The 72089-nt window shown below is 35.8% G+C and overlaps 1 protein-coding gene across 1 annotated transcript; it reads right to left on the bottom strand.

Moving 5' to 3' along the window:
* Positions 1-42312: 42312 nt before the first annotated feature.
* LOC136256758 (uncharacterized) lies at positions 42313-50758 on the bottom strand. The gene is made up of 4 exons (XM_066049776.1): positions 50697-50758; positions 49135-49330; positions 45892-45957; positions 42313-42555 (listed from the first exon to the last, which is right to left on the bottom strand). The coding sequence occupies exons 2-4, from the start codon at positions 49273-49275 to the stop codon at positions 42424-42426; spliced, it is 339 nt and encodes a 112-aa protein (XP_065905848.1). The 5' UTR covers positions 49276-49330; positions 50697-50758; the 3' UTR covers positions 42313-42423.
* Between the last annotated feature and the right edge of the window lie 21331 nt (positions 50759-72089).

The raw sequence follows: 72089 nt of genomic DNA, 5'->3' as shown, positions 1-72089 counted from the left end.
TATGGTAGGGATCAGGTTAACTGTTTCAGCTGTATACTTACTAATAATTTCTGATGTTACATTAACCTGTATATCATCATAAGTTCAATTCTAACACAGCTGACCTTACATGAAGAAGCCAACAATGCAAACTTGCTGAGCTTCTAACTCTGTTGGTGCAATGATATTGATACATACGCTTACACAAAACTAGTTCTTCAGACATGAACTACCCACAATGTGTGCCTGTTTAATTCTCACTAATTCTACACATATCACATTCAGTGGTAATATTTCCTCATTTCAAACAATGGTATACTTCTAAAATTGACAGATTTCAATGAAGCCAAACTTATAATATATATTTCATTTCCTATTATATTTGTTTTGGTTCACAGGAAGTGGTAATATAGTTACACTCCATATATGTATATTATCCCTAGAACTATAAATAGTGTTGTAGTTGGCATCTGTATAATATTATGTATGTTGAATACATGTATATTTGCAGTGAAATTCATTTGCAAAATCAAAGGCCATTCTCTATAATTATGGTCATATCAATTGTACTGTATACCAACGTAGCTACACATGCATACAGTACAATCATTATAGCTATTTGTACAATGATTATTTCATGACCACCTGTTGCATTCCAGTTGTTTTGTGTTCCTGAGTTCAAGCTTCAATCTGCAGCTGGTAATGTTTGCTGTTCCATGTGTTGTACAGACCTTACAAATGCTAAGCTAAGGGTTAAGGGTCTCTGGAAGAACAGCCCGAGTAGCCAGTCCTCGCTACTCACCACCGAAGGGATACCCTTCAAGAAGAGTTAATGTTTTTCATATAAAGTGATTTTTGTACCATGCCTTTTCATTCTGTTGCTTAGTACTACCAAAATGGGTCAGTTTTATGTCACGGTACATTATAAACAGTTGCAGGTAATCACTGCAGCACTGCTACAAATATTAGTGCACATCAAAATTAGCTGTTTGGATAATTTATTAACTGAAATAAAATTCATGAAGCCATGTGGTGACCATGTGTTAAGTTGCACATGAAAACTATGAACACCAGATATACTGGTTTATAAGATATGCACACCCTATACCTACCTATATATTTACGGTTCACACACAACCATGTAGTTACCATGCATGCTATATGGATCATGGATAGTAACACTATACAATAGCTACATCTGTTAAAGACTTGTTGTATAACTACTGCTCTGTAAAGCTGCATGTATAGTTGGGAAGTATGAAAGTACATACACAAAGTTGCATCCTTAAGGGAAGTGTATAATTGAATACTATTAAGGCCCTACTTGCAGGCATCACAGCCTACATGGATTTCCATTTAATACATAGCTATATAGCAGCCTAGAAAAGGGGAACTACTGGAACTTACTATCATGTGCGTTGAATGTATCCACAATTATCATTGCTACAATATATATATCACTGCATTCCAACAGTAAGAAATTGAAAGTGTTAACAGCATGGTGATTAGCATACAACAATATTGACTCCATCAAAAAGGGGAACATAATGTTCCCATCATACAGGAGTGTCATCATCAGTTTGTGATGATGAATGGGAAATCCCCTGTTCCTGTTTGATGTTACTGGTCTAAGTCATTTCAGTTTCATAATAAATAGTGCATGGATACATGTCTAATATGTAACTTATAAAGCAGTTAGGATATGTGTAGAGGTGACTGTGTGCCGGCAACTGAGGAGGTTGACTGCTAATTAATGATGCCTTGGTCTATTATTAGCACAACTTGTACTGTCTGAAAGTTTAACAAGTGTTAACCTTGAGTAAGTATATACATGCAAACTAAGGATCATAACTATCATTGTTTTATCAGCTCTGTATAGTGAACATGTGTTGCTCAGCTATACTAGTTAGTGTATCATATAACTGATATAGAAGCTTAATGCTACTTTGGTATTATACATGACCACAAAACTGATGACACGTGAAACCAATTACAATTACTGTGTTTGACTGACAGTGACAATAAAGAGTTATAATCCACTGGCTACTAGCTACTACTTTATTAGTATGAATAACAAGCCACACTACTGCATGTCCCCATACACAACTAGGATTTTCGAGTTGGGCGGCTTAGACAGCTATAAGATAATCACACAGTGACCTGATTTATTTTTTTATAACTAAATTAAATTTCAACACAGTTGACCTTACATGAGCTGCTGATAGATATATCAAGAATGCAAGCTTGCTGAGCCTCTATCTCTGTATGTGTCAATTGATGCATGCATCTACTGTAGGTCTTCCAACATGAACTCACTTACTTCTCACTAATTCTACACATATCACACATCCAGTGGTAACATTTTCCTCATTTCATACAGTTGTACACTTCCTACACTTAGCATCCTGTAAAGAAGACCACAATGTGCTAATAAACTGATTCTTATGAGTATATATATCATCATCATCATCCATGTATAGTACACTTGTTAAAGGAGTTAAGAGTACTGAAACAAAAGGAGTTAAATTGACAATAAGTCAATTTCATCCAAATTATTATATAACACATTTGGAAACTTATTATGAAGTGCAATTTAGCTCATTTCCACTGCCTTTATACTGTTTACTAATGAATCAAATATTCATATACCTTTCTCTGTGAAAATTGCCCAAAATTGGCTTACCTTATTACAATAATAAGTTAATGAATTTGAGGAACAAAACCGTGATATAATGTAATAACAACAGCATATAATATAATACATGTTACCACATTACAAACATTGATGCAGTCTACAACAGAAACTGTAGTTTATGAAACCATACAAATACACCATATAAGGTAAAGGGATTTTACAGATAATTTTGTTTTTCCTGGACAAGTGAAAAATGACATGCTCTTTATTTAGCTATATACTGAAAATGAAACTGCAAAATTAGTAGTAGTAGGGACGTAGGGCCAGGGCATCAATAATTCGAGATACTCTAATAGAGCAGTCAGATCGAGATATATCAGTCTCAGTATTCAGAGAAACAGTGTAGCAAGCTATGTATGTAGTTATAAATAAGGAGGTGTAGTTGGTGGAGGGGAGATCAAGGGCGTAGCCAGGAAGGGAGGGTTCGGATGAACCCCCCTTTCAGAAACAGAATATTTTAAAAATAAAAATCACATCAAGTCTTACAGCCCTGGAGCTCTCAGGTAGCTACTTGCACACTAGCGCTCCTCTGTACTACCCTTGAGGGTCGCATTGCATTAATGCTGAACCATTGCAAATCATCGAGATCTGTTGCATCACATGATCAGTTGCGCATGTGATGCATGGTGGAAATGGCGAGTCAGTGTTGAGTGGTTGAGGCAGACATACTACAAGGAAACAGCTGCGATAAACTTGAGTGGTCGTGTTATGCATGTGTCAGGTGAGCACAAACTGTGAATTGATGTATATTTATCTGATGAACGGTTTGTTTATGTCACATGTTCCCAAACGAAAGCAATGCACAAGTCTAACTCATTTTCGTCCAATTTCTGTACTGCCTGTTTTGTCTAGGGTTTTGGAGCGTGTGTTGCACAATCAGATTCAATCACACCTTATGAAATATCATTTACTTTCTTCCCATCAATCTGGTTTTCGTACTGGTCATTCGACTCAGGATTTGCTACTCCATGTCACAGATAAATGGCTGAGAGCTATTGACGAAGGTAAATATACTGGTGCGGTATTCTTAGATTTGGCCAAAGCCTTTGACACTGTGGATCACTCGATTTTGTGTACTAAGTTAATGTACTATGGCTTTCGAGGGTCATCATATGACTTGTTAATTAATTACTTAGCTCAACGGCAGCAAAGAACTTTATTTCAATCTAAGATGTCTAAATGGGCTGCTGTTTCTATTGGTGTCCCTCAAGGATCCATCTTGGGTCCCTTGCTTTTATTCTTTATACATAAATGATTTGCCCTCGGTTGTAAGTCACTGCTTACCGGATCTTTATGCTGATGATGCTGAATTACATTTTTGTGGCTCAGATTTAAGGGTAGTGGAAAATGGTTTACAATCAGATCTGAATTCTGTGGCTACATGGTTAGGGAGCTCACGTTTGTGTTTAAATGTTGATAAGTCTAGTTGTATGCTCATTGGTAGCCGTCAGAGGGTGGCAGGTCAGACCCTTTCTGTCTCAATTGGTGGTAGTGTGTTGTCTCGGGTGCATTCTGTTCGGTATCTTGGAGTATTAATTGACTCTGCGTTGTCTTGGAACTTGCATATTTGTAATATGTTGTCTAGAGTTAGATCAAGGCTTGTTTCAATTATTCAGTGTGGGTCTCTGCCACCTGCAGTGTTGTGTGTATTATATTCAGCATTTGTGATGCCACTTTTTGATTACTGTGATATTATCTGGACTCCATCTACGGCAAAACAGACTTGTATGATTGAAAGGATTCATTCCAAATTTATGCATAAGCTGCCGTCATCTTTCAGTTCCAAGTTTCACTTTACATTGACTGAACGTCGGCGTTTTCATACAGCTATTCAGATTTTTAAATCTTTACATCGAATTTCTCCTCCTTATTTACATGATATATTTCAGTTTTTGAAGGATGTTACTGGTCATCTTAGTCGTAATGTTAATCGTTTATTTGTTCCTAGAGTGTTTATCAACCATGGCAAGAGAACTTTTTTCTACCGAGGAACTGTTTTATGGAACAACCTTAAGTCCACTGTTACTGGGGCTGCCACTTTGTCGTCATTTCGTAATTATTATCTTAATTCCTGTGTAATTTTGTCTATGTATCCTTAGTTGTGTATGTATGTTTGTTTGTTTTTTTGTATATTATTAGTTATTGTATGTGTCTATTGTATGTTTGTTCAGGGCTCCACTGAAAATCAGTTTTACTGAGTGGACTTCCTGCTTAAAAATTACAATTACAATTACAATTACATGTTGTGGGCACGTGATGTCTCGAATACATTGGAGTACAAGCTAAGTCTAAAGTTACTGACCATCAACAGGAGGACCGACCGAGAATAATGTATACCCGGAAGGAAGTATTACCAACTAAGCGACTCGGAGTGTGGAGGGTTCCCAGGTGTTAGAAAATTTGAAGTTGGCTGTCAGCCTGTCACGGTGTGGAAGTGAAGATTAAGTTAGTATTAGCTACAATAGGTTTATAGTTTCTATAAGCTACATAAACAGCAGTGTGTAGGTTTTAGCTAGTTAGATACACAAACAGCACCTTTTAATGTTACTGCCTAAGGGCACATTTTGTGTATGCATGATTTTCATTCAGACGTGGTCTAGGGGGAAGCGCCTAGGCCTTCCCACATGAACATTCAACTTTACTTTTTGATCTTCAGCTTACAGCTAGGCCCTCGCATCACCAAAAGTCTGGCTACGCCCCTGAGTAGTAGAGCCATGTCACACCATATTTAGGTATAATGACATTGCAGAACAATACAATAGTATGTATTTAAGTCATGGAGGACGGTATTACTGACACATCACAACAGTGGCATGTGTGCTGTGCTTCATTACAGTAGTCATACAATTTTATGCCACGCATGATTATTTGAAAACCATTGGAGTTTAGTGACAGACATGAAAGAATTGGATCATGCAGGAAGAGTGAGAACAGTTAGACTAGTTACATAAATGCACCACAGAATGTGGAAATTAGCACAATTTTATCATCACTATAAGGTTAGATTTTCAAACTTAACTAGAATAAATTGTTTTGGGAACCTCAGTTGTCATCAGTGTTGTCTCTTCTGAGTATTCACTAACATTTCTCTAGACAGGTTGTATATTAAATGGTCTTAAAGGAAAACTGCATGGTGGCTCTAATATGCAAACTCCAATCCACAGTGATGTATTAAGCTGTAACTGAACATATCACATATGTATGTCTTCTGTATACACCTATAAATAGGTTGTGATACTTGTCCTTATGTGTACTATATTGTGATATGGATTGAACTGTTTTTATGGCTTGAGCTATTGTTTATATGTACAGGCCCTTTCCCTTTTGCATAGATTTAGATTAAACTTGATTGCTATTTATTTTATATTAGCTAGTTATATAAATAAGCATTAACTTGAAAATGTGTGCTGTAAGAAAATGATCATTCTCCAAATAGACACATCAACTGCCAATCCATATGTACATCTATGGATAGCTAGATACAGTCCTGCATTGCAACCATGAAGTTATATGATTGTATTATGCTGGTTCTGAATATCAAACTATAATAATATTATGTTCAGCTAATTGTTAATGTTTAAAAATTGTTTATAATAATGCATTTAAAAATTGAATGATTACAAGAGAATAAATTAAATAAAACAAAATAAAAATTTACAATAAATATACTATTATATTTCACTGATCATGTATTCATTGTAATTAATAACTTCACTCTTTACAATTCAGTAGTGACACCACTTGTTATCAGATGTAATCTTAGCTTTTATTGATGAAAAACTGTAGGAACTTTGAGGAGTGTTGTCATCATCATTATGATTTTGTTGTGATCTGTCATTCTCTAATTGTTTGATGATGTTTCGTAGACTATCAACATCATTTTTGATTCTCCTGGCTACACTCCTGACTGGATAGTTTTCAGGTGAGAAACAGTCCTTGGTTGCATTTATTAGTGAATCAAGTTGATCTTCAGTTTTTAAGCAGTCACTTGGCATACAATCACATCCAGTGATGTTCAGCTATACACAACACAAAACCAATATGATAAACTTTGAGTACACACTGTATACAGTCATATAGAACTCATTTTACTATACGTAATACTTTTTTTTTTTAATTATTAAGGCTTTACAGCACAAGTGCTAAAGGTTTGTAGGACACCTGGTCCTACAGCCTGTTTAAAGTTGTTACAGAAAGTATGTTTGAAAAGGTGGAGAAAAATCCATGACTAGACCTGGGCAGCCTCGAACTGATTAATACTCGGATGCTTACAGGAGCCTGCTAGGCGGTCAGGATGTTTCTGTGACCACATACTGCACATAAAACTTACTAGATGGTAAAGACGAGCAATATTGTGTTCAAGTTCATTTGCAATAATTGTAAGGTGACTATAGAATTGTCTTCCTAGAGTGGTCTGCACTTCTCCAGATCTCAACTTCACAAGCATCACTTCCATAATAAATCTTCGGTGAAAGATGAGGCCATGGTAGAACTTTTGTAACAGATCATGTGTGACTTGTTGTGACTCTGGATAGTAGCTCAACTGCATATCATAATCGTTATAACATCCTCCATAAGTCTGTAGAGTTATAAATAAACGGTTCAAAATATAAACTCTATATCCAGCTACGTATATAGCTAGTTTATTACTGGACTAGCAAACTAGCTACACATATAATTAGTGCTAATTAATTTGTATACCCCCTTACCTCTGTGTTGTCAGTTAACATCTTCAGCTTATCAGCTTCCATTGATATTTTGCTAATGCTATTGCTTGGGTTTAGCCACTTAGACAAGAAGTCTCCATTGACCATCAAATTTGTACCATTACAGCGACAGTCGTTAGCAGTAGTAGAATTATCAGCAGGTGCACCATCACTATTATTATTATCTGCTGCAGGTAGAGGGAAGGAGCTGGCAGTCATTAACAGCTGCAAGCTGCTAGCCAGTACCAACACGTACAAAATGCTCAATTTTTCCATTGCTCACGTATATAGCTAGATAGCTGTATAGTTATAGCTATTAATATTTGATTTGTTGCTTAGTTGCTCTTTCACCGTATCATTTTGCTTATTTATAGCTGTTACACGCGTGTTCAACTTAGTTCAATTTTCCTCCTACTATTTAGAGGCGCGCCGCAGGTGAATTCTTCGCACAGAAAAAACGCGGATGTCCACAAGAAAACGGGATGCTCTGAGGTCATGCATTTACTGCACAGCACTTCGTCACTTACTTTCAGGGGACAATATAGATGGTCACAGAGCAGTGCATCAATGCATCTTTTCATCTTTACACAACATGCAGCTAATTTTTCAGTATTACAATGCAGCTACATAAAATACAGCACATAATTTAACTATATAGCATTGTAAATTGAGAAACATAAATTGGTATCACTCCTGTGACAACTGAGTAGTTGTGGATCTAATTAGATTCAATAAAGCATATAATATACACGGAAACTGAAATTGTAGCCGGGCCCTGCAGTAGGATACAGGATACAATTGCTTATTACAGTCAAACTTGTGTGCAATATACATATTGGATTATAAGTAGGATGAGACTAAAACAATTATATATTAATATTGCTACAACTATTGGATATGTGCATATAACAGATGTAGCCATCATGGACATAAATTTACACAGCATAATTGTAGCTATAGCCACTAGCTAGTTTACAAAATAGACATACGTATAGAGTTGAAACTATATAGTATGAATTGTAGTATGTTAAATACTGAAAGTAAACAAGTAAAGTTACATGTTGAGTTCACAGACTACTAGATATACACAAAGGATTTCTTCATTGGATGTTGTCAAGTTAGAGTCTCAAGGAAACATATAAACGTATCAGTTGGGAAGCTATAAGATTAGATATTTCTGACGTAATCATTATCATTTGTGTGGGAAACTACCTTACCAGTTGAGTGCTCATATTACATGTTGTATCTATCAAATCATCATAGTGTAATAACAACAAACATGAATGTACAATAGTGTAATGCAGTTAGGATAATTATATGGATGTGTACAATACTGGTCATTAATGATGTCTTATTCTAATAATAGGGAGAGTTGCACACTCTGGTACGTATATCAAAAGAAAAGCCTGTAGGGGAATTTCACAAATAATTAAGCATACATGTTGAAGAGAATATGTTTCCATTAAATATAGTTCATATACACAGTAGCTATATGTACGCTTGAATGTGTAGTGATACCTGATCATCTCATTTAAAATTGACCATACTAAGCAGGTAGTTGTATTTAGCAGATTTAGTTGATACAATATTATTATGGTACATTTGGGGAATTTTAAAATGGTCAGGTTAAACAAGTACACACCCTTACTACACTATTAGAAAGGTTTCATTGTACAATAAGTCCATAGCTGATATATAGAAACCTATTATAACACCACTTTGATATAATTGTAACTACCATCTGATGCATGCAAATGGCATGTGAAGCCAAGATTTGCTGAAAGTAATTTCATCTTGTAAACATTAAAACCCATAATGTGGTTTTAGTCAAAGCCAACAGTTTTGAAGCAATTTTACAGTATGAGAATGGGACATAAGAATTAATAGGTATGTAACAGTTTCAATGACTACATATTTTTCTCTTTCATAGAGATATCATAGTATTTTGTCACCAACAATTTCATCTGGTCTAGTACATCTCATGAGTAAAGCTTCACATATTTCCTGTTCAGACTGTCATTGCCAGGCAACAGGACACTACATACTCTACACTACTATGTACTTGTAAATTGCATAACACAAACAAGTTCCTGTTCCTACACATGCTAGTTTATATACATGATTTACATGAACACACACATAGCATACTAATTTTAGTAACAGTTAGTGTAGGTATACACCCACTGTAACACCATTCTTGTGTTGAGAAACCATAGGTAAAATTTTTATTTGTAGAACATATGATACATGTACGATAAACAATGTGATAAATTAGGACTATCATGATATATAATTTGTTAACATAGGTACATATAGCCACATAGTATCTGTTACATTTGAAATCTTCAAAAGTTCTGCAAATAGTTTGATTATATTCTGTTGGAGTATTGTTCATCAACATGGGACCTTCATCACCACTGTCCTAGTTAGCAGATTGAACATGCATTTTGTATTAGGTCAGTCATGGACAATACATACATCTAACATGTTAAAATGGCCAATACTGCATAGAAGAACAAGACTTTACTATAGATGGTTATCTTCTCACAATACTAGCCGCTACTTAATTGTCATTGTCATGATTTCAAGCTATATAGCACATTAATCAACTGACATCAACAGGTATGTTCCAAAAACTGAGCTAGAGTAGAATAGCCTTTATGATGATATTACTGGAGCAGACACTATAATTTAAAAAAAATTAAACACATAATTATAATTGTACATCAATACCACTCCCCTGGAGGGTGTCTGATTAATGATTTAATAATTCTTAATTACTAAAAGCACTGCTGTACTATATATATAATAAATGCCTGGTAACAAACATTTGGGACCATATAAGCATGGTCCATTTTGCTGTAGATTTCTCTTTTCAAAGTTAATAGCTGAAATATGTATTTTTATTATGGTGAGGCTGTCATTATTTTAAAATTGATTTGATTGACATTAAATTAAAGCTATTATTGGCTCCCATGCAACCACCTTTACATGATTAGCTGCAGGCCATTTTGACAGCTTGGCTGCATTGGTATAGCTAAATAGCTATAATTGCACTCTGCATGTAAGTAGAAATGTGTTAGCAATTGGGAGTTAGCATTACTAAAGTGCAGGACTTTTTAATTGCATACTTTCTTCATACATGCATGTATATATGCAAATTGTAATGCACGTAGTTGTGTTCTACAGTATATACACTACTACATTTCCAGTGTATCATGTCACATCATAATGATACATGTGTACAAATAGTTGGTGAATTAAATTATTAAAGTTTGAAGCACAAAAAGTTTGTAACTGTAGTTATGACATACATCATCTAATACAGCAATCACATTTTCTGTCTGTGTTGTTCAAAAGTGGAAATCTGCACAGAGATAAATAAAACATATGGCTTGAATATATATTTATATGTAGAATACAGTCATGTCATTGGTCAGACATCTACATAATCAATCAAATGTTTCTTGTGCACCACAATTTATAAGTATATTGCATGCAATGTACATAGAAGCAATGCTATATAATTTCCAAGTACAGTAGTATTTTGGCAGTTACTTCACCCCTACTTAGTATTATATTAGGTGTGATTGTCATTCTCATATTAGAAAATAACTTTTATCACTGTGACTATTATTGGTTCAACTAAAACTGCGAGACGGGCAATGCTAGGAAGACATACTAAGCTAAGTGGTAGGCCTAACAAACTATGCTAGATATAAAGGGGACTACATGCAGGAATTCTGTGGGCATTTTGAAGTACTTGTGAAGTTTAACATTTGATGTACATTTCAGATAAAGGAAGATACTCTAATAGAACAGTCAGATTAATATAGGTAAAGTTGCCATATATACTCTAATACAACATTCACAATTAGATAAAACAGATTTTATGTTTTGACTGTCAAATATAGTATGTACAAGTTGAGCTGAATCCTGAAAAAAAAGCAACTAAATAGAAAAAGTAAATTAACATTTCAGCTATCAGATGATTAGTGGTGACAGTAAAGTTGACAACAACAGATATGTGTGGTTTGGCTCCATTACAGATTGAAAAAGGGCCATAATGGACAGTACATTTATAGCTTCCCATAGGAAATGTAAAGTGAAAATTTTATAGAATGGAATATTTTTTAGTGTGTCAAGCAGTACCACAAATGAGCCAAATTTCAAGAATATGTGTAATTGCATCCATGAGTTATTAAATGTTTTTGAGGGTTCAGCTCAACACGTATGTATACTATAGTGAAGGCAGAGAAAATAATAGCAATTCTCCAGTTAATAAAATATTCTAACGTTTCATACTGACTGTATACAATCACATGGTTAAATTTCTTACTGTACATAAGAAAAATTATACCTTACATCATCAACATGTTTCATGCATGCTGCAAAAGAGTTACTGCCACATCACAAGACAACTAGTAATTGCTGTAATTATACAAAAGTTAATTATTGACATCTTAGCTTCTGTCTATTGTGAACACCATACACCTTGTTCCCAACATATTATATAAAAGTTATAAGTTGAATAGTGAGCTTTATGAACACATAATAATCATATTTGTTGAATAGTCATTTATATGGCTATACCAACACAATGGCATAACTACCATTGTGAAGGTAGCAGCCAAATAGTAGTCACATGTGTCTCACCCACTAAAACGGCCCTGTGACAAATTTGCATGCAAAGACAATCAAATAATTAGTTACTGATTAGAAAGTGTCATTCTAAAAATATCTAGGCCTATCCAGATATTTTCAGTAGACATATGCATTGTAGTTTAGCAACATTCATATCAACCAGGATTAGTCTAAAAATAAAGTATTGAAATAATGCAATTTGCATGGACTGGGAAAAATACATTACAAGCTAGCATAAGTAAAAATACAATAGTAGCATATAAGCCTAACATTTTACTGACTGCTCTATTAGAATATATTAATGTTTTATTGTGTACCTAGTAGTGATGATAATTCAATTCCGGCTTTTATATTGAGTGCACAATGTATTATACAATATTCATGATATCTAACTGTAATTTACATAGTAAACTAACAGGATCAAGTCAGGCATATACATTTTGGCCACTCCAACTGAGAATATTTTCCTATTTCAATGTTAGAAGTGCATTGTTATTTTTTAAACATCAATCACAACAGTTAATGTGACTGCTCTATTAGAGTATTTCAATTCAAAGATATGAAGATATGAATTAGTCACCTTGTGAAAATATAGTGCCTAAATGCCAAGCTTTACAGAAGGCCTTCCATATGACATCAACAGATCCTCTTGTACATAGTTTTACTTCACCTTACCTCTCACCTTACATCTACACACGAACACAGATGCGAGCACACACACATGTACACACCCACGCACACACCCACACGCACACACACACACACACACACACAAACACACATATACATACATGCACACAATAACAAAATTGCCAACAAAGGACACTGACTGAGTCTGAGACTGGTACCTATGTGAGACTGTATCAAACAAGCCTCACAGATGCATTTAATGAACATGAAGTCCAGCAACACACAGACACATATCCATACTGGAATAGCAAAATAAATGAATGCTGTTTTCAAGATTTTAAAATTTTAAAATTGTAATTAACTGTGCACAGTAGCTTGGATGTTCTAATGGTGTAAGGTATTCAGTTATTGTTTCAAACAACTCAATCAGATTAAATGACATGGGTGTACTGAATACTATTGCATTGAGCAGTCCAAAATTTACCAAATCATTATGTTTGAATAGTTCTCTACAATATTTAAATGTACAGCTTACTTCAATATTATTATTATGTATCATTTTATTAGAACTTTACAGCAACAAGCACTAAAGATCTGACAGCAACATGTGCTGCACCCTTATTTTTAATACATACAATTGACATTTTACTCCTTGAATTGTACTATCTAATACAATTTATTTACAAATGTTACGAATACTCACCAATTCCTCAAAGTGTGTACCTGAGATAATGTTTTAACATACTTGAAGCTTGTATGGACTGAATAGGTTTATTCAGTGGCTTAAAGTGCATACTATTTTCTTATACATACTGAAACATTAAAAGTGCACCTATATAGGTATTTCCTGAAATGTACATATATGTACTGTATATGCATAGAATGAAGCACTTTTGTCACAATACTATTCAGTTCACCCATGTATGTAGCTGTCTAACTATAGTACAACAAGCAGAATAGAACTTGCATGGGAAATACTATATGCCTCAACACTTTTCCTTGGATACAGGCAAGTCTACTCATATTCCAATGGTGTATCGTGTCAGTATAAAATTCATGTGGTGTGTTTCATGATTTGACTAGATTTGAAATAATACATTTTGCCAATGGCCTATATATCCCTGGTATTTTTCTTGTATTCAAATCATCTCTCTCCTAGGTGCATTGTGTTCTAACTACAGGGTAGTATTCTATAATGAACACTGAACAGTTTAGGTAAATAAGTACTTACAAGAAGCCACACAACCAGCATCTGGAATACTGCATTCTATTATTATGCTAACAAACCTTAATTAAATACCATACCACCAGACACCCACAAGATATGTTTAAACATTACATTAAATGTAAATTCACGTGATTTTTAAATTGAGTATAATAATAGTTCAGGGTAAATAAATGATTGATGAAACACACTGGCTATGCCTATACAAAATAAATGGAATTTATTACACACATTCATTTCAATCAATGTTTTCTTTGATGGTTAGTAGTGGCACCACTTGTTATCAGATGCAATCTTAGCTTTTATTGATGAAAAACTGTAGAGGCATTCATGGATGGTGTCATGATTATCATTTTGTACTTCTTGTAGTAATCTATCATTCTCTAATTGTTTAATAATGTTTCGTAGACTGTTGATATCATTTTTTATTCTCCTGGCTACACTGTTGACTGGATAATTTCTGGGTAAGAAGCAGTCCTTGGTTGATCGGATTAGTGATGCAAGTTGTTCATCAGCTTGTAAGCAGTCACTTGGTATACAATCACATCCAGTGATGTTCAGCTACACAACACATAAAACATTTAACTGTTAATGCAGCCAGATAGCTGTTATATACTTAGCTAAGAATGCACACTGACACAAACCCACCACATAATAAATACGAGCAATGTTGTGTTCAAGCTGATTCTTAATGAAGTAAAGTGAATGGTGTATTTCATTTTTTCCTGTTAGTCTTAGCGGCTTCAACTCCACAAACATTACTTCTATAATAAATCTTCGGTGAAGGATATAGCCATTGTAAAAATGCTGTAAAAGTTCATGCGTGATTTGCTGCGTCTCTGGATAGTAGGCTAAATCGAGGTTGTAACTGTCATAACATCCACCAAAAGTCTGTAAAGTAGCATAGACACATTCTGAAATATTGCATAGATTCATTGATAGCTACTACAACCATTTGTAAAAAGCTAATTGGAAACACTTGTAAGCATGGCTTATATGGCTGCATGCATTAACATACACTAACCTCCTTATTGTCAGTTATAGATATTAGATTATCTGTTTCTGATGATAATTTGTGAAATCCAGAGTCTTTCTTGGTAGGGCTTAGCCATTTATTTAAAAAGCACCCACTGACAACCAAATCAGTCTCATTGCAGTGACAGGTAGTAGAATTGCCATTACGGTCAATGTAATCAACTCCTGAGCCTGACTGATCTCCTGAGCCAGAGCCAGAGCCAGAGTCACAGTTTGTTTCATTCAGTAAGAAAGAGGAACCATCATCCTGTAAGTTACTAGCCATGACCACTTTAGCAATCACCACATACAAAACTAAATGAATTATCCCCACTGTGGACATCATTGCTATATTTGTCATTGCAAACAAACTTGAGGAAGCTATAGCTCCCACACTTATTTATAGTGCTGGCTTACACATATAAGTCTACAGAGAATTTTAAGTGTTTTTGCTTGATGAAACTCCCCCCACCATAATGAAATGGCATCATAGAGTACATATATCAGTGCATCAAATTACATCATGCAGGTGATTTTGAGAAGCATTATAATGCTTGTTAGAGCAAATATATTTAGACTTATCCACAACATTACACATGCAGAGATGCAGTACCAATATACTTTTAAAAGCTTAATTAATTATATTGCACTTAAATATATTGGTATACGGAATTTATGCAGAGGTGAAAAGCAAAATTATCGAACTGTATAATTATACAAGGTAACTATGGCTGAACACTGAATGGCTTGCTAGCCCTATCTGAAGGATGACAACAAATTGTTAGGGTATTTACCAGTCCCATTCCTATAGCTAGTCATGCATTAATGCTGATATGCACTTATGAAAATCACGAAACCTTTTAATCTGTTTTGAAAATGACACTTATTAGATCTCTGGTGACCTCTTGTGTGGCTGTCTGGTTGTGCAGTTGTGATTATATCACAAAAATTTGTCCCATTTACTGCTAGTTATATGCCTTATATGGCATACATGTAGTATTCCAACAGTAATTTAATATTTTGAAAATGCTTATGATATTTAATGTCTTTTTAGCTAATACATACAAAAATTACAATTGTTGCTTAAACAGACTGTATAGACTTGTAATTGTGAATTATAGTATTTATTTATTATTACTGTGTAGTAAGGACTCTATACAGAGTATGACACACAGAAATACAGTAAACACTAGATTAGATTAAATTTGTAATCTACAGTAAGTAAGTATAAATCTTTAAAACCATTCAAAGATGGCTGGTTGACAATGTTCTCTGAAAGATTGTTGCATGATCTAATCATTGAAGGCAGGAAGGAGTAATGGTATGCGTTAAGTTTAGCATTTGGTGTTCTAAAACACTGCAAGTAGCCCCCTGCATGGTGTACGTTAACATTGGAGTTGATATACAGATAGTACAACAATGAGATAATTATCTTGTAAAACATAACTAGTTTAGAGTAGGTGCAGCATGATTCAAGAGAAGGCCAATTAAGTGAGTTGAGCATATATAGTGGTAACACTGTTTTTCCAAGAATAGTCATTCGTATTGTAGGGATGGTGCCATGTATATACTATGGGAAGCATACAACAGTATAGTGTATGGGAGATCTATCAGGAATCCAACACATTGTAGGAATCTTGTACAGGACAATAGTGTGAGGAAGTGAGGAAATATTGATATTAAAAAAGACATAAATGAAAGTATTTAACTGTGTGTTTTGAGTGGCACATGAATGGATACACAGTGCACACAGAATCAGTATCTGATAGAGCCATCAACTTCTTTATATACAGGAACATCCTTAAGCTGGTGCTCAGTCATATCCTGAACAGATACATTTTAGCTAATGACATAATAAAACATTAGTCATCATATCGAATAACGTGTACATCACTGCTAAAGGGAAAGTTTGTGCAGACAAGAGGTCAGGTACACAGGTGACTATGCTATCAATTATGTACGTTGGTACTTGTTACTATCGACTACTTTATAGGAGCCATATAACTGTTAATTGCAGTATAGTTATGTATTTGTGCTTTTTTTTATTTGCAATTTGTTGGAGTGATTAAATCAGGGATGGATCCAGGGGGGGCTTTGGGGGCTGAAGCCCCCCCCCCCCCCCCCCTTCATATTTAGGTTTTACTTGATCAATATGCTGAGTATTATAATGAAATTTTGTCTTAGCATAATTATATGATCACTAATAATACAAATACTCATAAAACCACCTTATAAACATCTTTCCAAGGTATTATCAGTGGATTTATGCTAAAGTTTACCCAAGAGATTAGTACCTTGAGTTAGCCCCCCCTTTTTATAAATCCTAGATCCGCCCCTGTAAATGCTTGTGAAATACCAGGCAATGAACTATTATACAGCTACAATAATTATTGCTGAAATCCAAATCCAGGCATGCATAACTATGTATTTGTCACAATTATATAGCTACTTAATAGGGACAATGTGTTATAAAGTTATTAAATGTAACTATATGCTAGCTTCCAGCATTAAACGTAAAAATGTTTTCTTTAGCCAGGAAAACAGGCTGTATATAGGACCAGGTGTCCTACAGACCTTCAGTACTTAACTGTGCTGAAAAGCTTTAATAAATAAAATTAATCAGCCATGCAATTAACTAAATGACTGTTATACAGCTATATGCCTTGAAGCTGGTTAACTGTAGCTAAGTAGACATTTTTGATGGTTGGATCATAGGATCCTATTGCTAGCCATACCTTGAGCCCTTCAAGTATGAGTGTATGCATGCATGAAGCTTATTAATGTGTAGCTCAGTATAGCCGCTAAATATAATTTTCACTCTAGCTACTGCATACTAGTGTACCTGCAGCATTGCGGCTTTTTAGCCTGTGGCTATAAGTCATCAATGCTATACTGAGTGATATACATTCGTGTATGTACGCTACGATCGATGCACGTTGTAACAATTCGTCACTATACTAAGTAATAACTGCATGCACATTGTCATTTCCATTGCTTCGTTCTGATACAATGTGCATCCGGGGAACACGATCCATCCTTCATCGTTCCAACCATGCTTCCCCGGAAATGGGCCATATTGCTGGCCCTAGGGACTTCTAGTTGTCCCCCTTTCAGTTGTCCAGCACACTTCAATGGCGGATCCAGGATGAGGCATTTGGGGCAAATGCCCCCCCCCCCCCCCTTCAAGAAATTGCATACAAGATTGAGATACTCTAATAGAGCAGTCAATTACTCTAATAAAGCAGTCACAATGTTCATGAGGCAGTGTAGCTTACTTATGAAGCTATAAATAGGATTTTATTTTACATAACAGACGTGATATAGTTGGTAAGGATAACTAGCTATTATTGTCGTGACCTTTTTTTTTTTTTTTTTGGTCTTCAACTGGTTTTCAGCGAGTTTTTTTGGTCTTCAACTGTTTTTCAGAAAGGTGCCCCCCCTGTTTCCAAACTCTGGATCCGCCCCTGCACTTGCTCCTATGTGCTGGGGGTGGTAGGCAAGGGCAGTGCATCCAGCCCGGGAAAAAAAAAAAAAGAAGTAATAACTGCATGCATATTCGCCCAGCACTCAGGCGCCCTATAGCTAATACTGACGTGTTAGATCACTGTGCATGCAGTGTCTAATGTATGCACCTAGCTATGGTATAACTGCTATAGACTTATTTTGCTGAAAATCCTGAAGAACAGTGTTACGAAATCATCGTACGTCACAAATCAATATGTCGGCATGCACAGGGGGATTTCCCCATATGATCTAACTTCACTCACGGTGAAGACAGCAAGATGAAATCTTCTATAAATAGCTAGCTGTGCAATGGAGGAGCAAGCAATTCACTGATCAAAGCATAACAAAGTCAATCTCTGACCAAACAACAGCTATATATAGTTAGCAGCAATGGCGCCAGTGCAAGGATTATTCTACACTCTTCTATACATGATCATTTTAGCTAGCATGAAAGCCAGCTCCTCCCCGTTGCCACCAACAAACGATACGAACTTTGCTGAGCTGAGCTCTGGAAATGATAGCGCTGCTAACTCTAGCAGCGGCGTTGGCAGCGGGAACAACAGTACCGTCAATTGTGGCTGCAATGTGACAAAAGTGTTAACCAAGTGGCTAAGCCCAAGTAAGAAGGAAGCTGGAATCAGCAAGTTAACGATGGAAACAGACTTCCTGATTAGTTTAACTGACAACAAAGAAGTAAATGCGAATGCAATGCAGACATCTGCTACTATAATTATGTACATGCACGTCATGCACGTGTTTCCGACCATATCTAGCTAAATAACTAAGTAAAGTTTGTATAATTATAGCTAAATAGCTAAGTAAAGTTAGCTAAATATATAGCTAAGTAAAGCATAATTAAAATAATCATTATGCATTATCATGAATGTTGACTTACTTTACAGAGTTTTGGAGAATGTTATGATAGCTACAAGCTCAACTTGGTCTACTATCCAGAATCACAAAATGTCACAAAAGATCTGTTACAAAAGTTCTACAATGGCCTCATCCTTCACCGAAGGTATATCACAGAAGTGATGTTGGTGGAGTTGGAGAAACTAAGACTAACAGGACAAAGAGAGATACATCATTCACTCCATTCCATTAAGGACCAACTTGAACACAATATTGTTCGCCTTTATCATCTGGTGAGTGTTAGTTCTATGTAAAATGCATGTATATAGCTAGCTATACTTTTAGCTTAAAAGTTTCGTATTTATTGTAATTCTATATATTGTTTACCAACATTTTGTGTTGTGTATATAGCTGAACATCACTGGATGCGATTGTATACCAAGTGACTGCTTACAAGCTGATGAACAACTTGCGTCTCTAATAAATGCAACCAAGGACTGCTTCTCACCCAGAAATTATCCGGTCAACAGTGTAGCCAGGAGAATCAAAAATGATGCTGACAGTCTACAGAAAATTCTTACACAGTTATTAAAAGAATCACCACAAGAAAGACAATGTCATGGTAGCACCCATCACTGTTCATACAGTTTTTCCCCAACAAAAGCTAAAATTACTTTTGATAACAAGTGGTGCCACTACTAATAGCTACCGAGAAGTGTGTTTTTAAAAACATTTTAATTTTCAGATGAATACATGACCAGTGATTTTTTATTGTGTGATTTTATACTATTTTACTCGCTTACATTTACTGTAATTATACAATTTTGTATTTTTAAGGTATAAAGTGAAAATATAATTGTGTGAACAAAAGCTACTGACTACAGAATAACAGTATACAACTGGTAAATTTGACATATAATGGGGTGATGGATCATAACATAGATACATAGCTACTAAGTTGCTACATCATGACAAGCACTCATTAATCTGTCATGTAAAGACTGGCTCTGTTCAGCTGGTGTAGCATCAAGTCTTCGTAGAGATGAGTTCCCAATAAGTAGTAGTCTCATCCAGTTGATGCCAAATTGACAAATCGCTTTGGACACTCATCAAACTACAGAACACATGTAGAAACCTGTAATGACCCTGCTAGTGTGGTACAGTAACACAATCATATCCTATTGAGCCAACACTACATGTATAGGGATTTTCCTGCTAACACATTACTCATTACATTCAGTATATATACTGTTTAATGGATTCTCTACAAGTGAAGTGTATAGTTACAGTGCTACACTCTATAGATTACTATCCTGAAATTGTACAAGGCTGCATCTTTGAAACTTCTTTTTCTGGGATGGTTTAACAGTGAAATGATTAGCTAGTTCAGTATAATAGAAACAGATGAAGTAAAATTATAATTGTATCATTACGTTGGAAGTTAGCTGGCAAATATAGCAATGAAGAAACAAAGTACACAAACATGTAGCTGATCTGCTAGCAGTAATCTCAATGGGCTACCAACTTGATGTAAAAATGAGCTCATCATGCAGAAGCCTTAATAAAGGCCATCTGCATGAACACTTGTTGTGCAATGATATTTTAAATGCTGTATTCACTGATGTTTTTAAATTAAAGCTATTAAACATATCGAATTGCATAGAAGCTTTATATGCTAACTTTTGCTGAAACCTAATATAGGAAATATATACAACACTTGTAGCTAATGACTATGGGTTAAAGTATACAGTGGAAACAACAATGTAATATATGATTATTAGTTTAATCATCACAATGTGTGAGCCCATGATAGTAGAAACATTATGTACAAACATAGGTCAGATTATCTGGGTCAATAGGGTTGTGTGGGTCTTAAAGTATGTTCGGGCTGGGTTGGATCAAGTGTGATTCAAACTCAAAAAGATGTGATCTATTTTATGAAGAATGCAGTGAATCATATTATAGCCCTCCAGGTCTTATGCCTGGGGTGGTACTTATAGATTTCATAAATTAGGGGCTTATGTGTCAATAACCACTAGTCTGAACTGGAGGTTGACACTACTTTGCATGGTCTCAGTCTACATTCATAGCAAAAAAAAAATTCTTTTTACTTAGATCTATTGATAAAGGTATCTATTTTCAGAAGTTGAATGATAACTGAAAATTAGTCACAAAATTTCGTAATTTAATCTGTGAGAAATCATAAATCTGAAAGCCTTGATATTTCCCTCCTGATATTTAAATTTGTAAGTATATATATACTGTATACCTGCATTATTATGATTTTATCATAAGCACCTTCATGAATATAGGTAAAAATACTGAACCCGACCAGCACACATGCATTTGTACAAAATAGCTAAAATGAATGGTAGATAGTATAAGCAACCAATTATCAACCAGGTTTTGTCCTAGCTTGGTTTAAGAAGTTCTTACAAACTCTCAGTTTCACCATTACCCAAGCTGTCTATTAAGTAGTTGTGGTCCCATGACACACAAGTGTCATCCTGTTACAATGATGCATGGCACATAAGTGAATACCAAACACATTAAGCCTATCTACTCAATGTGGTGGAGTCAGTGCATGGTCTCCAGTGACCTTCTGGTAGGCATGATGAGGCTATTATTCTACAAAAATTGAGCATTATGCTTTTGAGCAGTGCTCAAAAAATCACCTATTATGCTTTTGAGAATTGCCCATTATTCCCAAAATTATGCCACCATAATTGGCTAATAATGACAGTTTATTCCTGTATCAGCCCATTTTCATTGATGTTTAAGCTTCAAATAGTCTTGAATTTTTAGCTGGTCGCTGTATTAGAGTATTTCATATCAATGTGACTGCTTTATTAGAGTAAATAATATTCGGTGACTGTTCTATTAGAGTTCCTGACTGCTTTATTAGAGTATCTCGATCTTTTTTAACGGAATTATGCAATCTGCAGATTTTCCTACTGTTAAAGCTTTATAATCACCTAAAAATGCTAGCATAATTCCTGATTCCCACACATACCTATTATGCCCGAAATTATGCTGGCATAATCGCCGCATCCCTACCTTCTGGTAGCAACTGCTAGTTTGAAAATTAGAAGATACACACATTTAATTAACATGCATGTATATGTATGTACGTTCCATTACATCATTACCCATCATATTGTAAGACAAGATATCAATGCAATTTTAGTTTTACACTGAAGTTTATATGGTAGAAATGCAATAGAGTGAACTATAGAATACAGTAACTGTATACAGATTAACAGGTGTTAGCTCTAAATGACATTGGATAGTAGTTATTATTGTTGTGTAGCTACATGTACAAGAATTTTATGGCTTGGTGGGTGGATTAATATTGTACTATATGTCTATAAATGGATAAGTGTATAGTACGATCTGTTGTATCACATTCAAAACAATGTAAACATTTGTTGTTGTTGTTGTTGTTGTTGTTGTTTTTGTTTGTTTGTTTGTTTTGTGGTAGAGAACTGTTGCTGCTGTGAAAGAAAAATTGTGGTTCTACAAAATCTATTCCTTTTCAGAAGATTTATGTTATCAGCAGTGTTAGGAGTAACGCGTTACGTAATATTATTACTTTTGTGGTAACAAAGTAATATAACGAAATACGCTATAAAAACAGGTAATATAACTCAAGTTACTTTACTTACAAATGTAACGCGTTACCTAAATAATATAGTTACTGTAACGAGTCTAATAGGATCTATGGTAATATTATTACTACAAGTAACGAAGTAACTAATCAGGTTAGCTATCCTCTGAGTAACGCCTAGCCACAACGAAGTAACGAGGCCTACTGAATGAAGCTTATTCACCAGCTTCTTACTTATAACCAAGATTTGCATATTGTCCAACAACGCAATCATGTCACGTGATAACATGGTAGTTTCACACGTGACAACTTAAGGCTGTGGACACAAAGTAATATAATATGTAATATTATTACAGTTACTTTATTTTATGGGTAATATGTAACTGTAACTAAATAGTTCAGTTGCAAGTAATATGTAATATGTAACTAGTTACTTTTACAAAGTAACTTGCCCAACACTGGTTATCGGCAGGTATGTTAAAGAGGAAACATAAGTGAGACATCTGCAAAAGTGCATACGGTTTATGCAACAAAATGATATATTGTCATCATTAGTGGTATCTACTACATTTATATAGGGCAGTAAAAACATAGGTACAGACACTGCAGATTTAGACTGATATCTTATAAAGCATGCTGAGTATAGATGCTCAGGATTAAGTTATTATTAATTGCTGTCAATTTAATGCATGGCTTATATCACAATTTAATAGAAATGTTATATAGCATTTCAATTCAATAAAGAATGTATGATTCATAAGTTTGACAGTACTCCATTTCAGGAGATAAAGCCAAGCATTTTAAAATAAGAAAGCTGTTTCTGTTGTAGTACAGGACTTGATAAGCTGCAACATTATTTATGAATTACTTATAGTGGGTATTTATAAACTAATAAACTATCATTAAACTTCCTCCTACATGTCAGCACACAGCACTACATTCTCACCCCAGAGTACAATTATATTAGAGCCACCAAACTGAAAATGGGGATTTCAAACAACAACACAAAGTATTGTCTGATACTAAATGACACACGATATGTTGTGTGGTCCAAAAAGCCAATTGAATACTAAATATATATGATCTATATACCACAACAGAGTGTGGTTTTACATTGAACCACAAGGAAGAATTCAACAATGACATCCACAGGAATGTAAACACAAGGATATCAACAATAAGAAAATCTCTAAAAAAGGAATAAGCTATATATAGCTTCACAGGATTCAACAACTGCTTACAATGGTGAATGTATAAACACATCAAGGACAGGATAATAGACAACAACAATATGACAAATTAATAACAACATCAATAACATGAAGCATAAAGGGAAGTAGAATACTTACAATTCTTCTAACAGGTGTTGTAATGTCATATAACTGTCTATACATCTGTAGCACCAGATCAGTGAAACTAGGCTCTAGGGCTATACTCCAAGTTCAACCTCATTCAACAGGATGATACCCAGTCTAGTGATCAGTTTCTTCATTAGGTAGTATTCTTGTACAATGGATGGTAACACAACTGTATCAGTCATTAGCTGTATGTACAGTGATAGTACATATTGAGTTACACCTAGACTGGTGTCTCTTTGTTTACATTTACCAATTTGGCTATAAATGTGTGCAATTTTATTGTGCTGCAACTATATGCATTAAATGATAGTTTCCTCTTCTACACTAAGAATTCATCAACAGGGCTAGTTTCATACATGAACCATGCAAAATCATGCCCTTGCTATATAAATCAGTTCATTAACACGGTTTGTCTTAACATGCATGCCCACTATAACAAGGTGAGCTTATTGATGCTGAGATGAGCACTAGCATAGTTTCCGACACAATATAGATGCACATTTTAAATTGAAATCTTTTGTGACGTATTATACACAAGTATTGAAAGTCATACAATAAATTTCTTCATACAGTTTTTACAATCCATAGATGTTTTACCAGTAAGAATTCATAGCAACAGTGAAGTAAGTACAGCTAGCTACTACACTTTCAGATTCTTATAATGAATAGTGATTCACACACACACATATATGTCCATCATACATTGCTAGATTTTACAAGCGTGCATTATTGATAACAGTTATCTCAACTGCTGTATCTAAATTTCAATGACATCTGTGTAAATCGATTACAAATATTTGGTAGATTCAAGTTCATTTCCTAATACAAAAAACCCAATGTTGCATCGTACCAACTAGTGGCTTCCATAATTATATTATACATTAAGATACAAAACACTTTCAATATCAATATCATATTGTACTGCTAGCAACAGGGATTATCGTAATCTAACAAAACCATATGTATTACAATCAACCAAATAGTTAGTAGACTGTGTGCATAGCAATCTAAAGTGACACCATTTAAGTGGCTATTTTACACTGAAACAGTTTGTATATATGTAAAGTAAGAGTGCATAAACAAACAACAAAAGAATATATATATATATATATATAAGTTGATGTTGTGCTACCTCTAAAAACCAGGCGCCATGCAGCTAGCTAATTCATCTGGAATTAACCAAAGATAGTATATATATATATATATATATATATATATATGCTACTATGAATTAACCAACTATGTATTACTATTTTACAATAGGGTTGTACAATAATATTATAGGCTAATTCTCGTATTTCGTAATTTATGAAATTTTCGTAATTCGTTCAATTACGTTGCTATGCACTGCTAAGGAAGTGCTTGTTAAACCATATAGATTATAAGGCCCCTATTTGGTGATTATTAGTTTCTCATCCAGGCTTTTATATAATTGTTATGATGCGGGCGGGAGGGTATTACCATTATACCATTATTTTATAATATTAACACACTGATGTACAGACCTTGTCCAAATTGTCTTTCTTTCATATTACAAGCATTTCCTTCACCAGCTGAGTCTACTTTTCGTGATCGCCAACTGTTTTCGACAGTAAACTGAAAGCCTGCTTTGATGAAGTCGATAGAACACGATTGCAGCTGGCACTGCAGCAATTTGTTAAGGAAACAATAGTTCTCCTGGCGATATATAGCGCATTGTAGCATTCATCAACAAAAATTTATAACAATTTGGTATCACGTGTTCTTCTGAACATGCACAGAGTAAATAATGGCTTACCATGCGGTAGCTTAAGAAGGATGCGGGCGGTGGATGAGAAACTAATAATCACCAAAATTTTTTTTTTTCCCGGGCTAGATGTAATGCCCTTTCCTACCACCCCCAGCACAAAAGGCAAACGTGCTGGACAAGAACTGAAAATCGGGACATCTAAAAGTCCCTAGGGCCATTTGTTAGGCCCATTACCGGGGAAGCATCTGGTGATCTAAACGAGATGGAGCGGCTTCCACGGATGCACATCGTCGCTGACCTCAACAGGGAGAAAGACAGGGTACAGCGAATCCACGACAAAGTACTACAGTACGATAAAGTACTACGTTTGGAAAGAAGCTCAGCAAGCCGGCGATAAAATGTGATGGCTTCCTTCCCCATGCCCCCAGTTGTGGCAAACACCAATGGAGTAAAAGATGCAAACTCAACCTCACGGACACGGTCACCATACTCCCTCTTCTTCTGCATCTCATGACGCCTATACACAGATGGTATCGAAACATTGCGGTAGCTTTGTGCGTTTGGGTGAAAAACCCTTACATCGAAAAAGGCACCAAATAGGGGCCTAATCTATGGTTAAACAAACCGTTTTTATCAATACGTTACGCACAGACGTATCTTCTAAACTGTTTTATAGTTTGACTAAAGTTTTTTTCCACAAATTCTCTCGACAAAGCCTCAAAGCTGCTCTTCATTTTCGTTCGCGTAGCTATGTAGCCTAAGGGATACGCCCCCTTTCCAACTCGAAGGGATAGGCTATTCCTGGTAGTCTACGAGGCCTGCACAGTTGTTTTTCAGTTGTTAAACTCCTGTAAAACCCGAAAGGAAGGTAATTCACGAAGTCGGAGGAGAGTCGCCACACCCGTATTTCACACCGCCGAAAAGAAACAGCCCCAGAGCAAAGTTTACCTGTGCGGAAGTTTACTATACAGACTCCATTTAACTTTTACTTCTTACGTAAAAGCTGCTTTTCCATTTAACGAACGCACGCACGCACGCACACACACATTTTACAAAAACAATTTCAGTAAACCAGACGCGCGCCCACAGCTGGCCTTCGGCCGGCTGTGGGCGCGCGCCTAGTTAAAAAAGTATGTGGATGCTTGCAGCTATACTACTATACATGTGAAGAAACACTGCAGGGTTAGTTGTCACAACCCTAATCCCAGTATGTTGTAGTGATGTCCAGTTGTTCATTACAGCAACAGCTTGAAATTCAATTTGGCCCATTTTACAGCACAAGTGCTGAAGGTCTGTAGGACACCTGATCCTACAGCCTGCTCAAAGACTTTAGGGTCATTCCATACCAAATCAACAAAAAAAATCCGGACCCTTTTCAATTTTCATGAAATTTGGCACAAACGTGGCCCCTTTCAAGAAACTTTCTCACACCAAAATTTGGCTCATTTCATAAGTCTCCCTTTAAGTTATGACCACTCAAAGTTTCTGCTGAAAATTTTATTTTGCTTACATGTCTTCAATAAAATGGCCATAACTTTGTTTGTGATTGACGTAGAAACATCTGGTTTAGATTTGTGAAATGCTTATTAAATTCTCTTTCAGGTGATATATAATGTTTTATAATTGCTCAAAGGAAAAGGTCACACCACAAAAATGTAGCTTTTTCCTTTGATCTTAATTTTCAAAAATATATATTCTTTGATTAAATATATTTTTGGTTTACATGTTGCTCTAATACCCATCATTCACCACTGTGAGTTTAAAGTTGGGACCAATAGTAGATCATGAGTTATAAGTGTTAATGTGTAGCCTTGTAATCACTGCTGTTTGTATGGTATTTTTAGTGTAATTTCCAATACCAATTGCAAGTTACCTTATATTAGTATGTCAAAAATCATTTTATGCATTAAAATAGTTAGGGTTTGTATTGACAAGGGCTCAATACACTGAAACCATACTAACAGAGCCACTTTTAAAGCTAAGAAAGTTGGAGCAATAATAAGGCTGCCTAATAAAAGAATCACTGATTATGTTTTTGCTGTAAGTTCAGTGTCCTATAAATAGAGGTGGTCTTATTATAGAGGTAGCTATATTTATAAGGGATTTACTGTACAACTAATGATATTCCAATGTATTCTTTCAATTTTACTTACTGTACAATAATATTCGGCCACAGATTATGATGATAGTTTCCAATCTTATACGCGTGTATAATGGATGCAAACGACATGCACAGTTATTCATACATATGTACATGTAAAGTGGAATCGAAATGTCATGTCTTAGTGATATCCAAAGCTTCTTGGTCTTAATACCTAGATAGCTGCTTCATATAGTTGCATTAGAGTAGAAATATTCTATTTTAAGTTGGCCCTTATAAAAAGGTGGCCTTTAAGGTAGCTGCTAAGATATGTTACACTGTATATCACTCTGAATCATACTCTGAAAGGGAATGCCTACTACTGCATGGCCACTTAAAGGCCACCTTTATATGTTTGAACCTATAAATAATGCCTTTGCTGGAAAAATGTACACTTCTAAAACCACTATGTATTGTCTTACTCGTCAAATTAAAAATTTGATGGAATAGAGTGGAAAGTGGCCACCTGTATAGAAAGGCCACCACTCCAATAAGGCCAATTTTAAATTGTTGCTGTACACTTATGCAAATGTATTAAGCAGCTACCTACACATTAAGGCCTATAAATTTTGGCCCTAAGGTAACTGGCTTAAACTCCATACATCAGCTGTATCATGATAAAAATAGCAATGTAGCTCATAATTTGATTCTATAATTGAAAATCATAGAATCATAGAAATGTTCCATAGAAATTACATTGTACAAAGATTCACTACAGCAATTGCACACTGATGCATATCTATAGCTTTAAGTGAAATACATCAACAATCGATTAAAGAAAGGGTCAACGCAACTAACTTCAAAGTTAAATCAGAGTGTTATAGTAAAAGTTGAGACTAAAACTGGTGCATATTGCATGACAGTCTCTACAATCATTCACATGGAAACTTGATACATTGATATCAGTACACAATTGAATTTTTGAAGGTATAAGTTGAAAAGAATGTTAATACTACATCAGTTGTTCATTACTACTTGTTAGAAAAGCTCTAGTAGATTACAATATTGAAACATTCATGCCTGTGTGAATGCAGCTACATAACATTGTTTTATTTGTAAGTGTTTCAAATTACAGTGGAACTTGTCTTAGCAGCCACCTGTAATGAAAGGCCACCTTTCTATTAAGGGCCAACTTTAAATTGTTCAAGTAAAAGATTTGTACACATCAAACTATATAAATAGCCACCTACATTATTAAGGCCAAAAAAAATTGGCCTTACTGGCTTAGACAGTTTCCACTATAGCTACATTTGTGTATCAAAATACGTACTTGCATATCAACAATCAGCATTAAATGCTAACAGTAGCAGTTACTGTAGCTAGTGAAAATCTCATCAAGTTCAATATTTCACTACTATATGATGAAATATTGAACTTGAATATTCGACTTGGTGTCATAATCAGAAACAATATATACAAGCTTGATAAGGGGTAAATTACTTGAGTATATGTATTTAATTACAAGCTTTTACAGGGTTTCCTTACAAAACGTAAACAAATTAACTTTACTTACAAACCGACAATGTATAAAATAATTGTGACGTACTATTATATAAAGTTACTTGCAATTCGTATTACATCTTTGCATATTTGAACCATACAAACAACAGTGATTACAAGGCTACACATTAACACTTATAACTCATGATCTACTATTGGTCCCAACTTTAAACTCACAGTGATGAATGGTAGTTATTAGAGCAACATGTAAACCAAAAATATATTTAATTAAAGAATATATATTTTTGAAAATTAAGATCAAAGGAAAAAGCTACATTTTTGTGGTTTGACCTTTTCCTTTGAACGATTATAAAACATTATAAATCACCTGAAAGAGAATTTAATAAGCATTTCAAAAATCTAAACCAGATGTTTCTACGTCAATCACAAGCAAAGTTATGGCCATTTTATTGAAAACATGTAAGCAAAATAAAATTTTCAGCAGAAACTTTGAGTGGTCATAACTTAAAGGGAGACCTATGAAATGAGCCAAATTTTGGTGTGAGAAAGTTTCTTGAAAGGGGCCATGTTTGTGCCAAATTTCACGAAAATCGAAAGGGGTCCGGATTTTTTTTTGTTGATTTGGTATGGAATGACCCTTTAGCTACTTAAGGTGTGTTTGAAAAGTTGGAGAAAGGAGAAAAAATCCATGACTGGACCTAGGTAGCCTCGAACCTGCAGCCATCCGATTTACGCTCAAACACTTACAGAATTCTACCAGGTGGTCAGGATGTTTTCTCCTTGTTATTTTCATGTAACTATATCCATAGGAATTCTAGAGAGTAATCAATGTGTGCATAGTTTTGCTTGCTTGTATCAAGTGAGTACACAAATCCAGAACTTATAACTGTTTGCTGCAGACAAAGATTAAAAATGATGGAAGCACGACTGGAATAAATACTCTCAATAAAGTATTTGGAATTCAGCTTGTACATTGATACTTCAATACTGTTTTTTTTTTTAAATCATGCATGCTAGCCATGTGTTTGCTGTTAGCCTACACAACCTAATGGTTATCAAAAGTGAGGTAATAATATATGGCTACCACTTGACTAGGGGCATTTATAGTTACTTTGATTGATGGTTATATGAATCTTTGTACACATGCAGTGTGTGAACAACATGTACCACACTTACGTATGTAGCTATAAATGGACTCACAGTATGTATTTAAAATATCACATCATTATAAATAAAATTGTAGAAGAAGTTATTCGTGTTGTATACTTCAACACTTAACACAACAAACAGAATTGGTGGAACTTGTATTACACTGTAGTAATACATTTTTGAATTGCATGCACAGCAGTCTCTGCAAGAAAATGCATACAACTATCTCAGTCTACCACTGATTACATTATGGCAATATAATGGTGTCTCCATGAATGGTAAATGTGAAATAACCATTAATGGTGGTTTATACTTGAAAAACATATATAAAAGCACACCAGAAAATGAAGCATGCATGTGTACACAAGCCAGTTTTAAACCCCATCATAATAATTCTCAGAATTAATATTTGAATATAAAATAATGAAAAGAGCCATGAATATGTGGTTGTTTACATGATAAAATAGCTACTCTTTACTCACTGGGTCAGGTTTGGACACAAATTTCATGATGGAGAGATGAACCACAGTAACTCTTTTTAAAGAAATTATGAAAAACTCAGGTTGAGGATTCCCTAAAGATGCATATACACTACAGCACAGTTTAAGAAAATTTGGCAAAACAAATAAAGGTAAATTTAAAGATAAACTGAAACAAGGAATTAGTCAAATTCAAAAAAGGAATTAGTCTGACTACATTACAGACTTTAACTGTAATCCTACAGAATAAACTTCCTTTCTTTCAATATCCTGGTATTCCTTTGCACTATAACATATTTTAACCATTGGTTTCCAAAATATGATACCTGATGTTTTCATTTGAACAATCCCCCCAGGTATATCAATCACTGAACAAATGAAATGGCATTATACTTCAATCTATGTTCGTAGGGAAGCCATCATGTGCGCTATCACAAATCAACACCATGTGCTGCTAGTGAGAAGAAACGGAATGACGTTTAACAATAAAAATCAAGCCCATAACATTAGCTGTTATTGAGTTACATTTGTCTGAAGGCACCAGCCATACAGAACTGCCTGACTGTATGATGTATGTTGTCAGTGATGCTATTTCCAAAATAAACATTTCAAAAATGTACGGCAAAAACTATTGATGGGAACAAAATGGTTGCTATATAGCAGCCCACATATTAATATAATTTATAACACAAATTAGATGATCAGTAATGAAGTTATGAAACCAACAATGCATTTATCAGTAACCCACTAAAGGGTGAAAGCCTTATATGAACAGGAAAACTATATCAAATGTAAGTTCAGGTGGTGAATTGATCCTGCAGTCTATAGATAAGAGCTGCATAGCTGGGACATTGAATTCTCAAGACTGGAACAACTTTCAGTAGTAGCTCCAGTACAACTTTTTACAAATTGAACAGCAATTACCAATAAGTGCTATGCAATGTTTGGAACCACAACATTTAACTACAGCATATATGGTAGCACTCAAATGCAACATCATCTCGTGAGAGTGATTAAAACTTGCTAATTTAAGGGCATTGCACCTGCTTCACTCATGAGTATTCATCTTGTTTCATTTGGATGAGTACTCACAAGCAAAATGGGTGCCACGCCTTTAATTTTAATCGCTTACATACTCATGAGACAATGTTGCATTTGAGCAGTACCATAGTGTGATTTTTAATAGCCCATCTAACCAACTCATTGAAAATAAGTAATTATTATTTGCAAATACTTTAAGGCTATGAATAGCACAAATACCTATTTAAAGATCCCAAAACTAATTGTAAAAAAAGAATAAAATTTTGCCACTTCATAATTTTGTCCACATGCAGCATGTAAAAATCAGTCACATGACTTTTCTGAAAGCACCAACTTGGTGGCTTGTAATTCAAGAAAAGATGTTATAGCTAATCTGCTGCATAGATATAAGATTGTTGGATACTGACATGTAAAAATGGCCAAATGTGTCATACAGGTTTTTTATTTTAGGTAAAAAATAACCGCATAGTCACAAAAGCCAAAGTCGAGATAACATCAGCAACATATCAGACTAACAATTGTATCACACTAAAATTTGTCTTGGGTTGCATATGGCAGTTGGTTTGCAGAGCTGTTCCAGCTAGATGTATAGGCATGCAAAGTCATAATCAATCATATTGTAAAACATTTTGTATGCATGTTTCATAATTATGTGCATTAATCTTCCAGCTGAGGCTGTACATTTTTGGAAAATAATAATAAAAAATAGACCATGAATGTGTCACAGTGAGCTGTGACCTTATATAAGCCACTATTCATATCCATTTTTGAACTTATATAGCATAGTAGGTGCCAACCCTGCCACCTGGATAAGATGTCCTGCATCTGATGTCAAAAAATATTTGTATGCAGAGCTGCACAGCATTTTAGAATATTAAAATGTGTAGTTTTGTTTAAACTAATTCAATAAATCTATGAATAACAAATGGGCCACTTAACACATAGTATCACTTTTTTTTTTGTTAATTTCTCAAAAGATGAACCCACAACACTTTGAACAAAGTGCAGAGCTGCCCAGAGAAATTAAGGGGCCCAGGGCAAAGAGTTAAAGTGGGGGCCCAGGGGCAAGGAGGTTTCCATTCTGAATCACAACTTCACCCAAGCTGTAAGTTGAAGACCAAAAAAAAAAAAAAAAAAAGTCATTACACGCTAACAATGACAATAGCTACCCCTCACCAACCATATCTCCTTATTTTATATAGCTTGCTACACTGCTCCTCTGAAGAATACTGTGACTGCTCTATTAGAGTATATCGATCTTTTAAACAGGTATTCAAGGGGCCCTTCATGGGGCCCCTTTCAGGCTGGGGCCCGGGGCAAAATACCCCAGTTGCCCCCCCCCCCCCCCCCCCCCTGTAGGCAGCCCTGACAAAGTGTTCTATCTTTCATGAGTTAATAATTATCACAGTAAAAATAAATTTGATTGCTACACACCAGCTTATGTAACATAACAGAAATTGACATAACATGGTATTATAAGTCCGGCTCGACTGTACGCATCTATATAGACTCAAAAGCATACCTTATTATAATAGTTTAAACTATTTTCATGTAACCACTGGGAGAGGTTGTACAGATTCTGCACACTAGATGTCAATGCATCATACTGACTGGTAGACACTGCAGCTACAGAATCAGTAGAGATATCACAGCCTTCAGCCAAACTGGCCACAGTGGGGTCCACAGTACTGCCATAATATGGAGTAGGAGGAGGTCCATTATTCGTTGGAGCTGGTGCACTGACCTTCATCAACACCAGCAATACTGCTAGGAAAGCCAACATCATTCTGTTTGCCTTGAGGTAAAAAAGAAGCAACAGGAAGGTTATAACGTGTATCGTCTGGACGTTGGTCTTTATAGCTACTCAGAAGTTAACCACTATGCCGCCAAACACCACTTGAAGTTTATATATAATTGAATGGCTAGCTATTCCAGGAAAATATTTGCTGTGTTTGCGATGCAAGAATTCGTGATCTGTGTGAAGCGGGTTGATAGACCAGCAGTGGCGGATCCAGGATGGGGCATTTGGGGCAAATGCCCCCCCCCCCCTTCAAGAAATTGCATACAAGATCGAGATACTCTAATAGAGCAGTCAATTACTCTAATAAAGCAGTCACAATGTTCATGAGGCAGTGTAGCTTACCTATGAAGCTATAAATAGGATTTTATTTTACATAACAGACGTGATATAGTTGGTAAGGATAACTAGCTATTATTGTCGTGACCTTTTTTTTTTTTTTTTGGTCTTCAACTGGTTTTCAGCAAGTTTTTTTGGTCTTCAACTGTTTTTCAGAAAGGTGCCCTCCCCTCTTTCCAAACTCTGGATCCGCCCCTGACCAGGGGAGTTTATATATAGCTGTATATTGCGGTTAAAAACCACTTTCACGATTGTTTTGGGCCTGCCTATCAAACGAGGAATCTTCCAGCGCGAAAACAATGGAAGTCATTGCAAAAGTATACGTAGTCAGAGTGTCATGCTAATGAGTACTACAAAAATGTAACAGCGTCGCGTGAGAAATCAGCTGAAGCCACCAAAACATCATTTAACAAAGATTTGGCAAAGTCTCGCATTGAGTCAGCGGAAAGGTAAAGGGAATACTACCATCAAGACTTGGAAAAGTCTCGCACTGAACTTGAGTTTCAAAAAAGAAAAGGGAACACTACCATCAAGACTTGGAAAAGTCTCGTGTGGATTCTGCAGAGAGCACTAAAGAACATTACCGCAAGGATGTTGCCAAATCCCGTGCTGCTACTAGATCCTCAACCAGCAAGTACTACTTTTCTAATATTGAGAAACTGTGCAAAGAATCTAAACACAGGTAATGTTGTCTATAACATAGCTAGCAAACCATGGACATTGAAGAAATAGTAACTTTAGTGTCCTGTGTAATAGAAACTGCATGCACATAAAAGATAAGATTCATGCAATGTTTGTAAAAAGTACACAAACAAGTGGAACAAAAAATTAGGAATTTTCAATGTGAGTAGGGATCAAAGTAATAAAAAGTACTGAAACAAGAGAGATTATCTACCACCTGAAGTCATGCTAGTACACACGTAATCCCTACTTCAGTGCCATTATATCTTAAATCTTGGCAACTGAAGTAGTGATTACGTGTGTACTAGCATGACTTAAGGTGGTAGATAATCTCTCTTGTTTCAGTACTTTTTATTACTTTGATCCCTACTCATATTGAAAATTCCTAATTTTTTGTTCCACTTGTTAATTAAATACTATCCTACTAGACACCTGATATGTTCAAATATTACATTAAATGTAAATTCAACATGATTTTTAAATTGGGTGTAATATAACAGTTCAGGGTAAATAAATGATTGATAAAACACACTGGCTATGCCTATACAAATAGATGAAATTAATTACACACATTCATTTCAACTGATATTTTCTTTGATGGTTAGTAGTGGCACCACTTGTTATCAAACGCAATCTCAGCTTTAATTGATGAAAAACTGTACAGGCATTCATGGGTATTATCATTTTGTACTTCTTGTAGTAATCTATCATTCTCTAATTGTTTAATAATGTTTCGTAGACTGTTGACATCATTTTTTATTCTCCTGGCTACACTGTTGACTGGATAATTTCTGGGTGAAAAGCAGTCCTTGGTTGATCGGATTAGTGATGCAAGTTGTTCATCAGCTTGTAAGCAGTCACTTGGTGTACAATCACATCCAGTGATGTTCAGCTACACAACACATAAAACATTTAACTGTTAATACAACATCCAGCTAGCTATTATATACTTAGCTAAGAATGCACACTGACACAAACCCACCACATAATAAATACGAGCAATGTTGTGTTCAAGCTGATTCTTAATGACATAAAGTGAATGGTGTATTTCTTTTTTTTCTGTTAGTCTTAGTGGCTTCAACTCCACAAACATTACTTCTATAATAAATCTTCGGTGAAGGATATAGCCATTGTAAAAATGTTGTAAAAGCTCATGTGTGACTTGCTGTGTCTTTGGATAGTAGGCCATATTGAGCTTATAACTGTCATAACATCCTCCAAAAGTCTGTAAAGTATACATGATAATAAACATAGACACATTCCATAGATTATAGAGTTGATAGATACTGTAACTATTCGTAAAAAGCTAATTGGAAACACATGCAACCATATATGGCTTATAATGGCTGCAATACATACATTAACATACACTAACATCCTTATTGTCAGTTAGAGATATTAGATTATCTGTTTCTGATGATAATTTGTGAAATCCAGAGTCTTTCTTGGTAGGGCTTAGCCATTTATTTAAAAGCACCCACTGACAACCAAATCTGTCCCATTGCAGTGACAGGTAGTAGAATTGCCATTATGGTCAATGTGATCAACTCCTGAACCAGACTGATCTCCTGAGCCAGAGCCACAGTTTGTTTCATTCAGTAAGAAAGAGGAACCATCATCGTGTGAGCTACTAGCCATGACCACTTTAGCAATCACCATGTACAAAACTAACTGAAATATCCCCACTGTGGACATCATTGCTATATTTGCCATTGCAAACAAACTTGAGGAAGCTATAGCTCCCACACTTATTTATAGTTCTGGCTTACACATATAAGTCTACAGAGAATTTTAAGTGTTTTCGCTTGATGAAACTCCCCCCACCATAATGAAATGGCATCATAGAGTACATATATCAGTGCATCAAATTACATCATGCAGGTGATTTTGAGAAGCATTATAATGCTTGTTAGAGCAAAGATATTTAGACTTTTCCACAGAATTACACATGCAGAGATGCATTACCAATATACTTTTAAAAGCTTAATTAATTATATTGCATTTAAATGAATTGGTATACGGAATTTACACTGAGGTGAAAAGCAAAACTATCGAACTGTATAATTATACAAGGTAGCTATGGCTGAACACTGAATGGCTTGCTAGCCCTATCTGAAGGATGACAACAAATTGTTAGGGTATTTACCAGTCCCATTCCTATAGCTAGTCATGCATAAAATGCTGATATGCACTTATGCAACCACATCAATTGAAACCTTTTTATCTGTTCTGAAAATGACACTTATTAGATCTCTGGTGACCTCTTGTGTGGCTGTCTGGATGTGCAGTTGTGATTATATCACAAAAATTTGTCCCATTTACTGTTAGTTATATGCCTTATATGGCATACATGTAGTATTCCAACAGTAACCTAACCTTTTAAAAATGTTAATGTCTTGTTTAGCTAATACATACAAAAATTACAATGGTCACTTAATAAACAGACTGCATAGACTTGTAATTGTGTTTATCATTACTGTGTGGTAAGGACTCTATACAGAGTATGACACACAGATATACAATAAGCACTAGATTAGATTTGTAATCTACAGTAAGTAAGTATAGATCTTTAAAAACATTCAAAGATGGCTGGTTGACAATGTTCTCTGGAAGATTGATCCATGATCTAATCATTGACGGCAGGAAGGAGTAATGGTGAACGTTAAGTTAGTATATGGTGTTCTAAAACACTGCAAGTAGCCCCCTGCATGGTGTACGTTAACATTGGAGTTGATATACAGATGGTACAACAATGAGATAATTATCTTGTAAAACATAACTAGTTTAGAGTAGGTGCAGCATGATTCAAGAGAAGGCCAATTAAGTGAGTTGAGCATATATAGCGGTAACACTGTTTTTGCAAGAATAGCCATTCGTATTGTAGGGACGGTGCCATGTATATACTATGGGAAGCATACAATAGTATAACGTATGGGAGATCCATCAGGGAAATTCAACACATTACATTGTAGCAATCTTGTACAGGACAATAATGTGAGGAAGTGAGGAAATATTGATATTAAAAAAAGACATAAATGAAAGTATTTAGCTGTGTGTTTTGAGTAGCACATGAGTGGATATACAGCACACACAGAATCGGTATCTGATATAGCCATCAACTTCTTTATATACAGGAACATCCTTAAGCTGGTGCTCAGTCATATCCTGAACAGATACATTTTAGCTAATGACATAATAAAACATTAGTCATCATATTGAATAACGTGTACATCACTGCTAAAGGGAAAGTTTGTGCAGACAAGCGGTCGGTGACTATACTATCAATTATGTACGTTGGTACTTTTGTTACTATCGACTATTTTATAGGAGCCATATAACTGTTAATTGCAGTATAGTTATGTATTTGTGTTTTTTTATTTGCAATTTGTAGTTGGAGTGATTAAATGCTTTTGAAATACCAGGCAATGAACTATTATACAGCTACAATAACTATTGCTGAAATCTAAATCCAGGCATGCATAACTATGTATTTCTCACAATTATAGCTATACTTATAGGGACAATGTGTTATAAAGTTAATAAATGTAACTAGCTATATGCTAGCTTCCAGCATTAAACCTAAAAACGTTTTCTTTAGCCAGGGATAATATTTTCATGCAAACAAACTTAATGTAGCTAACAACTTTAAACAGGCTGTAGGACCAGGTGTCCTACAGACCTTAAGCACTTAATTGTGCTGAAAAGCTTTAATAAATAAAATAAATCAGCCATGCAATTAACTAAATGACTGTTATAACTATATGTCTTGAAGCTGGCTAACTGTAGCTAAGTAGACATCTTTGATGGTTGGATCATAGGATCCTATTGCTAGCCATACCTTGAGCCCTTCAAGTATGAGTGTATGCATGATTAATATAGCTCAGTATAGCCGCTAACTATAATTTTCACTCTAGTTACTGCATACTGTACCTGCAACACTGTGGCTTTTTGTAGCCTGTTTGTAGCCTGTGGTTATAAGTCATCAATGCTATAGCGATATATAGTTAGCTATATACATCAGCGTTGAAACCGGGTCGGGTCATCCGGGTCTGACCCGGTTTACAAATTATCCGGGTCTGACCGGGATTGGATCACGTGAGAAACAAACTTGATCGTTTGACGACGTGGAACCTATAAACGTTAGTCGCGTAGCTCTTTCGTGAGCCACGCCCACTTATCGCGTTACAAACATACGCTCAGCCACGCCCATTTATTAGTAAGTGCAGTCTGTAGCATGAAACTGTGTCCGTTTCTGTCTGCAAGCTTACGTAGGGCCACGCCCACTAATCGATTAATGTATGAGCTGTATATAGTCTAGTCTTGCAGCAGGATAAGTACTTTTGTGAGCCACACCCATTTTAATATATTGGGAAATTGCAATACTAAGTATGTACGAAGCCGATTTTAAATTATAAACTTACCGGCTTAGTTATCACATAACTACTCGTTTACTCAACACGAATCGAACGCTCAAAACGTAGTCTCGCTCGCTCGAGAATACCCGAAACATAGCTCTTATCGCGCGCCTCGGCTTAATTTAATCCGGGTCACATCCGGGTCAGTGGGTCATCCGGGTCAGCAGTTGTGACCCGGTTTCAACGCTGATATACATTCGTGTATGTACGCTACGATCGATGCACGTTGTAACAATTCGTCACTATACTAAGTAATAACTGCATGCATATTCGCCCAGCACTCAGGCGCCCTATAGTAGGCATTCCAGCCCGATTTTTAAATTTTGGAAATATGGGCTTTTTATATGCTCAATAGATAGAGTATTGATTGCTGATCTCAGAAATATATAGTTTGTTGGGTTGGAATTAGCTACTTTGTCATGCACAGTACTTAAAAACTGAAAAAGGTACATTTTTTCTCCAGGGCTCCCCATACATTTTAAAGGGGAAAATGGCACAATTGAATCAGGAAGCCATCTAGCAATCTGGACTATCTTGAAACTGCAGTTGCTTCTAGCTGCAAGTTTGTACATGTAATGAGAGTAACTTCAGGTCTTATTGGATCTCAGTGATCTTTGTATGCTTTGTGGTGAGCAAATATGCTTCACCTACTGCACACTTCTTGATGCAATGGTGTATATCCATAGGTAAGTGACTATCTCAAGTTGGTTAAAACGTCAAGTTAGCAACTTATAAAGGTAAACAACTAAAGTGGAGGTGCCACAATGATGCAACAATATACTTAAGGTGGAGTGGTGGTTTCAATTATGTCATTGTTATGCCGCCTTTGAAGTGGGTTATACTTTTGAGCTGATGACACAGCCATCAGAAAACTGCTCTAGAGCTGAAAATCGCTAACCCGAGTGAAGTAACTACGCACTTTAAAGTAACCACCAGTGACTACCTTTCACCCGACATTACGTTTTTTAAAGTTTTAAAGTTTTCTACATACATTACAAGGCTTGAAAAGATTACAAAACAACACAAAACTCACTCATATGTAACGCGCACGATAAAACTAAGATTTTCATGATGATCAGCGTGTCGACAAACCCCACAGCGATTTTCATCCTCATTGGAGCTCGGACGACGGAGCAATCCCAAGTTAAACACGAGTTGTCATTTTGTGCCAGGGTTCTATTGGGGTATATACGGAGAATTTTTTTATTAAAAAATCTCGGATACTGGAATGCCTACCTATAGCTAATACTGACGTGTTAGATCACTGTGCATGCATTGTCTAATGTATGCACGTAGCTATGGTATAACTGCTATAGAGAGAGAAGAACCATCAGTATTATTGATGACACAAACAATTACAATCGAATGACTTACTTTGCTGAAAATCCCGAAGAACAGTTTTACGAAATCATCGTTCGTCACAAATCAATACGCCGGCATGCACAGGGGGATTTCCCCATATGATCTAACTTCACTCACGGTGAAGACAGCAAGATGAAATCTTCTATAAATAGCTAGCTGTGCAATGGAGGAGCAAGCAATTCACTGATCAAAGCATAACAAAGTCAATCTCTGACCAAACAACAGCTAGTTAGCAGCAATGGCGCCAGTGCAAGGATTATTCTACACTCTTCTATACATGATCATTTTAGCTAGCATGAAAGCCAGCTCCTCCCCGTTGCCACCAACAAACGATACGAACTTTGCTGAGCTGGGCTCTGAAAATGATAGCGCTGCTAACTCTAGCAGCGGGAACAACAGTACCGTCAATTGTGGCTGCAATGTGACAAACGTGTTAACCAAGTGGCTAAGCCCAAGTAAGAAGGAAGCTGGAATCAGCAAGCTAACGATGGAAACAGACTTCCTGATTAGTTTAACTGACAACAAAGAAGTAAGTGCGAATGCAATGCAGAGATTTGTTACTTACTATATGCAGTATGTACATCACGTGTTTCCGCCCATAATGGAATAGCTAGCTAAATAGCTAAGTAAAGTTCGCATAATTAAAATAATTATTATGCATTAGCTATCATGAATGTTGACTTATTTTACAGACTTTTGGAGAATGTTATGATAGCTACAAGCTCAACTTGGCCTACTATCCAGAGTCACAAAATGTCACAAAAGATCTGTTGCAAAAGTTCTACAATAGCCTCATCCTTCACCGAAGGTATATCACAGAAGTGATGTTGGTGGAGTTGAAGTTACTAAGACTAACAGGACAAAGAGAGATACATCATTCACTCCATTCCATTAAGAACCAACTTGAACACAATATTGTTCGCCTTTATCATCTGGTGAGTGTTAGTTCTATGTAAAATACATGTATATAGCTAGCTATACTTTTAGCTTAAAAGTTTCATTATTGTTGTAGTTCTATATATTGTTTACTAACATTTTGTGTTGTGTATAGCTGAACATCACTGGATGTGATTGTATACCAAGTGACTGCTTACAAGCTGATGAACAACTTGCATCACTAATAAATGCAACCAAGGACTGCTTCTCACCCAGAAATTATCCAGTCAACAGTGTAGCTAGGAGAATCAAAAATGATGCTGACAGTCTACAGAAAATTCTTATACATTTATTAAAAGAATCACCACAAGAAAGACAATGTCATGACAGCACCCATCACTGTTCATACAGTTTTTCCTCAATAAAAGCTAAAATTACTTTTGATAACAAGTGGTGCCACTACTAATAGCTACCGAGAAGTGTCTTTTTAAATTTTTCAGATGAATACATGACCAGTGATTTTTTATTGTGTGATTTTATACTATTTTTACTCACTTATATTTACTGTAATTATACAATTTTGTATTTTTAAGGTATAAAGCGAAAAATATAATTGTGTGAACTAAAGTTAATGACTACAGAATAACAGTATGCAACTGGTAAAGTTGACATATATGCATGGGGTGATGGATCATAACATATATACACAGCTACTAAGTTGCTACATGACAAGCACTCTTTAACTTGTCATGTAAAGACTGGCTCTGTTCAGCTGGTGTAGCATCAAGTCTTCGTAGAGATGAGTTCCCAATAAGTAGTAGTCCCATCCAGTTGATGCCAAATTGACAAATCGCTTTGGACACTCATCAAACTACAGAACACATGTAGAAACTTGTAATGACCTTATTAGTCTGGTACAGTAACACAATCATATCCAATTGAGCCAACACTACATGTATAGGGATTTTCCTGCTAACACATTACTCATTACGTCCAGTATATATACTGTTCAATGGATTCTCTACAAGTGAAGTGTATAGCTACAGTGTTACACTCTATAGATTACTATCCTGAAACTGTACAAGGCTGCATCTTTGAAACTTCTTTTTCTGGGATGGTTTAACAGTGAAATAACTAGCTAGTTCAATATAACAGAAACAAATTATAATTGTATCATTATGCTGGAAGTTAGCTGGTAAATATAGCAATGAAGAGACAAAGTACACAACCATGTAGCTGATCTGCTAGCAGTTGAATCTCAATGGGTTTCCAGCTTGATGTAAAAATGAGCTCATCAGAAGCCTTCATAAAGGCCATCTGCCTGAACACTTGGTGTGCAAGGATATTTTAAATGCTGTATTCACTGATATGTTTTTAAATTAAAGCTATTAAACATATCAAATTGCATATAGAAGCTTTATATGCTAACTTTTGCTGAAACCTAAAATAGGAAATATATACAGCATCTGTAGCTAATGACTACAGGTAAAGTATACAGTGGAAACAACCATTTAATATATGATTATTAGTTTAATCATCACACTGTGTGAGCCCATGATAGTAGAAACATTATGTACAAACATGGGTCAGGTTATCTGGATTATCATGGTCAATAGGGTTGTGTGGGTTTTAAAGAGTATTTTGTTGGGTTGGATCAAGTGTGATTCAAACTCAAAACGATGTGACCTTTTTTATGAAGAATGCAGTGAATCATATTCTAGTCCTCCAGGTCTTATGTCTGGGGTGGTGCTTATAGATTTCATAAATGAGGAGCTTATACATCAATAACCACCATTCTGAACTGGAGGTTGACACTACTAGAGCTGAAGTGTGGGAGCAGTTTTGAATCATGTAGTGTAAATTGCCAAACAGTAAGAATTGTTCGTCATCTGCCTGTATACTTACATAGAGCCACAGCAACTCACTAATCCTGTTATATGCAAGGCTAATTGTAGCTGACATAGTACCCAATTGGTGCATGCCCTTGTTGCAATGAAACCTGATCCCATCCAGGTGCAGGTCCCATCCGGGTTACTATTCAGGTCAGTTGATCTCCCTGGTCAGCAGTTAATCCATGACAATGATTGAAACCCATATAACCCCACTTTTGAACATTTTATGTTATCTGCAGCTAAATTAACTAAGGGTCTATAAACCTCATCATTGTAGTTGGTTGTGACTAAAAATGTGCACAAATGGATGGAGAGATAGTTCAGGAAAAACCGTATCTGTCAGCATACCTATATTGACTGATTTTATAGCTTCACAAGAACAAATTTGTCTATAACAGTTTTATTTCTTTCTATTGTCCATGCCTCCATGTATTCAATTGTTATCCTTCGTGTTGGTAGCACAGAAACTGTATTACTTGAAAACAGGCCAATCTTCCAAATTTTATTTATAATAACTGGTATCCTATTGATACTGCTACTTCACACAGATAATGTCCATGTTACAGTTGTAATAATGTAGCAGTCATAGTTACAACTGTACATGAACCCACAAGGGTGTATATACCTATATTAAAATGCTTCCTGTGGGTAATTTAGGTTAAGTGCTTTTAATTATATGATGGTCATGTGTAGGCAGTAGCAACCTGTATAATATAGTGTGGATTTTGTTCATTCTAATATGTGTACAGTGCAAGCTTGTCTACTTCTTTGAATTCGTTCTGCATGACACATTAAATTGTGTGAAGATTTCCTACTGCATTCTCCTCTGAATATGCAGTTGTTGCATAAATTATGTGGTGTATATAACTCATAATCATCGTGTGACTTCTATTGGGTGTTGATTGTGTCAATCTGTTTATATCCTTATTCTGATAGTTGTGGTCAGCTAGGGTTGGATATGCTACAAAGATTGTTTCTGGATGGTTTTTCTATGCAATTGACTTTTTTTGTTCTAGTAGGATTAAAGCAAGCTTGAAACCAGATTGGTTGACCTAGATAACTTGGGCTAAGAGTCAAGTGGGTCTCATAGAAGTAGAAACATATTTTGGTTTGCAGTTGTTTGATTTATGCAACAAGATAATGCCAATCAATTCTGATTTCTTAACATGGCTAACTGCTTGGGTTGTAGGCATGAAAGTAGCTAATAACCAAGTACTTTTAAAACTTACAACACACAATTTCTGCATACAGCATTCGACTCGAGGCACACAAGTCTCTTCTACGTTAGAAAGATGCTACAAACAGTTTTCAGATGTGACTAAAATCACATATCAGATTGACTTATACCAGTCCTATTGTATTTTATTCCTAAATTTTGACTGACAGATCAGCCTGCTTAAAATCTCAGGTTTGAGACTGGGTTGGGTTATCCAACTATCATTTAGGTCACATTCGTCAAGTAGCTTGATCCGCTTTATAAAATATCTAAGTCTGACCTGACATGTCACAATAATTTTGCAAGCTAGAAGTATAGATGTACTCAAAAACTTACAGTGCCACATTCACATATCAGGATCGTATGTTGCTGTCTGTAGGCATACATGAGCCACGTCCACTCATTTATTGCATAGTATTTGGATATGATCTTCCCTATAGTGAAGTAACCTCTATGTATAATCAATGCAGGGGTCTTGTGTACAATGTTGTATACTCCATAGTTAATGCCACTGCCAAATTCTAGCTCCTGATGCACACCTCTGCTTTAATTAAGGGTGCTCTGTACAGTTTCCATGAAATTACCATAAATCACAAATGGTTTGGGCAAATATACTGTACTTTCTTACTGGATATAAGTTAACACTAGAACATATTTTAGTTCAAACCCAACTGCTAATTATGCAACTTATAATTTCCCTTTAAACTAGAACTAGTCTTGCAGTTTACAGTTTACACACTAGAGCCTTGATACTTTCATGACACACTATACAAAACAGTACAAACTATTGTGCGTTTTTAATATTGTTTTTTAGCTTCTCAATCATCAGATACTCAACTTCCGGTTTGACACTGCCACCAAATATTGTAGCTTGCTGCATAAATATAGCCATATTTGGACATGCTACGGTAACATATCAAACCTGCTGACACACTACCATTGTACAAAAATGGACATGTATGCATTAAGCCGGGAAGATTCTTTACAACTAAATTTTACCGTATTTAGAGATGAAGAATAGGGTTATTGTCATCAGAATTGTTTGATGCGCTAATGATTCTTTACAAAACTAGCTAAGGGGATGGTGATAGGTACTTACCACCTCTTTGATAGGTTTTTCAGCTGGATTCTCATCTTTAATGCAACTAAGTCCTTCTCTGATAATCTACAATGGATTAATACAATGTATTAATAATAGCAACAAAAAATAACTACATGCACATGTGGAAGCTAAACTCTAAAGTAATATATGTATGTATATATTGACAGTAATGACAATGTAGCTATGGAAATGTATACAGGTAAAACAGAGGCCAAGTAATGATCACAAGGTAGCTTCAAACATTTGTCAATTGGTGTGATTTGTGACTGGATGGTACAATTTCCTCTGCAAAACATAATCTATTGTATACATATTTTCCATTGTATGTAAACTTATATCTCTGAGAAGTACATATCTTGATATGTTCACACAGTATACAGAAATAAGAAAAACACTAGTATGTATATAGGTAAGTGGCCGATTATGTATTACTGACCTAACAATTTCCTGTAAAAAATCCTCTGTAAACTCGTACTTGTTTGTTGAACTATTCTGATGGTTTCTGCCCTCTTTTATAGGATTTTAACCCTAGAGAAGGATTTTACAAAAGTGCTTCCTGTTGCAAGTTTGTGTTGTAACACAGATGAATTGCTACATTTGAGCGGAGGTGATAAATCGTTTTAAAAGGCCAAGACCAACAATATACCACTGTTGCAAGTACTCATTGGAAACATATAGCCTCAATTTTGTAGATCCTTACAACTGTGCTGAGCCTGAAACATGTCTAACCGATAAACTGGACTCATTGCTACATGATGTTCCAAATGTACCATTATTTACCATGTAATAAATTGGCAAAGGCAGCCAGGTTCTTCTGTTTAGTCTTTGGGAGAAGCGTAAAAACAAAAACCAGTCTAAAGACTTGTAGTTTAGTTGTTTTTGTATTAATAAAGATGATGTTGTATGTGCTATTAATTTAAAACTGATCACGGTTGTATCTTGCATTCCAATCATCTGAAATTGGTGAGCATGTACATTGTTAGCATAATCTATAGCTGGATAGGGCAAAGCTTTCAGGTGCAGTGATATTAGCAACAAGTCAGTATGGAAAATATGTATGTGGCAATAACAAGTATACCACTGGTTGATAATTCCTACTTTGCATGGTCTCAGTTTACCAGTTAACAAATCAGTCTATGATCAACTACATGTGGGATCATTTCATGCGGAAATTCAATGATACAAACATTCATACCTTCCATTACCTCTGTCCCTGCTGCCACTATTCAACAGCGTCACCATCATCAATATATGCAGTACTGTTATAAGTAATTATTTACTGTAATTAATTGTAGTAGAGTCACCGGCAGCACTTGTCAGTGGCTTTCAGTATCTTTTTTGTGTGTGTGTACTGAAAAACAATAATAATAATAATAATCATGGGACCACAACTACTTAATAGCTTGAACAATAGTGAAACTGAGAGTTTGTAAGAACTCAAGTTAGGACAAAACTTGGTCGATAATTAGTTACTTATACTATGTACCATTCATTTAGCTATTTTGTACAAATGTGGACAAATGCATGTGTGCTGGTCGGGTTCAGTACTTTTGTCTACATTCAGATTATAATGTTGCAGTCATACAGTATACTAACAAATTTAAATATCGTGAGGGAAAATATCAAGGCTTTCAGATTTATGACTTCTCACAGATTAAATTATGAAGTTTTTGTGGCTAATTTTCAGTTATCATTCAAACAACTTCTGAAAATAGATACCTTTATCAATGGATCTAAGCAAAAAAAATATTTTTTCACAAGTGTCATCCTGTTACATCAATGCATGGCACATAAGTAAATACCAAACACATTATGCCTATCTACTCAATGTGGTGGAGTCAGTGCATGGTCTCAAGTGACCTTGTGGTAGCAACTGCTAGTTTGAAAATTAGAAGATACACATAATAATAATTTAATGTGCATGTATGTATGTACGTTCCATTACGTCATTACCCATCATATTGTAAGACACGATATCAATGCTATTTTAGTTTTACACTGAAGTTTATATGGTAGAAATGCAATAGAGTGAACTGTAGAATATAGTAACTGCGTAGTTATATCACAGATTAACAGGTGTTAGTTCTAAATGACATTGGATACTAGTCATTATTGTTGTGTGGCTACATGTACAAGAATTTTATGGCTTTGTGGGTGGATCAATATTGTACTATATGTCTATAAATGGATAAGTGTAGTACGATCTGTTATATCACATTCAAAACAATTAAACATTTGTTGTTGGTTCTTTTTGTGATAGAGAACTTTTGTGGTTGTGTTGCTGCTGTGAAAGAAAAATTGTGGTTCTACAAAATCTATTCTTTTTCAGAAGATTTATGTTATCAGCAGGTATGTTAAAGGGGAAACACAAGTGAGGCATCTGCAAAAAATGCATACAGTTTATGCAACAAAATGATTGTCATCATTACTGGTACCTACTGTATTTATACAGGGCAGTAAAAACATAGGTACAGACACTATATACAGATTTAGACTGATATCTTATTTGTATAAAAGCATCTGGAGTATAGATTAAGTTATTATTAATCACTGTCAATTTAATACATGGCTTATCAGAACTTATCACAATTTAATAGAAATGTTATTATATAACATTAGAATTCAATAAAGAATGTATGATTCATAAGTTTGACAGTACTCCATTTCAGGAGATAAAGCCAAGTATTTTAAAAATGAGAAAGCTGTTTCTGTTGTAGTACAGGACTCAACAAGCTGCAACATTATTAATTTTATGAATTAATTAGTGGGTATTTATAAACTAATAATAAACCATCATTAAACTTCCTCCAACATGTTAACACCACAGCACTACATTCTCACCCCAGAGTACAATTATATTAGAGCCACCAAACGGGATTCCACAAAACAACACAAAGTATTGTCTGATAAACGACACATAATAATGTTGTGTGGTCCAAAAGCCACTTGAATACTAAATATGATCTATGTACTACAACAGAGGATTTTGGTGTGGCTTTACATTGAACTACAAGGAAGAATTCAACAATGACATCCACAGGAATGTAAACACAAGGATATCAACAGTAAGAAAATCTCCACAAAAGGAATAAGATATAATTATATAGCTGCACAGGATTCAATAACTTCTTACAATGGTGAATGTATAAACACATCAAGGACAGGATAATAGACAATAACAACATCAATAACAACATCGATAACATGAAACATGAAGGGAAACCACCTTAGAATACTTACAATTCTTCTAACAGTTGTTGTAATGTCATACGACAATCTATACATCTGTAGCACCACATCTGTGAAACTAGGCTCAAGGACTACTCCAAGTTCAACCTCATACAACAGAATGGTACCCAGTCTAGTTATCAGTTTCTTCATTAGGTAGTATTCTCAGTTGTACGATGGATGGAAACACAACTCCATCGGTCATTAGCTGTATGTACAGTGATAGTACATATTGAGCTACACCTCTAACAGACTGGTGTCTCTTTGTTTACATTTACCAATGTGGTTATAAATATGTGCAATTTTGCTTTGTGCTGTAACTATATGCATCAAATGATAGTTTCCTCTTCTACACTAAGAATTCATCAACAGAACTAGTTTCATGTGTCCTTACTAAATCAGTTCAGTAACTCAGTTTGGCTTAACATACATGGCCACTATAACAAGGTGAGTCTATTAATGATATGAGTACTAGCATAGTTTCACAATATATAGATGCACATTTTAAATTGAAATCTTTTGTGACATATTAGAAAGCCGTACAATAAATTTCTTCATACAGTTTTTACAATCCATAGATCTTTTATCAGTAAGAATTCATAGCAACAGTGAAATATGTACAGCTAGCTACAACACTTTCAGATTCAATCCTTTTAATGAGTAGTAATACACACACATATATGTCCATCATAAATTGCTAGATTTTACAAGCGTGCATTATTGATAACAGTTATCTCGGTGGCTACTGTATCTAAATTTCAATGATATCTGTGTAAATCAAGTTATGGCTGCAAACTACAGAAACTGCATACATACTTCCCTCCCATTGAGATATACAATATATGTGACTGAATTTGACAAAACAAGGCTTCGACGCACAAAGCTTTGTTTGGAGATATGGCGATTTTAAGGAATCATTGTGTAATAACTTCCCAGTGCCTACAGCTGTGCAAACAAAATTTGCACCAATTGTTCATCTGTTCACTAGCTATCACTGAGTGGGTGTATACATTTCTGATACCCAAAATTTGCCCTGTTTTGAGCAGCTTTTTTCGAGCGGATAATAATATCACAGATGGTAGTAATAGGGTGAGAGGGTGGGGGTGGACGGTGGTCTTAATATAGCTACGGGTATAAAATGGAGTAAGAAGACGATTGGAATCCAGAGGCCAAGTTTGGGCTCTCCATGGCCCTCCATGGCCCTCAAATTACTCCAAATTGACTGAGAACACTATTGGCGAGCTCTCTGTGAAGTCCCAGCTCACTACACACCATTATCACAAAGCCATGGCCATTTAATGGTACCAATCTCACACTCGTGGCTGTGACAGGGTCGGAAGAAAACTGCTACAGAAACCAGACTTGTCAGTGCTGAAGGAAGTACAGTGTGAAATATGATAGTGTATTAGACCAGCAATCCATTTCTGGTAAAATCGTAAGTTTGATTTTGTGTGTGTGGAAGCCTTGTTATGTGAAATCCGGTCACATATACAGACATGTAATACGCACATACAACTATTAGCTATACAGAACTAACTCAAGTTTTAGAAAATACACAAAATAATTATCTTTACCTCATTTGAATATATGATAGAGTACTTGTCAGGTAGCAAGCCAGAAACAACTTGATTTGGTAGATTCATTTCCTAATACAAAAAACCCAATGTTGCATCATACCAACTAGTGGCTTCCATATATTATACATCATCAGTTAAGATACAAAAGACTTTCAATATCAATATCACATTGTACTGCTGCCAACAGGGATTATCGTGATCTAACAATACCATATATGTATTACAATCAACCAAATAGTTAGTAGACCGTGTACAAAACAATTTAAAGTGACACCATTCAAGTGGCTATTTTACACTGATTCTGTCTGTATATATGTAAAGTAAGAGTGCATAGAAAGACATGTATATATATAATGCTTGCTATACATGTGAAGAAACGCTGCAGGGTTAGCCGTCACAACTCTAATCCCAGTATGTTGTATAGTGATGTCCAGTTGTTCATGTTCATTACAGCAACAGCTTATTATTAAATTTGGCCCATTTTGCATAGTAATCCATGTGTGCATAGCTTCACTTGCTTGTATCAAGCGAGTACACAAATCCAGAACTTATAACTGTTTGCTGCAGACAAAGATTAAGAATGATGGAAGTACAGCTGGAATAAATACTCTCTTTTTGGCATTCAGCATGTACATTTATACTTGAATACTGTTTTTTAAAAATTATGTATGCTAGTCATGTGTTTGCTGTTAGCCTACACAACCTAATGGTTATCAATAGTGAGGTAATAAAGGCTACCACTTGACTAGTGGCATTTAGTTACTTTGATTGATGGTTATATGAATATTTGTACACATGCAGTGTGTGAACAACATGTACCACACTTATGTATGTAGCTATAAATGGACTCACAGTATGTATTTAAAATATCACATCATTATAAATAAAATTGTAGAAGAAGTTATTCATGTTGTATACTTCAAGACTTAACACAACAAACAGAATTGGTGGAACTTGTATTACACTATAGTAATACATTTTTGAATTGCATGCACAGAAGTCTCTGCAAGAAAATGTACACAACTATCTCAGTCTACCACTGATTACATTATGGCAATATAATGGTGTCTCCACGAATGGTGAATGTGAAATAACCATTAATGGTGGTTTATACTTGAAAAACATATATAAAAGCACACCAGAAAATGAAGCATATACGTACACAAGCCAGTTTTAAATCCCATCATAATAATTCTCAGAATTAATATTTGAATATAAAATAATGAAAGAGCCATGAATATGTGGCTGTTTACATGATAAAATAGCTACTCTTTACTCACTGGGTCAGGTTTGGACACAAATTTCATGATGGAGAGACGAACCACAGTAACTCTTTAAAAAAGTTATTAAAAATTTAAGTTGAAGATTCCCTAAAGATGCATATACACTACAGCACAGTATAAGAAAACTTAGCAAAACAAATAAAGGTAAATTTAAAAGATAAACTGAAACAAGGAATTAGTTAAATTCATCCACAGATGCTATGACTACATTACAGACTTCAACAATAATCCTGCAGAATAAACATCCTTTCTTTCGATATCCTGGTATTCCTTTGCACTATAACATATTTTAACCATTGGTTTCCAAAATATTGCAAATTCCTTTTTACCATACAATTACACTCCTTACTTTTTGACCTTGCATCTCTTGTGTATACTTGCAGCTATTATCACAAAGCTTTTAGCAGCTACTTCAAAAATACTATACATTTAATCCCTAATTCAATCTATACCCATATCTGAATATGTTGAGATAATTAACTTACCTGCTGTAGTGAACTTTATATAATTAACAAGATTATGGTTGTTATAATATACAACAAATAATATTTTTGTAAATTTAATCTGAAAACTGATGACTCTGAAAGTTGAACTATGTACAGTGTAACTATATAGCTGTTATTTATCCAAGTCAAATATGGGGAGCTAAAATCAATTGTTTTCTACTTTCAAGATTTGTGTAACAATATAAAGCCATACCATTCCTTTTATAACCATGCTCATATTGTGTAATGAAACAATGTCAACTTGACTTAATGTGGCTATAGGAAATGTTCTTAATTTGTAAGCACATTTTACTATCTTGATTTGGAAGCAGTTTAATTTCCATCATGAATTGGAAATTGTGTTGTACCAGGCTGAGCTAATAGGCAGTAAAATAACTAAGAATTGTTAGTTTCAATATCACTTTCAATGAAGTAGACAGTATAGTAAGCTTATTTCCCTGACCTCATGCATCTACAAAAGCATCAGGAAATCGAATATCAGATAGCATCCAGGTGTGTGTGTGTGTGTGTGTGTGTGTGTGTGTGTGTGTGTGTGTGTGTGTGTGTGTGTGTGTGTGTGTGTGTGTGTGTGTGTGTGTGTGTGTGTGTGTGTGTGTGTGTGTGTGTGTTCTACTATGTCAAAAGGTTATTAAAGGATTGTACTTAATGCTTTGTTAGGAGTCTTGGTTTCTTGGTTACACAAGCCTTATACACACACGCACGCACGCAAATGCACGCACGCATGCACACGCACACGCACACACTTGCAGTGAACCATGATGGCAGAGTTCTAGGATTCCTCCTGAACCAGTAACAAGTTGCTAGCTCCACAAAAGTTACAATGTCTTGGTAAGTCACTCCTTCTCCTGAGACACACAGTAAAAAGTCCCTAGATTGAAAACAAAACATTGTCCCTCTGTTCTGTGCCAGAACATCAACAGCACTGGAACACATCTCCAACCACTGCTTATGATCTTGACACAACTGGAACCCCAACAACAATGGTACGCAAATCACCCACTACCTCATCGTGCTATCTCTTCTTAGGTCCATGGAATGGCCACCTTTGCATCAGTTCACCAAACAAGTTGTTTAGGAATGCAATCATCATCCATACGACCCAAGTGGCCTAACCACTGCAATCTCCTTGACCGAAGCATGCCAAACTGGGCTGACAATTGTTGAGTAGTAATACCCTCTTTCCACTGTTGGTATCTTGATACTCCCAGGATGGTACGACCACAGGATGGTACACACACACACGCACGCACACGCATGCACACACAACAAACACACGCACTACATGCACGCACACACGCACACATACACACACAAAACACACACACAAACCACACACACTACACACACACACATAACGCACACTACACACACACACACTGCACACACTACACATACACACACACCACACACACACACACACACACACACACACACACATACACACACACACACACACATGTACATACATGTAGTGTTTTAGGTAGATACTACATACAATTACAACTGCTACATGTAGCTTTGTTTATTCAATTACAGTCTGTTTTGTATGGATTAGTGCTGATGACATTGTACATACTTGGTAACTCGTTAACATTATCACATGCTGTGCACATGAAGTTTAAAATATGTAAATGCACTGCACAAAATCCTTTTTGCTAGGAAGTAAATGTTGTAATGCAAAGCAGTACAAAGCCACATTGTTGCTGTATGTATGAAATTGGTTTCCACTTTGATTTTACTGCAGTAAGATAGGTCCATTTCAATTTTAATGATTGGCTTGTCCATCCCATGTACTATATAGCTATATATATAGATGACTTGGTGTTATACATAGAGAACTATATGTATGTAATGGCTAATATTATGACAATTAATAAGGAGACACTTTGCTATTTGTTGCACATGAGGGGTCTACATAGCTATGTAGTGTAATTATTTGAGCAGGGTTTTATTTCGAATAACTTGGTGAGTTATTAAATTAGAAGTGAGTGTGAAGGTTTCTGTCTACAATGTAATGATAAGAGGAGCTGTACATGGTCAATGAAGGCTATTAGACATAATCTATACATACCCACATCAATTCAGGGTATATTCCTTGTACTGGCATGGTCATGTGCTCAGTTCTCATTCTAGCTTTAAACTGTAACCATCAAGTATTTGTACAAATTCTGGGGATTAAACCAGCAGGGATAATAATTGTTAAATTTATTAACCTTTCCAAATTCCAGTGGCTAAACCTTTAAGCCTAATCTGTGCACTGCATGTCATCATTGGTGAATATTTTAATGTGATGGAATTTTGTACAACAAGGCCTCGAGTCACCTCATTTGTAAAACTGCATGGCAACAAAGATAAGGTGTGCTTCAGTTTTCACATGTTGTTAAGCTTATGTATTTTAAAGATTACAGTCAGGTGATTCCATTGTGGTTTGTACAGGTGTATTAGACAGGTAGAATTTTATGAGGAAAACTTACTCCATAGCTATAGGTAATTCTTGTCTAACGGATGTCATCACATGAATGACTATATAAGTATTTTTACTTGAGTGGACAACATTGTGCATGACACTCTCTCCTGTACTTGGGATGCATATTGATGAGGAAATGAGACATTGTAGTTGTTCAGGAACTAATTGTATAAAGTGGTCAGCTTGGAATGAGTATATGTAGGCTTTAGTTTATATATTGGGTTACGTGGGGTGTGCAGGAATTTAACTTTTCTTTGTCTTCAAGAGAAGTAGTATCATTACACCTCTTATTATCTATGTAATAGATAATGGCCATCTTTGTAATGTCCTAATAGATTTTGTTGTTAGAAATTATCTGTCCTGTTCTGATGTGGCACAGATTCAGATTATGCATTACACAATACCTGTACTACATGTTTGGTATGTTTGTTTATGTAACAGCAGTTATCTGATACTATGTTAAATTAATAATGAAGGATAAAGTTTCTCAGAAGACCAGCATACCTTCATGCTACTAATAATAGAGTTGAAGTGACTGTATTAACTGGAGTGTGAAATTTAATTGTCAAAGCTACCTTCAAGGAAGCCTTATCTGAAGCATAGCTATTTAGTAGTTTTTTCATAGCTACTAGTGTGTAGTGTGTGCATGCATGTGTGCGTGTGTGTGTATGTGCCTGTGTGCAAAGTGAGGCATGTGTGTGTGCCAGCATAGCCAAGTGAGTGCCCAACTGTCCTTGTCTGGTGTTGGGGTCATTCTGGAACTTGGGTTCTGTGACCTCTTTCTGTGAGTCCTAGACAGTGGTTACTAGTGCTGCCTCAGGAAGATTTGCCTTGCACAAGGCTCAAGTGCCTGAGTGACCCACAGGCCTCCCAGTGTTGGTTTGCTGGGTGGCAATTGCTGTAGACTTTGCTTTATGTGTGCGTGCATGCATGTGTTTGTTTGTGTGTGTGTGTCTGTCTGTCTGTCTGTCTGTCTGTCTGTCTGCAATGCACAATATGCCACCAGGAATTAGATGTAGGGTTTCATTTTCAGTTTGTAATGTTGCTTTTAACATTGATATTTGGAAATTTTCTGTGTAATGTATGTACATTTTAATTATTGTTTGTATACTTGTATATATGTTACTGGGACCATATTAGTTAGTGATACCATGCATCAAAGTGTTCACATTTCAAATAGGATTTCCTGCTATTGGAAGCACTGGGGACTTTAGTTTGCTGCTGCTGTATCATATTTTAACAGCAAAGCAATTGATAAAATTATTTATCCCGAGAGCACACAGGGACTGATTCCATACTAATGCCATTGATCTACAGTATCTCATTACATGTGCATATCCTGATCATCAGGAATATATATTTCTAGGATGGTTCTATGTGTACTAGTCATGTCCTGGGAAAATACTCATGATAATTGTTGCACAATGTTAGTTAACAAGTTTTATGATAAGTAAAAGAAATAATACAATTACCTCTGTTATAACACTGGAATGTATTGTCCCTGGCGTGCTATGTGAAACCACACACTGTCCCTAACACAGCATTACTATATACGATTTTAAGGTTGTTAAAAATTTCCTTAATACCATCAGAGTAAATACAATACAGGTTGTTGAAAGTTTGGTGACAAACTTGCTTACACAAGGAAGGTGAAACACATGCAATAATAAATTTCACAATCTGGCCTGTGGTACACATGTACAATGTATATAGTGAGCAACCTCATTGTTGCTGCTGCTTTAGAAAGTGATGCTTATTGTATTTTGGGTGAGCTACAGTCCTACAGTTGTGATTACCTATTGAGCTATGTTTGTGGGATATTTTGAGTTGTTATGGATGAAGGATACTTGTGATCTTAAGATTTCTGTTGCTTTATAGATCATTCAATTTCTTAGAGAGAGTCTCTACTATGGAAACCCAACCAGATATCTGATGAACAAAGTATGTGTAAGCTGTTAACAGTAGCAGATGATTCATTATGATCTTGACCAGTATTATAATATCTCAATGTGGCTAACAAATTAGTTGATGAAAAAGGTATCCTGCCAGGTGGATCACTGAACAGGGATAATGAATTGGTCAGTATTGAGACCTTATAGCATGCTTGGCTTGTATGTCAATGTGATAGTTGTATATTTTATGTATGACATTCTCACTCATGTCTAACAGTTCTGTATCCTTAAAATTCAAGAAGATGTACTGTAAATGTAGGAAATTGCTTAGTGGAGGAGTCGTGTATATGCAGGTTGATGAAATGTGCCCTTGGCTTCTCATATACATATTGTGTTGGCAGTACAGGGTCTACCATTAGCCACACACCTGCCTGAGATTCAATCATGCATACACGTATGCACACGCTATTACATATATTACTTGGATTCCATTGTGGTTCTTGTGTTAGTTCTTTATTTCAGTGTAATTACCATTGGCAACCATATTCCAGTATACCACCCACCATAAACCATAATCTATTTGGTGTCTAATTGTTGGCATATACATACCAGGTTCTTAGAAGGGATTGTGTATCACCAAATTGGTCATCTCTCAAAGTACATATACCACCATAATATGATGAATATTATTTCTGGTCACAGGATTATGCATTAGAGTTTTGAAGATGTGTATGTGTAACTATATAGTGTACAGTACTGCCATATTAAATTGTGGTAGCAAACAATCGTGTATGTTGGGGAGATGGAAGGGTTGTTTTAGAAAAATTGTACTGTAATGGTTCCAGCTTTTAAATGATGACTTTACTTTGTATCAATACTATCTTGAAATATGTCCCAGCATGGTTTGATTCCTTTACCAGTTCATGCACTAAAAAACTTTTAGCAAGGCAACAAATTGGAAAAGACAGATAAATTAATTAATATTTACTTTTTGCTGTATTCAAATACAGGTAGTGCTGTTTACCATACAGTGGACAATGGAATTACAATCTAATCAAAAACAGCCAAGCTGTAAAAAAAGGTGCGGCCCCCAAAAAGGCCATGGTGAAAAAAGATGTGAAATCCAAGGTGGCGGCCAAGAAATGGCTGTGATGGTAGGTTAATGGTTACATTTTAATAACAACAATTCAGGTGAATTTGGTGCCAAGACCAAGTGGCACAAAATTCACCTGAATTGTCGTTATTAAAATGTAACCATTAACCTACCATCACAGCCATTTCTTGGCCGCCACCTTGGATTTCACATCTTTTTTCACCATGGCCTTTTTGGGGGCCGCACCTTTTTTTACAGCTTGGCTGTTTTTGATTAGATATCACTTCTTTTTGTATTTGTATACTGCAAAGCCGGCCTATGGCTGGCTTTGGGGCTTTTTTAACCCATGTGTTTTTTTTCTTTACTACAGGAAGATGAAAAGAACTTAAAGAAGAATTTTAGTACTTCAAATATTTTTGATTTTATTAGTAATTATACAAATTATATACATATATTTATTACATGCCAATTATTCCCCACAGGATATTTTTTTGCAGCTGATCTCTCTACTGGGTGACTTGAAATGTAGCTGAACTATATACAGGATGGTTTCTTTGTAGCTGAACTCTCTACAAGGTAACCTCTTCTAGCTGATCTCTCTACAGGGTATTTAGTTTCTAGCTGAACTCTCTACAGGTGATTTGTTTGCAGCTAAACTCTCTACATGGTGGTGTCTTTGTAGCCGAACTCTCTACATGATGGTTTCTTTGTAGCTGAACTCTCTATAAGGTGACTTCGTTTAGCTGAACTCTCTACAGGGTGATTTTTTTATAGCTGAACTCTCTGCAGGGTGATTTGTTTGCAGCTGAACTCCCTACATGATGGTTTCTTTGTAGCTGAACTCTCTACAAGGTGACTTCGTCCAGCTGATCTCTCTACGGGGTGATTTGTTTCTAGCTGAACTCTCTACAGGTGATTTGTTTGCAGCTAAACTCTCTACATGGTGGTTTCTTTGTAGCTGAACTCCCTACATGAAGGTTTCTTTGTAGCTGAACTCTCTACAAGGTAACTTCTTCTCTACAGGGTGATTTGTTGTAGTTGAATTCTCTACAAGGTGGTTTGTATGAGGCTGAACTCTCTACATGGCGGTTTCTTTGTAGCTGAACTCTCTACAGAGTGATTTGTTTGCAGCTGAACTCTCTACATGATGGTTTCTTTGTAACTGAACACTCTACAAGGTGACTTCTTCTAGCTGATCTTTCTACAGGGTGAATTGTTGTAGCTGAACTATATACAAGGTAACTTCTTCTAGCTGATCTCTATACTGGGTATTTGTTTGTAGTTGAATTCTGTGCAGGTGGTTTCTTTGTAGCTGAACTCTGTACATGATGGTTTCTTTGTAGCTGAACTCTTTACAAGGTGACTTCTTCTAGCTGAACTCTCTACGGGGTAATTTCTTTGTAGCTGAACTTTCTATATGATGGTTTCTTTGTAACTGAACTCTCTACAAGGTAACTTCTTCTAGCTGATCTTTCTACTGGGTGATTTGTTTGCAGCTGAACTCTCTACATGGTGGTTTCTTTGTTGCTGAACTCTCTACAAGGTGAATTCTTCTACCTGATCTCTCTACAGGGTGATTTGTTTGTAACTGAACTCTGTACAAGTGCGTTTTTGTGGGTGATCTCACTGCAGGTTGATTTGTTTGTAGCTGAACTCACTAAAGGGTGATTTTGTTTGTAGCTGAACTCCTTGCATTGTATCTAGTTTCTAGCTGATCTCTCTACAGGGTGATTTGTTTGTAGCTGATCTCTCTACAAGTTGATTTGTCTGTAGCTGATCTATCTGCAGGTTGATTAATTTGCAGCCGATCTCTCTACAAGGTAATTTGTTTGTAGCTGAACTGTCTGTAAAGTGATTTATTTGTAGCTGATCTCTCTGCAGGTTGATTTGTTTTAGCTGAACTCTCTACAGGGTGATTTACTTGTGTAGCTGAACTCCTTACATTGTGTCTAGTTTCTAGCTGATCTCTCTACAGGGTGATTTGTTTGTAGCTGATCTCTCTACAAGTTGATTTGTGTGTAGCTGATCTTTTTACTGGTTAATTTGTTTGTAGCCGATCTCTCTACAGGGTAATTTGTTTGTAGCTGAACTCTGTACAAGGTGTTTTTTTGTAGGTGATCTCACTGCAGGTTGGTTTGTTTGTAGCTGAACTCACTAAAGGGTGATTTGCTTGTAGCTGAACTCCTTACATTGTGTCTAGTTTCTAGCTGATCTCTCTACAGGGTGATTTGTTTGTAGCTGAACTCTCTATAAGGTGATTTGTTTGCAGCTGAACTCTCTACATGGTGGTTTCTTTGTTGCTGAACTCTCTACAGGGTGTTTTGCTTGTAGCTACTCTCTACAGGGTGATTTTTTTCTAGCTTATCTCTCTACAGGTTGATTTGTGTGTAACTGATCTCTCTACAAGCTGATTTGTTTGTAGCTGAATTCTCTGCAAAGTGTTTTGTTTGTAGCTGACCTCTCTTCAGGGTGATTTGTTTCTAGCTGATCTCTCTACAGGTTGATTTTTTTGTAGTTGACCTCTCTTCAGGGTGATTTGTTTCTAGCTGATATCTCTACAGGGTGATTTTTTGTAGCTGACTTCTCTTCAGGGTGATTTGTTTCTAGCTGATCGCTCTACAGGTTGGTTTGTTTGTAGTTGACCTCTCTTCAGGGTGATTTGTTTCTAGCTGATATCTCTACAGGGTGATTTTTTGTAGCTGACTTCTCTTCAGGGTGATTTGTTTCTAGCTGATCTCTCTACAGGTTGATTTTTTTGTAGTTGACCTCTCTTCAGGGTGATTTGTTTCTAGCTGATATCTCTACAGGGTGATTTTTTGTAGCTGACTTCTCTTCAGGGTGATTTGTTTCTAGCTGATCTCTCTACAGGTTGATTTTTTTGTAGTTGACCTCTCTTCAGGGTGATTTGTTTCTAGCTGATATCTCTACAGGGTGATTTTTTGTAGCTGACTTCTCTTCAGGGTGATTTGTTTCTAGCTGATCTCTCTACAGGTTGATTTTTTTGTAGTTGACCTCTCTTCAGGGTGATTTGTTTCTAGCTGATATCTCTACAGGGTGATTTTTTGTAGCTGACTTCTCTTCAGGGTGATTTGTTTCTAGCTGATCGCTCTACAGGTTGATTTGTTTTAGCTGAATTCTCTACAGTGTGATTTATTTGTAGCTGAACTCCTTACATTGTGTGTAGTTTCTAGCTGATCTCTCTACAGGGTGATTTGTTTGTAGTTGATCTCTCTACAAGTTGATTTGTGTGTAGCTGATCTCTCTGCAGGTTGATTTGTTTGTAGCCGATCTCTCTATAGGGTAATTTGTTTGTAGCTGAACTCTCTATAAGGTGATTTATTTGTAGTTGATCTCTCTGCAGGTTGATTTGTTTTAGCTGAACTCTCTACAGGCTGATTTGTTTGTAGCCGATCTCTCTACAGGGTAGTTTGTTTGTAGCTGAACTCTCTACATGGTGGTTTCTTTGTTGCTGGACTCTCTACAGGGTATTTTGCTTGTAGCTGATCTCTCTACAGGGCAATTTGTTTGTAGCTGATCTCTCTACAGGGTGATTTTTTTGTAGCTGACCTCTCTTCAGGGTGATTTGTTTCTAGCTGATCTCTCTACAGGGTGATTTTTTGTAGCTGACCTCTCTTCAGGGTGATTTGTTTGTGGCTGAACTCCTTACATTGTGTGTAGTTTCTAGCTGATCTCTCTACAGGGTGATTTGTTTGTAGCTGATCTCTCTACAAGTTGATTTGTGTGTAGCTGATCTCTGCAGGTTGATTTGTTTGTAGCCGATCTCTCTACAGGTAATCTGTTTGTAGCTGAACTCTCTATAAGGTGATTTGTTTGTAGCTGATCTCTCTGCAGGTTGATTTGTTTTAGCTGAACTCTCTACAGGGTGATTGCTTGTAGCTGAACTCCTTACATTGTGTCTAGTTTCTAGCTGATGTCTCTACAGGGTGATTTTTTGTAGCTGAACTCTCTTCAGGGTGATTTGTTTCTAGCTGATCTCTCTACAGGTAGATTTGTGTTGATTTGTTCATTGCTGATCGCTCTAAAGGTTGATTTGTTGCAGCTGAACACCCTGCAAAGTGTTTTGTTTGTAGCTGATCACTCTAAAGGGTAATTTGTTTGTAGCTGAACTCTCTCCACAGTGACTTGTGTGTAGCTGAATTCTGTGTAACTGAATTCTCTAGAGAGTGACTTAATTGTAGCTGAATTCTCTACACAGTGCATGACTTGTTTATAGCTGAACTTTCTTCAATGTGACTTGTAATGCTCTGAATCTCTATAGTGATATATTTGCTTAACTCTCCACATGGTGACTGTCTTCTTGCTGAACTGTCTATAAGATTAACTGTTTGCAGCTGAACTCCCTACAGAATAACTTGTGATGTAATAAAATTCTATAATGGAGTAAATAAATTAGCCGAATGCTCTATTAGGGTGACTGTTCTATTAGAGTATCTCGATCTCGCATTTGCTACACGGAGTTGGCTTTCGAATCATAACTCAGTGGTTTGTAATCCGATTCTTCTGTACTACTGCAAGGACTTTCTATGAAGATTATTCCAGCTATACACCGATTTTCAGCTCATTGCTCTAAGCGGTTTGCCTAGTAGGCGTGAAAACTAATACTTTTTTATTCATAAAAATCGATCGCATAATTGTGACACAGGTTGGGTTTTGTGTCATATCTCCGTGGTCTTTATCTCGATTCCTTTCAAACCACCAAAAGGCACTCCTACGATGGTTACTCCATCTACATAGCAATTTTCAACTCATTCCATGAAGCGGTTTACCCTGTAGGCGTGACAACAAATCGATCTTGTTTTACGCGAATAATCGGTCATAACTCCTGAACCATTCATCGGATTTGTACCAAATTTGATGCTAGGATTCGCCTTTGGACTCCCTTTCTGTGTGCCAAATTTCAAGGCGATCGGAGTACTCGTTTGCTTGTTATAGCAATTTTTGCAAGTGTGCGAAAAGACGAAGAAGAAAAAAAAAACGAAACTTTGGCAGCTCGTATCTCGGAAATGGCTGGAACGATTTCCTTCACATTTGGAATGTAGACTCCCTTGGCTGGCGGGCAACTGTGTAGCAAATTTGGTTCCAATCAGATAAGTAATCACCGAGATACAAAGGTGTGAAAATGACATTTTCGTTCTTCCTGTCAATATACTCACGGTGTGGCGCGCCGGCTTCTTGGGCCGCACGACACACTATCGTGTGTCTTGATGTGTTTGGCTTTTCCCATAGAGTGTAGGAAATATTCCTATTAAGGGTTCTGTTTAGCATACTGTATGTATTGTACGACTTGTTGTGCAACAGGTAACTACATGTGCAGTGTTGTGTGAGTGTGTGTGTGTGTGCATGTGTGTGTATATGTGCGTGTGCATGTGTGTGCATGTGTTTGTTTGTCATATGCAAATGTAATATGTGTACATGTAATCAGCTGTTGTATTTATTGTCAAGAGTGCTTTGTGTAGTTCAGAAGAACTGTGTTCTGTACTGTCATGATTTATCCTGTATCACTACTTAGTTAATTGATTACTGTATATGGTGGCTAAAATACCCCGGTATAAAAGCAATGTATTAGCAAGAGTTAATGATAATGGGGGGTGGGATTCCCCCACTATTAGTAATTAATTCTTGGTGTTAACTTTAATGAAGCATATGTTGAGACAAGTACAAGTATTTTTAGTCAACTGTATAGTTCCTTGAAATATGTAATCATCAATGTTGTTTGTTCAGTTATTGGGAACTTTTTGAAGATGATTCTATTTCAGTTTACATCATTCAAAGCAAAACATTGGTATTACCCAGCCTCAAGGTAAATCCTTTTAGGGATAATGAAGGTTTGGTCTGGCCAAAAATATCACCTTAAAACCAGCCTCACAATACCACCCCATGGCGCCTTGGCAGTGTTGGTTAGGTATAACCAAGCCCAAAAGTGCCTTCAGTACAACCTGAAATGCTGTCAAAACGTTTCTATGAAATTAAATATATATATATTTAGTGGAATTTTCTACTGCCTAACTGATTGACTGACTAATGCCTTCAGACAAGGGTAACTCGATAACTACGGACTTGATTTTTTCACTGTTTGATGTCGATTTGTACTGAGACGTGTCTTTTGGAACATCGCAGTATGTACAATGCATGCATCATTAACTTACCTTTGTCCACCTTTGTATCCCATTCCTTTTTGCTGATAGCCCAAGGTGTTGATTCATGGTAGCACGATGGCTTCCCTACATTTATAAATGGGAGTCATTTCTCCTACTGCTCCTTCATTTGTAACGCTGTGAAATGGGCCAAACATAGCTGAAAGCGAAGGGTATTGGCTACTTCCAAGTCAGTAATTGATAGTTGGGGTGCACAAATTGTCCATATTTTTCATGGTTACTGGATTGATTGCAGAGGCACTTCTCTTACTGTTTTCATTTGTAGCGCTATATAATATGCTGAATATAGTCGAAAGCCAAGTGTAATGGCCACTAAGTAATTTGCTACCATTTCGAGTCAGCAACTGATAGCTGGGGGGTGCATTCAGACAAAAACATTAACTCTGGCACTCTGATGTGGTATGCACGGGTTCACCAGTTGTAGCAATGTTACAAAAAAGTAAACAAACAAATATAAGGAAAATTTAAGTTTGATTAGGCCAATGAAACTTGATTAGCAGTTTTGCATCATCGCCCGCATGCTTTTGATGCACCCACATGGAATTTCATTATTGGTATTTCAGATCGAAATACTCTAATAGAACAGTCACTTTTACTCTAATAGAGCAATCAGCTATACTCTAATGGAAAAATCACTTGTTATAGATTAGTAACGAACTTTAGCTATTTAATGCAAGAGTAATCAGTGTAGATCTCACTGTTTTTTAGCAGAAATCTTCATGTTTGGATGTGTGTTGTGCTTTTGGAATAATAATGAATAATGAATAATAACCACCCGCCCGCATCAAATTTTCAAAAATCTGAGCGAGAAACTGGTAATCAAGTTTCATTGGCCTTAGGGATCATAGAAAAACAACAGTAGGGAAACAAGGGAGGTCACCTACACCTACATAGATATACTAATGGACCCATGACTGAATTAGGGATTAAATGTCCACTAGTATGTAGCAAGAGTACATAGTAATGAATTATTATTATGTACTCTTGATGTAGACAACCCCTCCTTGTTTCCCTACTTTTTTATGATTCCTAATTGAATTTAAAATTTCTAATTTTTCCTTATTCTTGTGTATATAGAGTGTAGTGTCATTTTGTGGATAATGTGTGTATGTATTACATGCATGCAGTAGATTTACTTTTTCTAGTATGTTGGAAGGAGGGATGGCCTAGGAAGCTTGTGTACGTATCCAACACTTTTGTCTGTTGCCAATAAGGTCATTACAGTATAATGTGAATTTTCCCAGGACTCCTACAATGTGTGGGTTGTGAGTATGGTCATGTACCCAAACAAAGTGTATCTTGGGAATCTCTTTACTTCTTGTATGAGTAGTAGATAAGCTCCTAATGCTATGGCTTTTTGTGTGCCTATTTATTCCATTTATGGTAAGCAGGTAGGTTCTCCCCATTTGTTGTAGTATAAAATAGTCTGCATGACCTTTCACTGTGGGTTTTTTCCCATATCCAGTGGCGGATACAGGGGGTTGCAATAGTTTCAGCTGAAACTCCCTCTGAAAATAGCGCGCCTCCCAACTTTATTGACGAGTCGTCGTGTGGGTGGTAAAATCACCACGAGTCATACATTGTGTGCTATAGAAAGGACTTTCTACTGGCGAAACTCCATACTCTTGCCTTTGAAATCACAATTATGGCATTATATAGCTGGTTGTGACCTTTTTTTTTTTTTTTTGGTCTTCAACTTTCAGCTAGGCTGAAGTTGAGTGGAATCTGAAACTCCCTCTGAAAATTTCTAGATCCGCCACTGATATCCTTGTATGGTTTACTGTTGTGTCTGAAATCAGATGTCTGGCTTTGTTTCTCTCACCATATTTGGTTTGTACATGCAGTAAGGAAGAAGTGGATGATACTTTGTGTTTACTCTGTGATGCTTTAATTTCACTTGACCTATTTAGTGAAGGCCTTACAACATAGTTCCCATCTCTGTGAAATGCTTAATAATTATCTCCATTGTACACATGCAATAATTACATATGGCTTACATGTAACCTGCCGTTGTACTGTATGGTGCACTATAGCAATAATTTTATGGGTGAACAGCCATGCTAAGTAATGGGATCATGGAAGATTGTACTTTCTCACAAAAAAATGTTAAACAGAAACCAGCCTCATAACACCTGAAGTATTGGTTAGCAAGCCCAAAGTGTTTTCAGAGGGCTAAAAATGCTTTTGATAAGTTGCTACGAATTTAAATATATTTTCTACTGACTGACTGACTGACTAACAACTGACTGATACCTTCAGACAAGCATAACTCGATAACATCTAAGGGTATGGGCTTGATTTTTTCACTGTTAGATATGTTGCTTCACCTGACAGGTGTCTTGGCATACCGCAGTACATATAATGTACACATCATGGGCTTACCTTTGTCTTCTTTTGTGTCTTATTTCTTCTTGCTGATAGCGCAAGGTGTTGATTCGCGGTAGCTAGTGCATGATGGCTTCCATATTAGTGTTGTTTTAGTTAACTCTAAAAGTAGTTTTAGTTAGGGCTTTTACTTTTAGTTATCTGAAACTAAAACTAAAACTTAAGTTTTTCTGATTTATCTACAGACTAAAACTAAAAGTGCCTCAGTTTTTACACGGAAACTAATACTAAAACTAAAACTATCATTTAATGTTTACAAATAACTGAAACTAAAACTAAAAGTACTTACCACCTACAATTATAAAACTTGTTGATTGTTTAAAACTAAAAGTACCTTGCTATATTGTAGTAACACACATATAGCTAATTATTCACAATTATCACACAGCACTACTCAATACAATAACACAAACACTGTTTGTCATGTGGCACTTGTCCACCACTGTCTAGTGATGGTGGTTGTTTTGGTAAGTTGTGTAGGGTTCCACAGTTCTCCTATATTTGAAGCCACATGAATTTCTAATGTCATCCTACCAATCCTAATGAAACCCTGCACTATCACACCTCAAGCTAATAGAGGCAACTCATGGAATGGGGAAAAAGTCTACCCCATGAGACTTGCATGTGGGTGCATATCCTCCCCCAGCCTGACATGTATCTTTTGTTTATTTATTTATTTATTAATTTAGCTTTTGATTTTTGTTTGTTTTATTATTATTTACACTGCTTATATATTCACAATATATACACATATTTTGAATGTACGTAGTCTCCTAGATCTAGGGGTGGGCTTTGAGCGGGGACAAACTTTTTCCAACTTTCCATGTGGCCATCTGTGCACTCTTTTCTGATGCATGCTTTTGAGGGTTATCCTAATTATAATGTTCACTGTTTCCTGCCTACTTTGCATTGTGGAACCAATTTACCCTATTGCATCTACCTGGTCATCAACTACAAGCTGTCAGTAAATAACATTATTGCATACCTCCCAACATTAACCTCCATTTAAATGTATACATCATTGCAACTAACATATAAACTGACTTACATATTTGCATCTAAATCCAAAAGCCATGTAGGTATACATGCAAGAAAAACCAAATGATCATATTTAATACTATGGTATCTGTTTTGAATGGTACCATATGGATAACTGACACTAAAACTCTTGAAATCTAAGATCTAAAACTATAACTAAAATGTATTGAAGATGGTAACTAAAACTAAAACTTTAACTAAAACTATAAAAATATAATATCTAAAACTACAACTAAAATGTATTGAAGATGGCAACTAAAACTAAAACTTTAACTAAAACTTTTTTCTATCTACAGCTATAACTAAAACTAAAATTAAAAGTCAAATGCATTACTAAAACAACACTACATATGTTTGTAACAGAAATTGTCCATATTTCTGTGGTGGCTGGATTGATTGTGGTGGTGCTTCTCATAATGTTATTAGTTTGTAACTTTGTGCAATGGGCTGAACGTAGTTGAAAATGAAGTGTAATGGCAACTTCACTTTTCAGTAATTGATAGTTGGGGTACGTATTCACATATGGTAATGCTTTCTTCTGATGCAATATACGCTGGTTCACCAGTCATTATTATGTTGCAAAACAGTAAACAAATAAGTAGAAGAAAAATTAGGAATTTTAGGGATCATATTATGACTAAAGTAGGGATTGAAGTCCACTAGTATATTTGTAGGTGTATGTGACCTCCCTTGTTTCCCTACTTTTTATGGCTATGACCCCTAAAATTCCTATGACTTGTTTGTTTGGATGAGTATATTTTTCCTGTAAGTCTATGACACTGATCAACTGAAGGGAATCTACTGAAATTCCATAGGTTGAGTGTACCTAAACTGTTTGCTGTTAGTACCAGGATGCAATATGCTTTTGCAGGAAAATGTTTTCCCCTGGTGTCAGTGTATTGAGTAATCAGTAAAATCCAATGCACCAACTAGATTACCGTATAGGGGGAAAGTTTCGATGGGTGAAACTTTTGCAGTAGAGGGCAAAAAAGCTTATTCATGGTTAAACTTTCGCAGTGGATGAAAGTATAGCTACATTGGGAATGCACACAGCAGTGCATGTGCCTTCACATTGCTTAATAAATGGGTGTGGCTCCATGTATGACTAGCTACAGACAGTGATTCGCAATCAAGTGATTCGCAATCCCAATAAGAGGCCAATAAGAGGGCTTGGCTTAGCTCACAGGGCTGCTGCAGGACTTCCCACGATACTCATCACAGCTAGCAGCAGCATTCGTGGGGAAACTTTGAAATCCGTGAACCTTTTGCCCATCAAAAGTTTTCCCCTATATGGTATGACACAGGATTTGCAAAATCCTGTTAACTTCATGCTGTCACAAGGAAAGATGATGTGACTATGTGTTGTGACAGTGTTTTATCATCATCTGTCAATGCCTAACACACTGGAGCAGCAAATAAAATGTATACATCCCACTGTGACCATGCATGTAGAATTTTGAAAAGGAAAAACACGGCTGCTTTTCAGTTGTGTAATTCTCCATGTATTTGGTCTCTGCCATTAATAATTATCAGTATAAATTTCTACTAGGCTCTATTAACACTGAAAGAATGTCATTATAATATCAATAAAGCAGTGGAAGCACTTACACTAACTGCAAACAACACCAGTAAAAAGCAACAAATCACTAGTAAGCTAATGAGTACCAATCATATGTATGTGTGCTGTAGTTGTTGCTGAGAATGTTGCCATATACTGTCTCAATATGTCCTCAGCAGGAAGGGGTTTTCTTAATTCTCTTAACAAGGGACATTGTTAAGTGCTCTGGTTATCAAGGTGTTCCAGTGTCCTTTTTGCAAACTTAACTCACACATTGTATTTTGATGCACAGTATGTGTTGAATGCAGCCATTTTGTTGTTTGTTGTTACTATAATTATATCAATAGCTTATTGTTGATGAACCCTAGTAAACCAACATGATCATGCACAGTACTCCACTTGTGGCTTTAGCATGGTAGTGATTGTGGAGTCTCTTTGACCATTAAGAAAAGGGGCTGCTGTAAACCCTGTTAGCTTCAAATCCGCCATGGTATTTGTGAAATAATTGCAAAAAAATGTGTAATTGACAGGTTTACATAATGGCTTGCTCAAGAGATACATGTTCTGATGGGTTTTGTTTGGCAGTCTTTAGCTTTTAAATTTGCTTGATTTTAGGGCCAAAATTGTCATGTTAAATGCAACAGTGCAATACTGCATCATTTGCTGTTATTACATAATGATATGGAAGCCAGGCCTTTGTACTTTCAGTTAATAAAAGGTGTTAACAAGTACTTATGTTTGCTGGTATACATGTAGATACAGTACCAAGACCTTGGTCTAAGGAGGAGTGTCGAGCATTTGAGTCAGGTACTGTTATATGAATGTAGTGATTACTTGTGTCATCAACTGGATGTTGGTCTAAGTTGATAAGTTGAGATCTTTCTACTATTATCCTGTAGGTCTTCGAACACATGGAAAAAAGTTTCATGCTATACAAAAAATGGTTGGTGAGAAATTATTTTGTATATTTGTTGTGTAAGATGTAGTACATGTGTAGTACTGTATCTCTGTGTACAGATGCACACATTTGTATGTATGTATGTATGTATGTATGTATGTATGTATGTATGTATGTATGTATGTATGTATGTATGTATGTATGTATGTATGTATGTATGTATGTATGTATGTATGTATGTATGTATGTATGTATGTATGTATGTATGTATGTATGTATGTATGTATGTATGTATTTATGTATGTATGTATGTATGTATGTATGTATGTATGTATGTATGTATGTACACACACATACATACATACATACACACACACACACATACATACATACATACATATACATACATATGTAGGTACGTAGGTAGCCATGTATGTACGTATATATGTATGTACGTACGTATGTACTGTATATATGTGCTTCAATGATCTAGTGTGTGTTTGTGCAGTGATTTTGTGGTGTGCCTTAGGCTAAGTTTATTTGTGAGTATGTATACTTGACTATGTACTTCTCTACTCTACATGTATATGTGTGCATGTGAGTCTGTGTATAGTATGTGTGTATGTATGTGTGTGTGTGTTTGTGTGATGTACAGTAAGTGTATACATTGTTGGTACAGGTGGATGGTCTGTAATTATGTTGCAAATTTGTGACAGGATTTGCAAAAAGGAGTCTTCCACACACATCCAATTCTATGAACTTGGAAGACCATAACTTAGTGTTTAAGTAACATATAAACCTGAAATTTTCTCCATCCATTCAGCTATGTTGCTACTCACTGCTGAACAAATTTCAAATCATTGGCATTTTCCAATCTGAAGTTATGAATTGTCAAAGTTGGTAAATTGGATGTGTGTGGAAGATCCCTTTTCGCAAATCCGGTCACATTTAGGTTTTAAAAAGTCATCTAATGATCAAATAGAAATCACAAGACCTCCTTCCCCCACTCACCCCATAATTTATTCACTTGTTACTTCCCTTTAAATTTGTATAATTAATAAGAATTTTATGGTATCAGTATCTGTGGTAACCAGTGTTTCAGTGTCAACGAAGCCAGTGAAATCAAGCATGAAATTTAACAAAGTTCCATATTATTACAGGGCATTGCATACACTATAAATTTCAAAGTAAGCAGATTGGATTCACCAAAATTTTATCTTGTCAAATATTGCACTATACGGTATTTGTTTTGTGTAAATAAGCATGCAAAGTACATATAGTCATATACCCAGAAAAACTGATTTGAAGAATCATAAGGCTTTGACTGTTTCTTTTTTGTGTTCTTATAAAGTTATCATCAAAGTATTTTTCCTAGACAATCAAACATTTGAACAAGTAAAATTTTGACAAAATTCTTCAATATAATATTGTATTAGAGAATGCACTAAATGTAAAATTTAGAGGGGGAAAATTTTGACAAATTGTGATGTGAATCATCCAAAATTTGTCAAATGTTTTCCTTGTTAAACAGTGCTATATGGTATGTACAGTGTGACAAACTGAAAATCAAGTCTATTGTAAATAAGTTTCTTATGCTATTTGTACAAAATTAGTCCCACTAGTTTAATGTGTTCAGCACAAACAGACCTGGAGAATCTGGATACATTCTATGTGGAAATTTTGTACAAGTCTGTCAGTGCTGACTGCATTGACTTAACCACACTAATTGTAACATGGCATTTTCAACTGTGTGGGTAGGCCACTTAATGGTTGAATAGCAAAATTACACAATCAATTCATGTATGTTTATTTTTTGAATTCCTTCGGACTCTTCCACACAGATGCTTATGAGCAGAAAATGGCCTGGCTAGTGAAACTGATATGATGTGTACACTCCTTAAATGTGATCCACAAAGTTTACATTATTCATAGTGAATTGTAAGTAATGCAATAGTTTCTGAGAATTTGTAGTGAAGTAGTCCTGATACTTCATCAACTGAAATACTATACCAGGAAATACGCACTGTCTTAATGAGATATGTGTACTGTTTTCAGTGTGTATATCTCGTTAACTTTCATGAAACATGCATAAAC

This window comes from Dysidea avara, chromosome 5 (assembly GCF_963678975.1).
Source record: "Dysidea avara chromosome 5, odDysAvar1.4, whole genome shotgun sequence".
Taxonomy (NCBI): Eukaryota; Metazoa; Porifera; class Demospongiae; order Dictyoceratida; family Dysideidae; genus Dysidea; species Dysidea avara.
The sequence above is the reverse complement of the archived record's forward strand: the minus strand, read 5'-3'. Positions and strand labels throughout refer to the sequence as shown.

What these genes read in the sequence shown, in the direction of transcription:
- LOC136256758 (XM_066049776.1), bottom strand. Translation starts at nt 49,275, where the DNA reads ATGAAGAAACTGATAACTAGACTGGGTACCATTCTGTTGTATGAGGTT. An exon ending in CAACAACTGTTAGAAGAATT is followed by an intron (nt 45,958 to 49,134) that starts GTAAGTATTCTA and finishes AATCCATTGTAG; the next exon opens with ATTATCAGAGAAGGACTTAG. An exon ending in AAAAACCTATCAAAGAGGTG is followed by an intron (nt 42,556 to 45,891) that starts GTAAGTACCTAT and finishes TGTGTTCTGTAG; the next exon opens with TTTGATGAGTGTCCAAAGCG.